General features: G+C 49.2%; 1 protein-coding gene across 1 annotated transcript; it reads left to right on the top strand.

Annotated features, from left to right (window-relative positions):
* Positions 1 to 35,234: 35,234 nt before the first annotated feature.
* Positions 35,235 to 61,189, top strand: lepa (leptin a). The gene is made up of 4 exons (XM_086010944.1): positions 35,235 to 35,280; positions 45,295 to 45,305; positions 54,989 to 55,138; positions 60,812 to 61,189. Exons 1-4 carry the CDS (start codon positions 35,235 to 35,237, stop codon positions 61,187 to 61,189), a joined length of 585 nt encoding a protein of 194 aa, XP_085867070.1.
* Positions 61,190 to 72,089: the final 10,900 nt, after the last annotated feature.

The raw sequence follows: 72,089 nt of genomic DNA, 5'->3' as shown, positions 1-72,089 counted from the left end.
GCGGTTTAGCTCAGCACCGCCGGCTTTGCGCCTAAAGATAGTTGTGGAACGCCAGTTTTAGCGCTCGAGCAAACTCTTAGGGCGAAGCTACTGAATATCGGCGAAGTGGCCTCGACTTTGCGCCGGGCGCAAACTTTAGCGGCCGCCCGACTTTTCCGCCCCAAAAGTGGCTATACTGAATTTCTAGGCCATCGGGACTGGGATTAAACATATCAGGACTGGGATTAACACATCGTTTATGGGTATAAACACATCGAGACTGGCATTAATCATATCGATTCTGGGATTAATCACTTCAAGACTGGGATTAAACACATCGATTCTGGGATTATAGACATGGGGACTGGGATTAAATACATTGAGACTGGGATTAAACACATCGAGACTGGGATTAAACGCATGGGGACTGCGATTAAATACATCAGAACTTGGATTAAACACATCGAGACTGGGATTAAACACACCGGGACTGGGATTAAAACACATCGAGACTGGGATTAAGCACATCTAGACTGGGATTAAAACATTGAGACTGGGATTAAACACATGGGGACTGGGATTAAACACATCGAGACGGGGATTAAACACATCGAGACTGGGATTAAACACACCAGGACTGGGATTAAGCACATCGAGACTGGGATTAAATACATCGAGACTGGGATTAAACACATCGGGACTGGGATTAAACACATCGAGACTGGGATTAAATACATCGATTCTGGGATTAAACAGATTGGGACTGGGATTAAACACATCGAGACTGGGATTAAACACATCGGGACTGGGATTAAACACATCGATTCTGGGATTAAACACACCGAGACTGGGATTAAACACATCGATTATGGGATTAAACACATCGAGACTGAGATTAAACACATCGAGACTGGGATTATACACATCAAGACTGGGATTAAACACATCGAGACTGGGATTAAAACACATTGGGACTGGGATTAAACACATCGGGACTGGGATTAAAACACATCGGGACTGGGATTAAACACATCAGGACTGGGATTAACACATCGTTTATGGGTATAAACACATCGAGACTGGCATTAATCATATCGATTCTGGAATTAATCACTTCGAGACTGGGATTAAACACATCGATTCTGGGATTATAGACATGGGGACTGGGATTAAATACATTGAAACTGGGATTAAACACATCGAGACTGGGATTAAACACATGGGGACTGGGACTAAATACATTGAGACTGGGATTAAACATATCGAGACTGGGATTAAATACATCGAGACTGGGATTAAACACACCGGGACTGGGATTAAACACATCGAGACTGGGATTAAATACATCGGGACTGGGATTAAACACATCGAAACTGGGATTAAATACATCGAGGCTCGGATTAAAGTAATCGGGACTGGGACTAAACACATCGAGACTGGGATTAAACACATGGAGACTGGGATTAAACACATCGGGACTGGGATTAAACACATGGAGACTGGGATTAAACACAAGGAGACTGGGTTTAAACACATCGGTAGTGGGGTTAAATACATGGAAACTGGGAATAAACACATGGAGACTGGGATTAAACACATCAAGACTAGGATTAAACACATGGAGACTGGGATTAAACATGTTGGGACTGGGATTAAACACATCGAGACTGGGATTAAACACATGGGCCTAGAAATTCAGTATAGCCACTTTTGGGGCGGTAAAGTCGGGCGGGCGCTAAAGTTAGCGCCCGCCGGAAAGTGGAGGCCACTTCGCCGAAATTCAGTAGCTTTGGCCAAGGAGTTTGGGCGAGCGCTGAAACTGGCGTTGCACTCCTATCTTTAGGCGCTAAGCCGGCGGTGCGGACTGATAACGCCGAGGCCGGGCGCAGCGCAGGTGCGGTCATGTTTTGATTGACAGCAGACACCCTGACGCCGGCCAGCTCTTAAAGGGGGAAGGGTCGACTTTGTCTGCAGCCACGCCCTGGATAGTGGAGCCCTGCAGCTAGGCCTGAACACTGCTGGTGGACCCAAATAGCGCCTGAAGCCATGCAGAAGGCCCGTGAACGAGCGCAGCGCTTCTCAGAGCATGCTTTGAGGGTGCTGCTTAGGGGGTTGGAAAAGAACAGAGAGATCTTGTGCCCGGACAGTGGCAAGAAGGCTCCCAGGAGGCAGTACAGGAGAGCCTGGAGGGAAATCGCCCTGAGGGTGTCAGCCAACAGCGAGGTCCCCAGGACTGGTGACCAATGCCGCAAGAAGTACAACGACCTCAGTCGGTTGGTCAGGGTGAGTACCCTTTCCAGTGTCCTCCTCATCCTTGCATGTGCACCTCACATTATGGGCAAAGGGACCTCAAAGGCCTAATGGCCAGCCCTCCTCCCGCAGCTATGGCACTGGCATGATCATCAATAGCACTCTCTGCACTTAACACACTGGCCAAGCTATTCGACCATGGGAGGCAGTGCACACAACAACAGGGCACCACACTGGCCAAGCTATTCCACCATGGGAGGCAGTGCACACAACAACAGGGCACCACACTGTACTTAGAGGCCGTCCTTTCTCTTGCAGGCCAAGCTGGCGCGGAATTTGAAGAGCCAGACTGTCACCGGGGGAGGCCGTCCCCAGTTCCAGCAGCTCAGTCAGCTGGAGGAGAGCGTGGCTCGACTCATGCGTGGCCGGGTGACTGGCCCCGTTGCTATTGGAGATGCCGACCCTGTGCTGGGACCCAATGGTAAGGACATGACCGTTTGGACCTCTCTGGTTCCCCTTGCACTTCAGATCTACATCCTTTGCCACTGTCCCACCAATGCGCATCATGGCACCACTCATGCCTCCCTCGCTGACGCCCTGTCCTCACTCTAAAGCTACTCTTGTGCCTTCCTGCTTTCAGCTGGTGAGGAGGAGGTCCCTGAAGCTGAGAGTGCCAGTCCCTCGGAAGAGGAGGACGACGAGGACCAAGAGGAAGGCGGCACATCGGGGGAACCCTCATCCGCGCCAGGGGATGGCAATGGAGGGGACACGTCTTGCCTGGAGGAGAGCCAGGGGGAAGTGTTGCAGGGGGGTGTAGCTCCTGGGCCCAGTGGCGTCCAGGCACGCGGGAAGGGTCGGGCAGCATGGCTGCCTTCTCCCCAGAGGGGGGAAGTGTTGCAGGGGAGGGCAGTTCCTGGGCCCAGTGGCGTCCAGGCACGCGGGAAGGGTCGGCCAGCATGGCTGCCTTCTCCCCAGAGGGGGGAAGTGTTGCAGGGGAGGGCAGTTGCTGGGCCCAGTGGCGTCCAGGCACGCGGGAAGGGTCGGGCAGCTCGGCGGCCTTCTCCCCAGAGGGAGAGTCCGCCCTCCAGTCCGGAGACGGTCCTCGCCCAGGAGGTGTGCCTCCTTGATGAAATGTCCGCGGCCTCGGAGCGGCGCCACAACGAGTTCATGGGGGTTGTGGGACAGTTGCCTCAGGCCATTGAGTCCCTGGCTCATAGTGTGGCCAATTTCGGGGACTCACAGGCCAGGGGTGTCGAGCAACTCGCGGCAGCACAGGCCAGGGGTGTCGACCAACTCGCGGCAGCACAGGACGCGAGTCGCGAGTTCATGAGTGGTGCCGTCCAGACACTGGCTGATCTGATGCGGGCACAGACCAGGGCAGTTCGCGCACTCACTTCTGCCACACTCGCTGTGTCATGGAAGCATCGCCAGGGCACCCGCCGCCCTGCTGCAGCACAGCGGTCTGGCCTTCACCAGATTGCTGCGCTTGCTGCAGTGCCAGGCCAGCCGAGTGCCAGTGTCTCTGGCGACCAGCGAGCGCCTGGCATCAGCCAGCTTGCCCCCATTGCTGCAGCCGCCACTGCCACTCCCCCAGCCAAGGTGCGATGAGCTGCTGGAGAGACTGATGCTGGCCAGCCACAGCTGCAGCAGTCAGCAGCCGGCCCCTCCAGGGCCGGACCTCGTCTAGGCCGACCCCCAAGGGCATTTGCCGTCACGCATTGTGCCCCTCAGGAGCCTTCCCCCAGCCTTGCAACACCCACAGGGCCCAGGTTGAGGCGGAGCAACAGGTCGGGCAGGGGCCGGAGAAGCCTGCACAAGGACTCGCCCTCTCGGCACACCAAGTAGAGTGTGTTGCCAACTGTTTTTTTTATATGGGGGTGTTTGTGTTCTGGAGGGGGGGGGCTTATTTTGGTAAGGCTGAGGATGAAGGCCAATTGGAAGGACAATTTTTGTTATTCCTCCCCAGGTTGTGGGAGTGAGATATGTTTTTGACTGTTTTTTGGGGGTCTTGTCTGTTTTTCTGTTTCATGTGGGAAGGGCCCTGAGTTTGTTAAATTAAGCTTTTTATTTATTCAGCTTGTCCGGGTGTCATGTTTCAAGTGGTTGTTGCGTTAACCGGCTGAGGGCTTGCGGAGCGGCTGCATTCAGGTGCGTTCATTGCCACAAGCCATTCCCTGACAGGGGGCCTAGAAGTGTCGTTCAATAAGCCGCCGGCGGACGGCCCTTGGACCTTGTGGCTCCCTCCTGGGCTGGTACTCCTCCTCCTCCTCCTCCTCCTCATGGTCCTCCTGCTCATCCTCCTGAGGTGGTGGTCCAACGCGAGGTGGCAGTGCCTGAGTCCTGCGGATAGCCAGGTTGTGCAGCATGCAGCAAACGACGATGAACTGGGAGACTCTATCCGGCGAATACTGTAGAGATCTGCCGGAACGATCCAGGCAGCGGAACCGTTGCTTGAGGATGCCAATCGTTTGCTCTATGATGTTCCTTGTGGCTTGATGGCTTTCGTTGTATGCCTCCTCCGCAGGGGTCCTGGGCGCGCGGAGCGGGGTCATGAGCCATGTACACAAAGGGTAGCCCTTGTCCCCAATAAGCCATCCCCTTGGTGGAGGCTGTGCCTCGAACATGTCAGCCACAGTAGTCTGGCGCAGGATAAATGCATCGTGGCTGCTTCCTGGAAAGCGGGCATTGACAGCTAGGATGCGCTGCCTGTGGTCACACACCAGCTGTACATTGAGGGAATGGTAGCCCTTCCGGTTGCGGTAATCCTCGGCATTGTCGATAGGTGCCCGCATAGCCACATGCGTGCAGTCAATGGCGCCCTGCACCATGGGGAAGTCGGCGATCCTGGCAAATCCGACTGCACGCTGCTCCTGCCTCTCTAGGGTCATGGGGAAGGAGATGAATTGGTGTCTCCTTGTGAAAAGGGCATCGGTGACCTGCCGGATGCAGCGATGCACGGCGAACTGGGAGATGTTCGCTACGTCCCCAGCAGCGGCTTGGAAGGAGCCGCTTGCATAAAAGTTCAGAGCCACCGTGACCTTCACTTCCACCGACAGAGACATCCTGCACATCAGCTGTGGACGCAGATCTCTGTGAAGCAGCTGGCAGATCTCTGCAACCACCTCCCTTCTGAAGCGCAGCCTCTTAACACAATGCGCGGCAGTCATGGTGAGATAGGACACCTGCTGCCGGTATTCCCTGAGTGGGTAAGGCCTACATTGCCGACGCCTGATGGCCCCTCTGCGTCTAGGCATGGCTGGCCCTCTCACACAGCGTCTGCGAGCCCTTCGCACATAATGCTGGAACTGAGGGTTGGAACCCCATGCAGCCCCCATAATAAACTTGCAAACAGTGAAATCACAATGGGCTAGATTTTCAGTTGCTTGCGCCAGCAGTTAGCGCCTTAAGAGAAGTGATTTTCGGGCGCTATTCGTGTAGCGCCCGGGCGCAGCGCAGTTTGCGCCCCGCCCCAAATTAAGTTGGCCGTTAGCGCCGGCGCAAAGTTTAGCGGCCGCCCGGATGCGCGCGCAGAAAATGACGTCACATCCTCGTGCAACGCCCTTTGGCCGCCCCGAATCCAAACTTCAGTCGGACCGCCCCATTCTGCGGCTGGCGTCCAGAGCGTTTGTAAAATGGAACGCAACACACCCTGGGGAGCGCAAATTAAAGGGCACTCCTCCTGCACTATAAACGGCAGTCTGCATGTGTTGTGTGGAAGGATCCAGTGTGTTGTTGTGAACGGTGTATTTATGTTTCCGGCCACCACCACCACCACCACCATCTCCTCCTCCTCCTCCTCCTCCTCCTCCTCCAAAAACACATGCACCCTTCCCCTTTAAGAGCTCACTGGCACCAGAGTGTGTGCCGTGCGCTGCGCCCGAGCTCGGGCGCTGCGCTCTGCACCGCCGGCTTAGCGCCTAAAGATAGTAGTGGAACGCCCCTTTTAGCGCTCCACCAACCTCTTAGGGCGAAGCCACTGAATTTCCGGCAACGGGGCGCTACTTTGGGGCGGGCGCTAACTTCGGGCGGGCGCTAAGGTTAGCGCCCCAAAACTGTCTATACTGAAAATCTAGCCCACCGAGTCTAATTTCAAAGCTCTGGCCAGAAGCCAAAAATACCTCTCCTATGTTGTCCCAAATCAGTAAGGTCTGTTCCTTGGTCTCTGTCCAGAAATCCAAAGCACTAAAGTCATTGCAGCAAAATGGCTGGCCTTTATAGTTCAGTCTAAGTGCTCTTTAATTAGCGCTCCCCGAGGCCCGCAGGGCCTCTGCTGCATTCCAGTTCACAGTTCTTAACAGCGCCACGCCCACATTGGGCGGGCGCCACTGAATTTCCGGTTTGGGGCGCACAAACAGCGTTGCACGACGAAATGACGTCATAAGCTGCGCGCGCAGCTGAGCGGGCGCAAAGACTTTGCGCCGGCGCTAAATGTCAACTGAAGTTGGGCGTAGGCGCAGATCGGCCTGCGCCCGGGCGCTAAGTGCCTAGCGCTGGAAATCTACCCCTCTTATGGCGTTAACGGCTGGCGAACGCAACTGAATTTCTAGGCCATGGAGACTGGAATTAAACATATCGACTATGGGATTAAACACATCAAGACTGGGATTAAACACATGGAGACTTGGATTAAACACATCAGAACTGGGATTAACACATCGAGACTGGGATTAAACACATCAGGACTGGAATTAAACACATCGGGACTGTGATTAAACACAGTATAGTCGGATTATACCTAAGTGCAAAATTAAATATACCAAGAATACGATTTAACACACTAAGAATAGCGTTAATCATGCTGATAATGGGACTAAACATAATGGGATTGGGATTAAAGATAACAGGAATGGTGTTAAATTCAGAAGAACAGAAGAACACTGTAAATGGAATTAAACAATCTGGAGTGAGGTTTGGGGTTATACATATTGAATATGGCATTAAAACCACTGGGATGGAATTATATACAAGGAGGACAACAATAAACTTACTGGGAATAGAATTAAACGTAGCAGGAATGGGATAAAACACATTGAAATTTCTGATTAAATGGAATGGTATGAAACACATCAGAAGTATATTAACACATAGGGATCAGGGTTAAACAGATAGGGAATTGGATAACAACGCAATGGGAATGGAATTAAACACACTGGGAATGGGATTAAACTCAAAACACATTGGATTAAACATACTGGGAATAGGATTAGATAGATGGGAACCATGATTATACAGTGGGAATAGGATTGAACACTGTGAATGGGATTAAACACATTGGGAGGGGGAGTTAGACAAACGAACAATGTGATTAAATACAGGGGAAATAGGATTAAATGCACAGGAAATTGGGATTAGATAGATGGGGAACAGGATTATACAAAGTGGTAATAGAACTAAACACAAAGGGAATGGGATGAAAAGGATGTCAAACATAGAATTAAACACATGGTAATTGGGAACAAATGCACATAAAATGGAGGTAATTGTACATAAAACTGAATTAAATGTGCATAAAATGGCTGGACTAATAAACCAGAGATCAAAAGTTTAAATCCCATCACAACAGTTTGTAAATTTGAATGCAGCTAATAAAAATAAGGAAATGTAAAGCTGGTATCAGTAAAAGTGACCCTTCCGTCGTAAAAACACAACTGGTTCACTCATGTCCTTGAGGGAAGGAAACCTGCCCTCTTTACCTGGTCTGGCCTATGAGTGGCTCCAGTCCCACACCAACGTAGCTAAGCAAGACTCTCAGTTGTACCAAACCACTGTCGGCTGTTCAAGCAGAAGGTCCATCACTACCTGCTCAGGGCAACTCGGGATGGGCAATAAATGCCGGCCTTGCCAGTGACGCTCGCAGCCCCAGGATAAATGAGAGGGGTCCTTATTGAGATATATTAGATATGAAGTGAGATAGAAAAGGTTACTCCAGGGCACTCTTTCAAATTAAACCACAACTACAGAACAAGGGGACATTGGCACAAACTAGAAACAGGCAAATTCGGGCCTGAGGTCAGGAGTCACCCTGGTCAATATTTATCCCTCAACCAACATCACTAAACAGATTATCTGGTCATTATCACAACAACAACAACTTGCATTTATATAGTGTCTTTAACATAGTAAAACGTCCCAAGGTGCTTCACACGAGCATCATCAAACAAATTTTGACACCAAGCCACATAAGGAGATATTAGAACAGATGACCGAAAGCTTAGACAAAGAGGTAGGTTTTAAGGAGCATCTTAAAGGAGGAGAGAGAGAGAGAGAGGTAGAGAGTCGAGAGCTTTAGGGAGGGGATTCCAAAGCCTAGGGCCCAGGCAGCTGAAGGCACAGCCACCAATGGTGGAGTGATTAAAATCGGTGATGCACGAGAAGCCAGATTTGGAGGAGTGCAGCGATCTCAAAGGCTAGTGGGGCTGGCGGAGGTTACAGAGATAGGGAGGGGCGAGGCCATGGAGGCCGGCCAGGAGTGCATTGGAATAGTCAAGTCCAGAGGTAACAAATGCGTGGATGAGGGTTGCAGCAGCAGATGAGCTGAAGCAGGGGCGGAGTCGGGCAATGTTACGGAGGTGGAAGTAGGCGGTTTTGTTGATGGAGCGGATATGTGGTCGGGAGCTCACCTCAGTGTCAAATACGACACCAAGGTTGCAAACGGTCTGGTTCAGCCACAGACAGATGCTAGGGAGAGGTATGGGGTCAGTGGCTAAGGAGCGGAGCTTGTGGTGGGGACCAAAGGCAATGGCTTCGGTCTTCCCAATGTTTAGTTGGAGGAAATTTCTGCTCATCCAGTACTGGATGTCGGACAAGCAGTGAGACAAATCAGAGACAGTGGAGAAGTCGAGAGAGGTGGTGGTGAGGTAGAGCTGGGTGTCATCAGCGTACATGTGGAACCTGACATTGTGTTTTCGGATGATGTCGCCGAGGGGCAGCATGTAGATGAGAAATAGGAGGGGGCCAAGGATAGATCCTTGGGGGACACCAGAGGTAACGATGCAGTAGTGGGAAGAGAATCCATTGCAGGTGATTCTCCGGCTACGACTGGATAGCTAAGAATGGAACCAGGCAAGTGCAGTCCCACCCAGCTGGACGACGGAGGAGAGGTGTTGGACTGTTTGTGGGACCTTGCTGAGCACAGATTGGCTGCTGCGTTTCCTACATTACAACAGTGACGACACTTGAAATTGGCTGTAAAGCGCTTTGGGGCGTCCAGAGTTCTTGAAAAGTGCTATATAAATGCAAGTTCTTTCTTTAACATGAGAGGGGTTGTAATGTCTTAGAAAGTGCACACAAGAGGAGGGAGGGGTTGATAGCTTGCAAGATGGGCAGGGAAGGTCTTTCACATATCATAGTATTCAGTAATGGTACCTTTACTGAACTGGAATGAATCATCCCCTTTTACTTGTTGGGTACTGTACAATATACAGAAGCTGAGAGGCGCACATGAACCATAAAGTATCAGACGGAAATGAATCACTCACTTTTACCTAGAGGATACTGAACACGTAGAGGAGCTGACACTGAGGCATACACGAACCATACAGTACCAGACAGTAGTGAATCACTCCTTTACTTAGCGTATACTTTACACATAGAGGAGTTGACACTGAGACATACACAAGCTGTGCCGTACCAGACAGGAGTGAATTGTTAATTTTTACCTAGTGCATGTTTTACTTGTACAGAAGCTGACACCGAGATGCACACGAGCCGTACCGTAACAGATAGGGGTGAATCGCTACCTTTCACCCTGTGCATACTCGAAGAATCAGAGACTGCACAACTAGTGCTGGCCTCCACTTTGGATACCTGGCCCAGTTAACAGCAGAGGGGTGACGTTCAGTTGGTTGCACGAGCCAGGGAGTCTGCAGAAGTGACTTAACTAAGAAAACATCTGCTTTCTCTGAGCGTGCCTTTGAAATGGTGACTACTTTTCCTGTTGCAGCCAATGCTGAGAGTCGAGGAGTGGAACATCAGATTAATTCATTTCCATCACGTAAATGCCAACCACAGATGAATGCTGTGGGAGCTCGGGCTAGACAGCCAGACCACAGAAAAGGAGTAATTCAGCTGGGAGGGAGGGTGAGAAGGTGCAGGGGGCTCGGAGCAATACCCGTGAAGATTGTTAGCCTAATCAAAGGCAACACTTTGCAAGACCTAACCTTTGAGGAACGCAGTAAGTTTAAACACAGGCCTTTCATCTCTGGGACCTTGGTTCAACTCAGGCCCAGACTGATGCAATGACAATCTCCTCAATCTGTTGTGCAGGTTCACTTAGGTGCCCCAGTGGGTCCCACCACACAAAACTAACACTGACTGGCAGTCTCATTCTCAGGAACATAGAAACAGGAGAAGGCCATTCGGCCGCTCGAGCATGTTCCACCGTTCAATTAGCTCATGGCTGATCTGTATCTTACCTCAACCTACCTGCATTCCATAACCCTTAATACCCTTACCTAACAAAAATCTATCAATCGCAATTTTGAAATTTTCAATTGACCCCCAGCCTCAACAGTGTTTTGAAGAAGAAAGTGCCAGGTTTCCACGACCCTTTGTGTGAAGAAGTGCTTCCTGACATCACCCCTAAATGGCCTAGCTTTAATTTTAAGGCTATGCCCCCCTTGTTCTGGACTTCCCCTTGAAGTAGGACATGATAAAATGGTGCCGCCTCGTTGGGGGCTGGGGCATACTTAAGTGGGTATGGTAGTGTAGTGATTGTGTTACTGGACCAGAGGCCTAGACTAATTAATCCAGCATGAGTTCAAATTCCATCAGATCAGTTTGAGAATTTGAAATCAGTTTTTTAAAAACTGGAAATACTGTTTTTTGAATTTAAAAATAAAACACCAAATACTGATACTGGTATCAGTAAATGTGACCATGAAGCTGTCAGATTGTTGTAAAAGCCTGACTAGTTCACTAATGTCCTCTAAGGAACATTAGTCTGTGGCAGGATCAGCTTCTAGGGCTGTCTCATTGGGGGACGGGGGGGGCGATCTCGCATTGGGAATGGGGGGGTGAGGAGTCCGTAATTGGGGAAGCCTAAGGTTTCCTTGTGGGGCCCGGAGGAGCACTCTAACCCCCACCCTAAGTACCTGCCGTCCATAAACGGTCTGGCTCTATATTTGTGATTCCAGTCCCCCACCAACATGGTTGACTCTTAACTGCCCTCTGAAATGGCTGAGCAGGCCACTCCGTTGTGGCAGCAAAAATCACGACCCGGACTGCAGCGGTTAAAGAAGAAGGCCCACCACCACCACCTTCTCAGGGCAACTAAGGATGGGCAATAAATGCTGGCCTTGCCAGCGATGCCCACATCCCCAGAATGAATTAAAATAAACTTTGTTGGGCCAAAGTAGAGAGAACTGCAATTTGCATATAAACTGTGTTGTTATCTTCACTCCTGGTGTGCTGCCTCACTAGATGGGATTGTAGGTCAGAGATAGGGTTAGCAGACTATGAGGCTGGCCCTGTGACAATAGATCTTTGATGACCCACTGGCCTGCTATCAGGTAGTTTCTAGTCTCAGATTATCTCAACCTACCCCATCCCTATAACCACCAACCAGATATTAATGCACCCCCTCAATGAAGGAGTTAGTTGATGGAAACCAGGCAGGTGGGGGGTGTGGTGTGGTGGGGATGGGATTAAGATTGCCCGGGCTGCATTTCTGGAGCAGCGGGTGAGTTTCCAAATCACCTCGCTACTCACCCACCCAGAGTTTAAATCCCAGTCTCAGATGCTGTCCCACATCTTCTGTCCACTATAAGGGAGGGTTAGTAACAATGGTCCAGAGTTCCGGCATCGGCACAATTGCACAAGTATCATAGAACCCCCATCTACAATTAAGCACAAATGAGTCACTTACTTTTGTAGCTAAATTAAAAGACATGGGGGAGAAATTCCCCTCCTTTGCGCCTCCCGTGGGGGGGCGCTAATGGTTTGCGCCCGGGCGCAGCACTGACCTCGCCTCCCGCCAAATTCCGCGGGAGGTTAGCAGCGGCGCTACGGGGCTGCACCCTGATCTCCTGCGCTCGGAGATCATGACGTCATCTCCGGGCACAGCGCCCTGGTAGCGCCCCGGCACAAAAATTCCCCTTCACCCCCTGCAGCAGCGCCAGGCGATGGCAGCGACTACTGCAGGGGAGGCAAGCAGGGCGGCCGGCCGCTAGTGGAGCGGAAGTTAAAGGTGAGGCGGCCGACCGCCTTGAAAAAAATGTCAGATTTATTAAAAATGTTATTTTTGTGCCTCCGGACGCGGGCTCCGCGCGGCGATCGGTCAGCCCGGCACTCTGCTTGGAAGAGCTCCTGCAACGCAGCAGCGCCCCGGGTCATGAACTTCCCCTGCGCACCCCCCCCCCCCATCTTGCGCTCCAAGAAGGAAGTGGAGTGCTTGATTTAGCTCGGAGCAGAAAATGTGAATTTCAGAGAGGCTGGAAGAGGTCAGCGCCTGGCACTAACTTTTCCAGCTTTTCTGATTTATCGCCCTAAACAGGGGCTCGAGGGGAATTTCTAGCCCTTGGGGTTTAACATGAACTTTTTTGTTTCTTTATTCATTCTTGTGGACATCACTGGCAAGGTCAGCATTTATTACCCATCTCAAGTTCACAGTGGTTAGCACTGTTGCCTCACAGCGCCAGAGACCCGGGTTCGAATCCGGCCTCGGGCGACTGTCTGTGTGGAGTTTGCACATTCTCCCCGTGTTTGCGTGGGTTTTCTCCGGGTGCTCCGGTTTCCTCCCACAGTCCAAAGATGTGCGGGTTAGGTTGATTGGCTATGATAAATTGACCCTTAGTGTTAGGGGGATTAAATACGTGGGGTTACGGGGATCGGATGGGCCGAAATGGCCTCTATCTGCACTGTGGGGTTTCTGTGTGATCTGTGTGTGATCAAGTTGCCCTTGTACAACCGAATGGTTTGCTCGGCACTTCAGAAGGCAGAGTCAACCACACTGGGTGTGGGACTGGAGTCACGTGTAGGTCCAGGCTGGGTAAGGACGGCAGGTTTCCTTCCCTAAAGGACATGAGTGAACCAGCTGGGTTTTCATAACAATCCAACAGCTTCTTCCTCACTTTTCCTGATACCAGTTGATTTAGTTCCAGATTTGTTGTTTTGCTTAATCTGCCATGGTGGGATTTGAACTACACAATACACTGAGGTTACTGGTCCAGTAACATAACCACTGCACCACCGTACCCAACTGGAGCATGACGTCCCAGGACTGGGCCTCAGCTGGGTACAGGATTGGGCTGGGTGAGTTTCTCCCTCCGACAGTCGCTTGCACTCGCACTGGTTCCAGCAAGACTCAGTGAATTCGGGAGAGAATTGAAAAGCAGAATGCTTCTTTTTGGGCTGCAGTTTGGAGTGTGTACTCACCGCCCGAGGAGCTCCCTCTCCTTAAATGCCCCTGCTGAACTCTCTCACTGCTGCACGAAAGCACAGACCTCATTCCTTGGATGCCTTGAAATTTACGGCCCTGTCCTGAAATGGTGAAACAATACTCTGCCCGGGACACTGGCTCTCCACGGCTAGCCGCTGTGACTCACTGGCCGTCAGCGGAGGTCAATGAAACCCTTTTGTCTTTGCAAAGAGACAAAGCTTATATTTCAACACAAGGCTCTCCGAGCTCTTTTCAGGCGAAGGTAAATTCTTTGAATCCCAACGAGTATGTCTTGTCAACGTCATGCCGTTAGCTTTCTGGGAAGTGAGGCTGTTGAGGACAGATCATCCCCTTTGTAGGACTCTCCAGACAAGGCTGAGAAAGTACTTCCATGCCGCATCATACAGGTAATAAATTTCAAGAAAGAGCATAGAACCGTATCCCTTTTGTACGGGTTTTTATTCCCAGTTTTATCTGCTTCCTCTCTGGAAAGTGTTGGCTCCTTGTTGGCTGCAGGTTGCACCAGCCCTGCACAACCACAATGACAACAACTTGCATTTATCATAGAATCATAGAAATTTGTGGCACAGGAGGAGGCCATTCGGCCCACCGTGCCTGCGCCAGTCGAAAAAGAGCCATCCACCCTAATCCCACTTTCCAGCTCTTTGTCCGTAGCCTTGTAGGTTACGGCACTTCAAGTGCATGTCCAAGTACTTTTTAAATGTGCCTCTACCACCCTTTCAGGCAGTGAGTTCCAGACCCCCACTCCCCTCTGGGTGAAACAGTTCTCCTCTAATCCCTCTACCAATTACTTTAAATCTATGCCCCCTGGTTATTGACATCTCTGCTAAGGAAAATAGGTCCTTCCTATCCACTCTATCTAGGCCCCTTATAATTTTACACCCCTCAATTAAGTCTCCCCTCAGCCTCCTCTGTTCCAAAGAAAACAACCCCAGCCTAACCAATCTTCCCTCATAGCTAAAATTCTCCAGTCCTGACAATATCCTCGTAAATCTCCTCTGAACCCTCTCGAGTGCAATCACATCTTTCCTGTAATGTGGTGACCAGAACTGCTTGCAGTATTCTAGCTGCGGCCTAACTAGTGTTTTATACAGTTCAAGTATAACCTCCCTGCTCTTATATTCTATGCCTCAGCTAATAAAGGCAAGTATCCCGTATGCCTTCTTAACCACCTTATCTACCTGTCCTGCTACCTTCAGGGATCTGTGGACATGCACTCCAAGGTCCCTCTGTTCCTCTACACTACTCAGCCTTTAACATAGTAAAATGTCCGGAGGCGCGTCACAGCAGCGTTATCAAACAAATTTGACAACGAGCCACATAAGGCGATATTAGGAGAGATGACCAAAAGCTCGGTCAAAGAGAAAGGTTTTAAGGAGGAAAGAGAGGTAGCGAGGCTGAGCGGTTTAGGGACGGAGGTCCAGACTTTAAGGCCTCAGCAGCTGAAAGCATGGCCGCCAATGGTGGAGAATTAAAAATCGGGGGTGCGCAAGAGGCCAGAACTGGAGGAGTGCAGAGATCTCGGGGGGTTGTAGGGCTGGAGGAGGATACAGAGATAGGGAGGAGCGAAGCCATGGAGGGATTTGAACACAAGGATGAGAATTTTTTTAATCGAGACGTTGTAGGTCAGCGAGCTCAGGGGCCTTCAGAGCCCTGTCCAAGGGATCAGTCTTCGTGTGCGTGAGCCGAGATAGCGAGTGTTGGTGGGGTTCTTGACTGCAGGAAAACAACACAGCCCAACCCAGTAGTGTCCTTTCACAATCTCACACTCACTTTCCAACAGTGTCACTGGACCTCAGCCAGCTCTGGCCCCAGCTGATATCTTCCCCCATTAACCAACACAGAAACACTGGCCCCGATATTGATCTGAAGGCGGCTTCTGAGCGGAGGGCGGGGTGGAATTGCATGCGTCAAACTCGGAAGTCAACTCAGCAGTCGCAACTGAATTGTACCAATTAATTTTGACTTTCAAGTTTTGCATCTCCAAGCACCGCAGTGGGCGTGATACACACCCGTATGACGTGATACACACCCACCTGACGCGATACACACCTGCATGACATGATACACACCTGCATGACGTGATACACACCCGCCTGACGCGATACACACCCGCATGACGTGATACACGCCCGTATGACGTGATACACACCCGCATGACGTGATACACACCCGCCTGACATGATACACACCCGCATGACGTGATACACACCCGCCTGACGTGACACACACCCGCCTGACGCGATACACACCCGCATGACGTGATACACACCCACATGACGCGATACACACCCGCATAACGTGATACACACCCGCATGATGTGACACACACCCGCATGACGTGATACACACCCGCATAACGTGATACACACCCGCATGACGAGATACACACCCGCATGACGCGATACACACCCGCATGACGTGATACACACCCTCATGACACGATACACACCCGCATGACATGATACACACCCGCATGACGAGATATACACCCGCATAATGAGATACACACCCGCATGACGTGGTACACACCAGCACGACGTGATAAACACCCACATGACGCGATACACACCTGCATGATGAGATACACACACGCATGACGTGATACACACCCGCATGACAAGATACACACCCGCATGACGTGATACAGACCCGCATGACGAGATACACACCCGCATGACGCGATACACACCTGCATGATGTGATACACACCTGCATGACATGATAAACGCCCGCATAACGAGATACACACCCGCATGACGCGATACACACCCACATGACGCGATACACACCCGCATGACGAGATACACACCCGCATGACGTGATACACAAACGCATGACTCGATAAACGCCCGCATGACGAGATACACCCGCGTGACGTGATACACACCTGCATGACGTGATAAACGCCCGCATGACGAGATACACACCTGCATGATGCGATACACACCCGCATGACGAGATACACACCCGCATGACGCGATACACACCCGCATGACGAGATACACACCCGCATGACGCGATACACAAACGCATGACTCGATAAACGCCCGCATGAGGAGATACACCCGCGTGACGCGATACACACCTGCATGACGTGATAAACGCCCGCATGACGAGATACACACCCGCATGAAACGATACACACCCGCATGACGCGATAAACGCCCGCATGACGAGATACACACCCGCATGATGCGATACACAACCGCATGACGTGATAAACGCCTGCATGACGAGATACATGCCCGTATGACGCGATATACACCCGCATGACGCGATAAACGCCCGTATGGCGAGATACATACCCACATTATGCGATACACAACCGCATGACGTGATAAACGCCCGCATGACAAGATACGCACACGCATGACACGATGCACACCCGCATGACGAGATACACACCCGCATGATGAGATACACACCCGCATGACGCGATACACACCCACATGACGAGATACACACCCGCATGACGAGATACACACCCGCTTGACGTGATACACACCCGCATGACGTGATACACACCCGCATGACGTGATACACACCCGCATGACACGATACACACCCACATAACGAGATACACACCCGCATGACGCGATACACACCCGCATGACACGATACACACCCACATAACGAGATACACACCCGCATGACGCGATACACAACCGCATGATGTGATAAACGCCCGCATGACGAGATACACACCCGCATGACACGATACACACCCGCATGACGAGATACACACCCGCATGACGCGATACACACCCGCATGACGAGATACATGCCCGCATGACGCGATAAACGCCCGCATGACGAGATACACACCCGCATGACGTGATAATTGCCCGCATGACGAGATACACACCCGCATGACACGATACACACCCACATGACGAGATACATGCCCGCATGACGCGATAAACGCCCGCATGATGAGATACACACCCGCATGACGCGAAACACACCCGCATGACGAGATACAAGCCCACATGACGAGATACACGCCCACATGATGAGATACACACCCGCATGACGAGATATACACCCGCATGACGAGATACACACCCGCATGATGAGATACACACCCGCATGACGAGATACACACCCGCATGAAGCGATACACACTCGCATGACGAGATACACACCCGCATGATGCGATACACAAACGCATGACTCGATAAACGCCCGCATGACGAGATACACCCGCGTGACGCGATACACACCTGCATGACGTGATAAACGCCCGCATGACGAGATACATGCCCGTATGACGCGATACACACCCGCATGACGCAATAAACGCCCGCATGACGAGATACACACCCGCATGACGCGATACACACCCGCATGACGCGATAAACGCCCACATGACGAGATACACACCCGCATGATGCGATACACAACCGCATGACGTGATAAACGCTTGCATGACGAGATACATGCCCGTATGACGCGATATACACCCGCATGACGCGATAAACGCCCGTATGGCGAGATACATACCCACATTATGCGATACACAACCGCATGACGTGATAAACGCCCGCATGACGAGATACGCACCCGCATGACACGATGCACACCCGCATGACGAGATACACACCTGCATGATGAGATACACACCCGCATGACGCGATACACACACACATGACGAGATACACACCCGCATGACGAGATACACACCCGCTTGACGTGATACACACCCACATGACGTGATACACACCTGCATGACGTGATACACACCCGCATAACGTGATACATACCCGCATGACACGATACACACCCACATAACGAGATACACACCCGCATGACGCGATACACAACCGCATGACGTGATAAACGCCCGCATGACGAGATACACACCCGCATGACACGACACACACTCGCATGACGAGATACATGCCCGCATGACGCGATAAACGCCCGCATGACGAGATACACACCCGCATGACGTGATAATTGCCCACATGACGAGATACACACCCACATGACACGATACACACCCACATGACGAGATACATGCCCGCATGACGCGATAAACGCCCACATGATGAGATACACACCCGCATGACGCGAAACACACCCGCATGACGAGATACAAGCCCACATGACGAGATACACGCCCACATGATGAGATACACACCCGCATGATGAGATACACACCCGCATGACGAGATACACGCCCACATGACGAGATACACGCCCACATGACGAGATAAACGCCCGCATGACAAGATACACACCCGCATGACGAGATACGCTCCCGAATGATGTGCTACACACCCGCATGACGAGATAAACATCCACATGACGAGATAAACACCCGCATGACGAGATACACACCCACATGACGAGATACACACCCGCATGACGAGATACACGCCCGCATGACAAGATACACACCCGCATGACGAGATACACACCCACATGAGGAGATACACACCCGCATGACGAGATACACACCCACATGACGAGATAAACGCCCGCATGATGTGATACGCACCCGCACGACGAGATAAACACCAGCATGACAAGGTACATGCCCGCATGACGAGATAAGCACCAGCATGACACGATACACGCCGGCATGACGAGATACACGCCCGCATGACGAGATACACAGCCGCATGACGAGATAAACACCCGCATGACGCGATACACACGCGAATGATGTGATACACAGCCGCATGACGAGATAAACACCCGCATGACGCGATACACACGCGAATGATGTGATACACGCCCGCATGACAAGATAAACACCCGCATGACGAGATAAACACCCGCATGACGCGATACACACGCGCATGATGTGATACAAACCCGCATGACGAGATACACACCCGCATGACAAGATACACACCCGCATGATGAGGTATACACCCGCATGACGTGATACACACCTGCATGACGAGATACACACCAGCATGACAAGATACACACCCGCATGACGAGATACACACCCGCATGACGACATACACACCCGCATGATGAGATACACACCCGCATGATGAAATACAGACCCGCATGACGTGATACACACCCGCATGACATGATACACACCCGCATGACGAAATACACACCCGCATGACGTGATACACACCCACATGACGAGATACATACCCACATGACGACATACACACCCGCATGACGAGATACACACCCGCATGACGAAATACAGACCCGCATGACAAGATACACGCCCACATGACGAAATACAGGCCCGCATGACGTGATACACACCCGCATGACGACATACACACCCGCATGACGAGATACACACCCGCATGATGACATACACACCCGCATGACAAGATACACACCCACATGACGACATACAGACCCGCATGACGAGATACACACCCGAATGACGACATACACACCCGCATGACGAGATACACACCCGCATGACGAAATACACAACCGCATGACGTGATACACACCCGCATGACGAGATAAACACCCGCATGATGCGATACACACTCGCATGATGTGATACACACCCGCATGACGAGATACACACCCGCATGACAAAATACACACCCGCATGATGTGATACACGCCCGCCTGACATGATACACACCCGCATGACGAAATACACACCCGCATGACGTGATACACACCTGCATGATGAGATACACACCGCATGACGAAATACACACCCGCATGATGAAATACACACCCGCATGACGAGATACACACCCGCATGATGAGATAAACACCCACATGACGTGATACACGCCCGCATAACGAAATACACACCGGCATGACGAGATACACACCCGCATGACGAGATACACGCCGGCATGATGAGATAAACACCCGTATGACGAGATACACACCCGCATGATGAAATACACACCCGCATGACGTGATACACGCCCGCCTGACGTGATACACACCCGCATGACCAAATACACACCCGCATGACGTGATATACATCGCATGACGAGATACACACCCGCATGGCGAGATACACACCCGCATGATGAAATACACACCCGCATGACGAGATACACACCCACATGGCGAGATAAACACCCACATGACGTGATACATGCCCGCATAACGAAATACACACCGGCACGACGAGATACACACCCGCATGACGAGATACACGCCGGCATGATGAGATAAACACCCGTATGACGAGATACACACCCACATGACGAGATAAACACCTGCATGATGTGATGCACGCCCGCATGACGAGGTATACACCCGCATGATGAGATAAACACCCGCATGACGCGATACACACCCACATGACGAGATACATACCCGCCTGATGTGATACACATGCATGACGAGATACACACCCACATGACGAAATGCACACCCGCATGACGAGATACACACCCGCATGACGAAATACACACCCGCATGACGTGATACACACCCGCATGACGAGATACACACCCGCACGACGAGATACACACCCACACGACGAGATAAACACCCGCATGATGTGATGCACACCCGCGTGACGAGGTATACACCCGCATGATGAGATAAACACCCGCATGACGCGATACACACCCACATGACGAGATACATACCCGCATGATGTGATACACACGCATGACGAGATACACACCCACATGACGAAATGCACACCCGCATGACGAGATACACGCCCGCCTGACGAGATACACACCCGCATGACGAAATACACACCCGCATGACGTGATACACGCCCGCCTGACGTGATACACACCCGCATGACGAAATACACACCCGCATGACGTGATATACATCGCATGACGAGATACACACCCGCATGGCGAGATACACACCCGCATGATGAAATACACACCCGCATGACGAGATACACACCCGCATGGCGAGATACACACCCGCATGGCGAGATAAACACCCACATGACGTGATACATGCCCGCATAACGAAATACACACCGGCACGACGAGATACACACCCGCATGACGAGATACACGCCGGCATGATGAGATAAACACCCGTATGACGAGATACACACCCACACGACGAGATAAACACCTGCATGATGTGATGCACGCCCGCATGACGAGGTATACACCTGCATGATGAGATAAACACCCGCATGACGCGATACACACCCACATGACGAGATACATACCCGCATGATGTGATACACATGCATGACGAGATACACACCCACATGACGAAATGCACACCCGCATGACGAGATACACGCCCGCCTGACGAGATACACACCCGCATGACGAAATACACACCCGCATGACGTGATACACACCCGCATGACGAGATACACACCCGCACGACGAGATACACACCCACACGACGAGATAAACACCCGCATGATGTGATGCACACCCGCATGACGAGGTATACACCCGCATGATGAGATAAACACCCGCATGACGCGATACACACCCACATGACGAGATACATACCCGCATGATGTGATACACACGCATGACGAGATACACACCCACATGACGAAATGCACACCCGCATGACGAGATACACGCCCGCCTGACGAGATACACACCCGCATGACGAAATACACACCCGCATGACGTGATACACACCCGCATGACGAGATACACACCTACATGATGAAATACACACCCACATGACGAGATACACGCCCACATGACAAGATACACACCCGCATGACGAGATACACGCCCGCATGACGAGATACACACCCACATGACGAGATACACGCCCACATGACAAGATACACACCCGCATGACGAGATACACACCCGCATGACAAGATACACACCCACATGACGAGATACACACCCGCATGACAAGATACACACCTGCATGATGAAATACACACCCGCATGATGAGATACACGCCCACATGACGAGATACACACCCGCATGACGAGATAAACGCCCGCATGATGAAATACACACCCTCATGACGAGATACACACCCGCATGACGAGATACACACCCGCATGACGACATACACACCCTCATGACGAGATACACACCCGCAGGATGAAATACAGACCGCATGACGTGATACACGCCCGCCTGACAAGATACACACCCGCATGACGAAATACACACCCGCATGACGTGATACACACCCGCATGACGAGATACACACCCGCATGACGAGATACACACCTACATGACGAAATACACACCCACATGACGAGATACACACCCACATGACAAGATACACACCCGCATGACGAGATACACACCCGCATGACAAGATACACACCTGCATGATGAAATACACACCCGCATGACGAGATACACGCCCACATGACAAGATACACACCTGCATGACGAGATACACACCCGCATGACAAGATACACACCCGCATGACGAGATACACACCCGCATGACAAGATACACACCCACGTGACGAGATAAACGCCCGCATGATGAAATACACACCCTCATGACGAGATACACACCCGCATGACGTGATACACGCCCGCATGACGAGGTATACACTCGCATGACGAGATAAACACCCGCATGACGCGATACACACGCGCATGATGTGATACACACCCGCATGATGAGATACACACCCGCATGACGAGATACACACCCGCATGACGAAATGCACACCCGCATGACGTGATACACACCCGCATGACGAGATACACACCCGTATGATGAAATATACACCCGCATGACGAGATACACACCCGCATGACGTGATACACACCCGCATGACGAGATACGCACTCGCATGACACGATAAACACCCGCATGACGAGATACACACCCGCATGACGTGATACACACCCGTATGATGTGATACACACCCGCATGACGAGATACACACCCGCATGACGAGATACACACCCGCATGACGTGATAGACACCCGCATGACGAGATACGCACTCCCATGACACGATAAACACCCGCATGACGAGATACACACCCGCATGACGTGATACACACCCGTATGACGTGATACACACCCGCATGACGAGATACACACCCGCATGACGAGATACACACCCGCATGACGAGATACACACCCGCATGACGTGATACACACCCGCATGACGTGATACACACCCGCATGATGTGATGCACACCCGCATGACACGATACACACCCGCATGATTCGAACTCAGCTGTATTTAAAGGGACAGAGCTCAAATGTTCAGGATGGATGGTGGACAAAGAGAAAGAGCAGCACCCAGATTTAATGATGCCTCACTGCAATTACTGCTGGGTGCAGTCAGGAGGAGGAGGAGGGACATACGTTTCCCCAGCAGTGGGAGGAAGAAACCTGGTGCTGCCACCAAGAAGGTGTGGTTGGAGGTAGCTGAGGAGGTGAACAGCAGGAACATTGTGCCCAGGTCGTGGATACAATGTAAAAAGCAGTCTAATGACCTAACCAGATCAGGAAAAGCTTGTACATTTGCTGAATCAATGCCATCCTGTGCTTTAAGCACCCCCCCCCCCTTCACTCTGTCTTGTTCTCCATCACAAGACTCCTCACACCCACTCAACTTTCAGCAGCATCCAGCCTAACTTCCTATGCACTGCATCACCTCCCCATTTATCCATCCACCATTGACACTCACCCCGATCCTTATGCAACATGATGCAAGCGCCTCATAGTCGCCCTCAATGAATGCACTACATCCATTGGGTGAATACCTCACCTTCACTCACTCACAGGTCTGCTTTATCACCCCTTGTAGGAGAAGAGAGCGCAAAATGCAAGGGAGAGGGGCAGGACTGGAGGTGGACCGCCACAAATAGTCCAGCTCACAGATGCAGAGGAGGAGCCTTGGAGATAAGTGGCACATCTACGATCCTCTCAGTTGGAGATGGAGAGAGAGGGAGGTCACAGATAGCTGGTGACAGAATTACAAATATCTCTGACACAGATATGCTGACTTTATTTCATCAGAAATAAGACTCAGTATGGTGATTTTCAAGAATGTGACTTTGCCATGACTAAATCGCATCCCTTTCTTTCGTTTTCTAGGGCCTTCACGCATACACTGGACATGCAGGAGGACGATTCCTCAGAGGACCTCATTCCTTCTGATGGTGCACCGTCACAGGATGTGCAGCCATGCACCAGTGCAATATGTCCAATTAGAGAGTTAGTTGGGTTTTCACCTGGTGATTGACACCTCACAAGTGAGCACGAGCAAACACTGGTGGCAGGGACAGCTGTGGACAGGCCGCGTCGGGGGGCGCAATCCTCTCCAAGCTCTGCGCAGCTGGACACAGATGCTGAACCCTGAAGGCCATCGTTGAGGAGGAGAATGCTAGAGGTGCATCAGCAACTTAGCCAGGTACTGGCCCGTGTGCCACACACACTCTGCATAATAGCGGAGAGGATGGAGGAGTCCAACTCAATCGCTAGGGGATTGATGGAGCAGGGAATTGCCAGAATGTCTGTCATGGAGAGAGAGTCCGCCTCCATGGAGCTTCAAGCCCAGCTCACAAATGAGTCAAGCCAGGCCAGGACGATGGCCGTGCACGAGATGTCTGCTGCCTTAAACAGGATGACAGATACCATATCCATGGCCTTAAAACGCATCACTGATCTCCACCAAGTTGGTCTGTAACAGAATGGTGGAGTGATGTGGCGCTGGCTTAGGATAAGGATAATGTGCACCTCTCTCCTGTTCACCTCTCTCCTGTTCACCTCTCTCCTGTTCACCTCCCTCCTGTTCACCTCTCTCCTGTACACCTCCCTCCTGTTCACCTCCCTCCTGTTCACCTCCCTCCTGTTCACCTCCCTCCTGTTCACCTCTCTCCTGTTCACCTCTCTCCTGTTCACCTCTCTCCTGTTCACCTCCCTCCTGTGCACCTCTCTCCTGTTCACCTCTCTCCTGTTCACCTCTCTCCTGTGCACCTCTCTCCTGTACACCTCCCTCCTGTTCACCTCTCTCCTGTTCACCTCCCTCCTGTTCACCTCCCTCCTGTGCACCTCTCTCCTGTACACCTCCCTCCTGTACACCTCTCTCCTGTACACCTCCCTCCTGTACACCTCTCTCCTGTTCACCTCTCTCCTGTTCACCTCTCTCCTGTACACCTCCCTCCTGTACACCTCTCTCCTGTACACCTCCGTCCTGTGCACCTCCCTCCTGTTCACCTCCCTCCTGTTCACCTCTTTCCTGTACACCGCCCTCCTGTTCACCTCTCTCCTGTTCACCTCCCTCCTGTTCACCTCTCTCCTGTACACCTCCCTCCTGTGCACCTCCCTCCTGTTCACCTCCCTCCTGTTCACCTCTTTCCTGTACACCGCCCTCCTGTTCACCTCTCTCCTGTTCACCTCCCTCCTGTTCACCTCTCTCCTGTACACCTCCCCCCTGTGCACCTCCCTCCTGTTCACCTCCCTCCTGTTCACCTCTCTCCTGTACACCTCCCTCCTGTTCACCTCTCTCCTGTTCACCTCTCTCCTGTTCACCTCCCTCCTGTGCACCTCTCTCCTGTACACCTCCATCCTGTTCACCTCCCTCCTGTACACCTCCCTCCTGTACACCTCCCTCCTGTACACCTCTCTCCTGTTCACCTCCCTCCTGTACACCTCTCTCCTGTACACCTCCCTCCTGTACACCTCTCTCCTGTTCACCTCCCTCCTGTGCACCTCTCTCCTGTACACCTCTCTCCTGTTCACCTCCCTCCTGTACACCTCCCTCCTGTACACCTCCCTCCTGTACACCTCTCTCCTGTTCACCTCCCTCCTGTACACCTCTCTCCTGTTCACCTCCCTCCTGTACACCTCTCTCCTGTACACCTCCCTCCTGTTCACCTCTCTCCTGTTCACCTCCCTCCTGTTCACCTCTCTCCTGTTCACCTCCCGCCTGTTCACCTCTTTCCTGTACACCGCCCTCCTGTTCACCTCTCTCCTGTGCACCTCTCTCCTGCGCACCTTCCTCCTGTGCCCCTCTCTCCTGTGCCCTTCCCTCCTGTTCACCTCTCTCCTGTTCACCTCCCTCCTGTTCACCTCTCTCCTGTTCACCTCTCTCCTGTTCACCTCTCTCCTGTTCACTGTTCACCTCTCTCCTGTTCACCTCTCTCCTGTTCACCTCTCTCCTGTTCACCTCTCTCCTGTTCACCTCTGTCCTGTGCACCTCCCTCCTGTACACGTTGCTCCTGTGCAGCTCCCTCCTGTGAACCTCCCTCCTATGCACCTCCCTCCTGTGCACCTCCCTCCTATGCTGCTCTCTCCTGTGCCCCTCTCTCCTGTGCCCCTCTCTAGTGCACTTCTCTCCTGTGCACCTTCCTCCTGTGCCCCTCCCTCCTGTGCACCTCCCTCCTGTGCCCCTCCCTCCTGTGCACCTCCCTCCTGTGCACCTCTCTCTTGTACACCTCCCTCCTGTGCCCCTCCCTCCTGTGCACCTCCCTCCTGTGCACCTCTCTCTTGTACACCTCCCTCCTGTGCCCCTCCCTCCTGTGCACCTCCCTCCTGTGCACCTCTCTCTTGTACACCTCCCTCCTGTGCCCCTCCCTCCTGTGCCCCTCCCTCCTGTGCACCTCCCTCCTGTGCACCTCTCTCTTGTACACCTCCCTCCTGTGAACCTCCCTCCTGTACACCTCCCCCCTGTACACCTCTCTCCTGTGCCCCTCTCTCCTGGGCACCTTCCTCCTGTACACCTCCCTCCTGTACAAAGCTCTCCTGTACACTTCCCTCCTGTGCACCTCCCTCCTGTGCCTCTCTCTCCTGTACACCTCCCTCCTGTGAACCTCCCTCCTGTACACCTCTCTCCTGTACACCTCCCTCCTGTACACCTCCCTCCTGTACACCTCCCCCCTGTGCCCCTCCCTCCTGTGCACCTCTCTCCTGTGCCCCTCTCTCCTGTGCCCCTCTCTCCTGTGCACCTCTCTCCTGTGCACCTCCCTCTGTGCACCTCTCTCCTGTGCACCTCCCTCTGTGCACCTCTCTCCTGTGCCCCTCCCTCCTGTACACCTCCCTCCTGTGCCCCCCTCTCCTTTGCACCTCCCCCCTGAGCCGCTCTCTCCTACGCACCTCTCTCCTGAGCCCCTCTCTCCTGTGCCCCTCCCTCTGTGCACCTCTCTCCTGTGCACCTCTCTCCTGTGCACCTCTCTCCCTTGCACCTCCCCCCTGAGCCCCTCTCTCCTGAGCCCCTCTCCCTCCTGTGCACCTCTCTCCTGTGCCCCTCTCTCCTGAGCCCCTCTCTCCTGTGCCCCTCCCTCTGTGCACCTCTCTCCTGTGCCCCTCCCTCTGTGCATCTCTCTCCTGTGCCCCTCTCTCCTGAGCCCCTCTCTCCTGTGCCCCTCCCTCTGTGCACCTCTCTCCTGTGCCCCTCCCTCTGTGCACCTCTCTCCTGTGCACCTCCCTCCTGTGCCCCCTCTCCTTTGCACCTCCCCCCTGAGCCGCTCTCTCCTACGCCCCTCTCTCCTGTGCACCTCCCTCCTGAGCCCCTCTCTCCTGTGCCCCTCCCTCTGTGCACCTCCCCCCTGTCCCCCTCCCTCTGTGCACCTCTCTCCTGAGCCCCTCTCTCCTGAGCCCCTCTTTCCTGTGCCCCTCCCTCCTGAGCCCCTCTCTCCTGTCCCCCTCCCTCTGTGCCCCTCTCTCCTGAGCCCCTCTCTCCTGTGCCCCTCTCTCCTGAGCCCCTCTCTCCTGTGCCCCTCCCTCCTGAGCCCCTCTCTCCTGTGCCCCTCTCTCCTGTGCCCCTCCCTCCTGAGCCCCTCTCTCCTGTCCCCCTCCCTCTGTGCCCCTCTCTCCTGAGCCCCTCTCTCCTGAGCCCCTCCCTCCTGTGCCCCTCCCTCCTGTGCACCTCCCTCCTTTGCATCTCTCTCCTGTGCCCCTCCCTCCTTTGCACCTCTCTCCTTTGCACCTCTCTGCTGTGCATGTGCTGATCCCACCACAGCATGTCATTGCTGCCGTGGGTGGTGATGGTCTTCCTCTTCTGGTGTGATGTCAAACACATCAAACGTGCCTCCCATCATGATCTTGTCAGTTTGAAAGCTCCAAGGTTTAGAAAAAGCTCTATCCACATAGTTTGCCAGAGGGAACTGAGACACCAACTGCAATAAGTGAACTTTTATTCAGATGGGGCAATGGCAAGTTTAAATACCCACCTGAACTGCAGCTCAATCTCGCCTCCATTTCCCTGGTCAGTTTCTCGAGCCCCAGGAAAGATGGGCTGGGGGCGTTAAATTTCAACCTAAGTTAAATTCAATTTAAATAGACCTCATTAACGTCTCCTAAGAATGTTAAAGGCAGCAATATGTACCCGCCCACCTGCATTAATTAAAGCGTTGACTTCGGCGAGTAGGTTACTCACAGGCACCCTAACGCGCCTCCATTAAACCCGTAAGTGTGCATGTTGGAGCTGGGTTACTGTCGCCATCCCAAAATCAATTATTTTAATTTCCCTTGAATTCTCACCAATGCAGATTTTGAAGGTTGTGAGCACTAAATTGCTCAAAATATGTGAGGGACTGTAGAGGGAGCTATACTCTGTATCTAACCCGTGCTGTTCCTGCTCTGGGAGTGTTTGATGGGGCAGTGTAGAGGGAGCTTTACTCTGTATCTAACCCATGCTGTACCTGCCCTGGGAGTGTTTGATGGGACAGTGTAGAGGGAGCTTTACTCTGTATCTAACCCATGCTGTACCTGCCCTGGGAGTGTTTGATGGGGCAGTGTAGAGGGAGCTTTACTCTGTATCTAACCCATGCTGTACCTGCCCTGGGAGTGTTTGATGGGACAGTGTAGAGGGAGCTTTACTCTGTATCTAACCTGTGCTGTTCCTGCCCTGGGAGTGTTTGATGGGACAGTGTAGAGGGAGCTTTACTCTGTATCTAACCTGTGCTGTTCCTGCCCTGGGAGTGTTTGATGGGACAGTGTAGAGGGAGCTTTACTTTGTATCTAACCCGTGTTGTACCTGCCCTGGGAGTGTTTGATGGGACAGTGTAGAGGGAGCTTTAATCTGTATCTAACCCATGCTGTACCTGCCCTGGGAGTGTTTGATGGGACACTGTAGAGGGAGCTTTACTCTGTATCTAACCCGTGCTGTACCTGCCCTGGGATTGTCTGATGGGACAGTGTAGAGGGAGATTACTCTGTAGCTAACCCGTGCTGTACCTGCCCTGGGAGTGTTTGATGGGACAGTGTAGAGGGAGCTTTACTCTGTATCTAACCCGTGCTGTACCTGCCCTGGGAGTGTTTGATGGGACAGTGTAGAGGGAGCTTTACTCTGTATCTAACCCATGCTGTACTTGCCCTGGGAGTGTTTGATGGGGCAGTGTAGAGGGAGCTTTACTCTGTATCTAACCTGTGCTGTACCTGCCCTGATGAGAAATATAAATATGTGCTGCCAGGTCAATGCTGGTTATTGCAATTCCTGGATTGTTGGCCTCGACAGACCTCCCCCCACCCATGCACCCCCTCCCCAGGGCCGGCCTTAGGGAAAATGGAGCCCTGGGTGAAGTTGTACTTTTGCGTCCTTTCTTTGAGTTTAAGTATGTAGTACTTTTGGCGAAAATTTCAGAAATAAAGCTGTAATCTCAAAAATATATATAATTTAAACAAATAGCAAAATAATTCATAAAAAATATTATAGCTAAGTGACAAATAAATTAAACATTAAATTAAACACTAAACTAATAAATAACAATATCAAATAAAAAACTTTGTGCACCAAGATATTTTGAGCCACATCATTCTCGATAGACAGGTCGGTCAGTGAAGATAGCCTACCGTTTCCCATGGTCGATCACAAATATATTTTTATGAGCTTCAACTTGGCGAAGCTCTGTTCGCTGCCCACCACCGATATGGGCATGGTAACAGGATGCTGGGTGTTATCCATGTGTTTGAGAACTTGCTCTTGAAACTTAGGGGGAAAAATTCAGTTGTTTGCGCCTCCCGTTAGCGCCTTAAGAGGGCGCTAATGGGGCGCAAAGCAACTAGCGCCCAGGCGCGGCAATGTTTGCGCCACTCGTGAAATTAACTAGACATTTTGCGGCAGCGCTAAACACTACCGCCACGATCTCCTGCACCGGCAGATCATGACGTCAGTCGAGTGCGCAATGCCCCAGTAGCGCCCCGGACCGGATATTGAGTGGTGCCCCCTGCCTTACCGCCTGCCGCTAGCAACGACAGGTTGAGGGGAGCGTTATGCTGTCAGAAAGGGACTGGGGGAGCGCTATTTAAAGGTGACCGCTTCCTGCCTTTTTTTGTTGGTGACATTTTTGCACCACACATTCTGAGAGAGAGAGAGAGACTTCTGGAGAGATTCAACGCTGTGTAAAGGGGTTTTGGGTATTGAGCAGCACTATGCAGGTTCATTTTGATTTGCCCTTCCTTGCTTCGCCAGCGCTCTGATGTAGCGCCTCGCTCCTCGGCCTTTGCGCCTTAAGACAGGTGTGAAGCGCCTGATTTAGCGCTCCAATCACCTCCGGGGGCGAGAAAAGCCAAGTTTGCCGTCGGAGGCGATAATTAGCGCCAGGCGCTAAACTTTGCACACGGCCGATAATGGCGCCCCAAAAGGGGCGATACTGAATTTTTCTCCCTTAAAGTTTGCTCTTCTTGAGGAACTCGATAGTCCATTGGAAGCAAACTTTGGAGATAACCAACTTCTTCGCAGAGATTACACCGTTAACGCCAAATCCTCTTTACCACGGTGGCCCCCTGCCAACGGCACCCTGGGAGGTCGCCCACATCGGCCGTCCATAAGGCCGTTCCTGCCCTCCCACCACATCTCCCCCTTTCGACAACGAACAAGGTTTGCAGCCAGAAACTTAAAGTTGTGATTGTGACTTTTTCACAACTGCACACACACAGACCTGCACATGCTCAGTTGTTTCAACTGCCAATGCACAGAATTGACCCAGCCCCTGTAAATAGGCAAATATGGCAGTCGTTCTGTGCCAGCCTCGTCCCATGAAAAACAACGGGGGGTAATTGTAACCAAACCTCCAAACCTGCCCAACGACAAACTGACAGGATTGGATCTCCTGCCCGATTTACATCCGCCCTGTTTTACACCCGTCCCGTTTTACACACGCCCTGTTTTACACCCGTCCCATTTTGCACCCGTCCCATTTTACACCCGCCCTGTTTTACACCCGCCCTGTTTTACACCCGCCCTGTTTTACACCCGTCCTGTTTTACACCCATCCCATTTTACACCCGCCCCGTTTTACACCCGTCCTGTTTTACACCCGCCCTGTTTTACACCCGCCCTGTTTTACACCCGCCCCGTTTTACACCCGTCCTGTTTTACACCCGCCCTGTTTTACACCCGCCCTGTTTTACACACGTCCTATTTTACACCCGTCCCGTTTTACACCCGTCCCGTTTTATACCTGCCCTGTTTTACACCCGTCCTATTTTACACCCGTCCTATTTTACACCTGCCCTGTTTTACACCCATCCTGTTTTACGCCCGCCCTGTTTTACACTCGTCCTGTTTTACACCCGCCCTGTTTTACACCCGCCCTGTTTTAACCCATCCTGTTTTACACCCATCCCATTTTACTTTCCACTAAAGTTAATACAGGTAAATCAGGTGGGCTTGGAATGGGTGGCCGATATGCGGGTTAGGTTTAAAATTACCCAAGATGAATGACCAGATAATCTGTTACTGATGGTGTCACTGTTAGTCAGCACATGGGGAGAACTCTTTTAGTGCCTTGGGACCTTTAACATCCCCTTGGACAGGTGGATGATGCCTCAGATTTATATCTCATCTAAAGGTGTTATAACGTTCCTTATTCTGCGCAGTGAGATCTGAAGGATACAGCTCTCAGGAGCACACTGCATCATTTGGTGTCGTGACTCATATATTCTTCTCTTCAGATCCAGTGTGATCTCTTAATCTACCGACAGCTACTTAAATAAAGTGAGTTGAGTTCATACCCATTACAAGTGGTCTCAGTGCCCCTGGGTTATCTGTGGCTCAGTGGGTAGCACGTTTGCCTCTGAGTCAGACGTTGTGGGTTCGAGTCAGACATTGGGTTCAAGCCCCACTCCAGAGCATTGAGCAAATAATGCAGGCTGACACTCCCAATGCAGTATTGAAGATTACATAGGATTTCATAGGATATACGGCACAAAAATGGCCATTCGGCCCAACCAGTCCATGCCGGTGTTTATGCTCCACAAGAGCCTCCTCCCGTCTTTCCTCATCTAAATCTATCAGCATAACCCTCTATTCCCCTCTCCCTCGTATGCTTGTCCAGTCTCCCCTTAAATGCATCTATACTATTCACTTCAACCACTCCCTGTGGTAGCGAGTTCCACATTCTCACCACTCTTTGGGTAAAGAAGTTTCTTCTGAATTCCCTATTGGATTTCTTGGTGACTATCTTATATTGATGGCCTCTAGTTTTGCTCTTCCCCACAAGTAGAAACATTCTCTCTGTATCCACGCTATCAAAATCTTTCATAATTTTAATTACCTCTAAAAGATCACCCCTCAGCCTTCTTATTTCAAGAGAAAAGAGACCCAGCCTGTTCATTCTTTCCTGATATGTATACCCTCGCATTTCTGGTATCATCCTTGTAAATCTTCTCTGCACCCTCTCCAGAGCCTCTATATCCTTTTTATAATATGGCGATCAGAATTGTATGCAGTACTCTGTATGGTCTAACCAAGGTTCGATACAAGTTTAGTATAACTTCTCTACTTTTCAATTCTATCCCTCTAGAAATAAACCCTAGTGTTTGGTTTGCATTTTTTTTATGGCCTTGTTAACCTGTGTCACAACTTTTAGTGATTTGTGTATTTGTACTCCGAGATCCCTTTGTTCCTCTACCCCACCTAGACTCCCACCCTCAAAGTGATAAGTGACCTCCCTATTCTTCCTACCAAAATGTAATACCTCACATTTATCTGTGCTGAACCTCATTTGCCAATTATATGCCCATTCTGCAAGTTTATTAATGTCCTCCTTTAACTTGTTGCAGTCCTCCTCAGTATTGACTACCACCCACCACCCCCCCCCCCAATTTGGTGTCATCTGCAAATTTAGAAATTGTGTTTTTGATTCCGAGGTCTAAATCGTTAATGTAAATTGTGAACAGCAGTGGTCCCAGCACTGATCCTTGTGGAACACCACTACCCACCTTCTGCTACTGTGAATAGCTACCCTTTACTCCCACTCTCTGCTTTCTGTCCTGAAGCCAGCCAGCAATCCATTCTGCTACTTGTCCCCTGACTCCACATTCTCTGACCTTGTTCATCAGTCTATTATGGGGTACCTTATCGAAGGCCTTTTGAAAGTCCAGATAAATTACATCTACTACATTACCCTTGTCTACTCTCTCAGTTACCTCTTTAAAAAATTCAATAAGGTTGGTCAAGCAAGGCTTTCCCTTTTGAAATCCATGATTGTTCATTATTATATTTTTGGTTTCTAGATGACGGAGAGTGCTGCACAGTCAGAGTTGCCGTCTTTCAGATGAGATGTTAAACCAAAACCCTGTCTGCTCTCTCAGGTTGACGTAAAAGATCCCATGGCACTATTTTGAAGAAGAGGAAGGGGAGTTCTTCCCGGTGACCTGGGGCCAATATTTATCCCACAACCAACATCACTAAAACAGATTACGTGGTCATTATCACATAGCTGTTGTGGGATCTTGCTGTGCATTTGGTGCAGTTTCCACGTTACATCAGTGACTACACTTCAAAAAGTATTTCATTGGTTGTAAAACACTTTGGGACATCCTTAGTTTGTGAAAGGCGCTACCTAAATACAAGTTCGTTCTTTCTTTATAAGGAACTGTATAAATACAAATAAAAACAGAAAATGCTGGAAATACTCAGCAGGTCAGGCAACATCTGTGGAGCGAGAAACAGAGTCAACGTTTCAGGTCGATGACGTTTCATCAGCACTGGAAAAAGTTAGAGATGTAACAGGTTTTAAGCAAGTACAGAGGCTGGGAGAGCAGGCAGTGGAGGAAAGATCAAAAGGGAAGGTCTGTGATAGGGTGGAAGGCAGGAGAGATTAAATGACAAAAGGAATGATGGTGCAAGGCGAAAGGAGATGTTGATGGGACAAGTAAAGAAACAAAAGATGGGTCTAGATGAGGTGTAAATGGGAATGGCAGAATCACCAGCAACAGCTGCCAGTGGAAAAAATAGGGGCAGAGGTTATGATCTGAAATTGGTGAACTCAATGTCGAGTCCGGAAGGCTGTAAAGTGCCTGATCAAAATATGAGGCGCTGTTCCTCAAGCTTGCGTTGAGCTTCATTGGAACAGTGTAGGAGGCCGAGGACAGAGAGGTCAGAGTGGAGAATTAAAATGACAGGTGACCGGAAGCTTGGGGTCACCCTTACATACTGAACAGTGGTGTTTCACAAAGTAGTCACCCAATCTGCGTTTGGTCTCGCCAATGTAGAGGAGACCGCATCGTGAGCAGCGAATACAGTGTACTAAATTGAAAGAAGTACAAGTAAATCGCTGTTTCACCTGGAAGGAGTGTTTGGGGCTCTGGACAGTGGAAAGCGAGGAGGTAAAAGGGCAAGTGTTGCATCTCCTGCGCTTGCACGGGAAGGTGTTGTGGGAAGGGGAGGGGATGTTGGGGTTGATAGAGGAGTGGACCAGGGTGTCACAGAGGGAACGGTCCCTTTGGAATGCTGAAAGGGGAGGGGAGGGGAAGGGAAGATGTGTTTGGTGGTGGGATCACACTGGAGGTGGCGGAAATGGCGGAGGATGATGCGTTGAATGTGGAGGGTGGTGACGTGGAAGGTGAGGACAAGGGGAACCCTATCGTGGTTCTGGGAGGGAGGAGAAGGGGTGAGAGCAGAAGTGCGGGAAATAGAACGGATATGGTCGAGGTCCATGCCAACCACGGTGGAGGGGAATCCTTGGTTGAGGAAAAAGGAAGACATATTGGAAGCACTAGTATGGAAGGTGGCATTGTCGGAACAGATGCGACGGAGACGGAGAAACTGGAAGAATAGAATAGAGTCCTTACAGGAAGCAGGATGGGAGGAAGTGTAGTCCAGGTAGCTGTGGGAGTCAGTGGGCTTATAGTGGATATTGGTTGATAACCTATCCCCAGAGATGGAGACAGAGAAGTCGAGGAAGGGAAGAGTTGGAGATGGACCATGTGAAGGTGAGGGAAAGCTGCAAATTGGAAGCAAAGTTGATGACATTTCCCAGTTCGGGGCAAGTGCAGGAAACGGCGCCAATACAGTCATCAATGTACCAAACAAAAGATGGGTCTAGAGGAGCTGAAAATGACAACAGCAGAATCATTACCAGCACCTGCTGTCCGAAAAAATGGGAGCAGTGGTTATGTCTGGAATTGTTGAACTCAACGGTGAATCTGGAAGGCTGTAAAGGAAGATGAGGCATATAAATACAAATATTATATTCATGAGAAGGTAGGGGCTGGGTGCAGTGTCAGAGAGTGTTACAGTGAAGGAAAAAGAATCTCAGGGAGTTTTCCCAGCCAGTAGTTGAGCCATTCAGACCGGCAAGGTGTGAGGTTCCAATCCTCAGTCTGTGCTAAGTTAGCTGATCTAAGATGGAGCAACAGAAAGGTGCTGCAATTGGTCTCAAGTGCTCCTGGGTTAGGGAACTGAAAATCGGCCAGGGTCCCAGCTCCACGCCGATGTCCAGTAACCCACGGTGGAAAGTGTGCCCGTGTGGCTGACGGGTGACGACAGAATCAGGCATCTCCTGTGATGCCCCACATGGTTGAATGGTCAGTTGGCAATCACTGTCATGGCTCACACACGGAGAATGCCCATTCGGAACAGGAGTCAGAGGGTAACCAGCGCCCACGACCACTACCTCAGCACGGGCCAATGTCTTCGGGAGAGGAGAGGAAAAGCTGGGAAGGAAATTTCTGCTGAAGTATCACCCCTCACCAAAGAAACTGAATTCGTAATTTTCTTGCTGTGAACTAAAATAAATAGATTAATCTGTGGATTATCTGGGATCTGATTAAAACATTTGGTAACTTGCAAAAGCTCTTTCTTGTTCTTTAGAAACGAATTTAAATCAAATTCTCCCTGCCATTATATATATTCAAATGATTTTTTAATAAACAGAATTGGGGGGAAAAGGCTGCAGCGTGGGTGTGATTGACTGCGGCCTCTCCCGGGATCACAGGGAGCCGCCCTCTTTGTCTTTCAGACGCTGGCCCGGAGTCTCCATGGTGACAGTCTGCATGACGTCAGGGATTCCCCCTCCCTCAGACCCCTGCTTGCCGCGTTGAATGACAGATTGAAGAGGCGAGAGAAGCTCCAGCCCGGGTCCTTCCTTTTGTGCTTTAAATTTATTTCCATATCTTTTACACCGGAGGAATCCAGAGACCATCGGACGTCATGGTCGACGCTATTGACCGGAATGGGTGGAATGTTTTTAAAAAGCTGACCCGCTACCCCTTTCCCCTTGCAAACAATGGAGAAAGGAGAGCATTGCAAACTCTCATTGTCTCCAGTGAAAGAGAAATGTTACATCTGTAGGTTATTCTCGAAAACAAACCATTATTTCGTTTTAATGCAAATTGTTCCAAAAAAAGTGCGTCAAAGAAATTGACGCCAGGGCAATAAATCCGTTTGCAAGCGCGGTCCTCGAATTGGGTTCAGAGAGCGAAGATTTACAATTGCAATTGTGCATTTCCTGTACTGGAGTTCAGAATGGGAAGGGGTCAAGTCTGCAGCCGGGATACACTCGTATTTTGCAATCTGACTAATTTTACTGTGGCAGGTCTTACAATGTTGCATTGAAGTTATTACAAGCTGTAAAATTATCTTTATAAAACTGTTCTCACTTCCTGCACGGGTAATGAGGGTGATGATATTTAATAGCAGCATCACTAAGCTTAATATCCTGTGACGGCAGTGGGACTCATCAAATCCCCTGTTCCTTCTACACAGCACATGTGTCAACCCCTGTGCATGTACAGTGCACGAGGTATAAAAGGAGATGAGTCACTCTTGTCTGGGAGTATACAGCTCATGTTGTGCATGTACAGTAAAAAGTGGGTCAAAGTGAATGATTCACTCCTGTCAGGTACTGTACAGTTCATGTGTGTCTCAGTGTCAGCTCCTGTACATGTACAGCACACACCGAGTACACACCTGAAGTAAAAGGGAATTATTCAGGTTCAACACAGTACATTGGTACAGTGATGTTAAAGATATGAGCTACTGTGAAACCCATTATATAAGGCACGTCTCCATATAAGTCATTCTGCTATAAATGTACCCCCAGTCCGTCTGTAAGAGTTGGACACCCAGGGGTTGGAGTCACACTACTTGAGATTAGCAAACAATTAGCTGAGGCCTGCGTTAAAATAGCAGACAGAAGGGTTTCATATGGAAAGGAGTAACTCTTTTATCTGCATCAGTTGTTATACCAGATGATGGGAAGAGGCTTGTCAAACAAACAAGGAAAAATATTACTGCAATTGTGGCGGAGCCACCAAAGGACTCAGAGCGGTTGTACATAATTCCTTTAACAGCAATGTAGTTACTGCCTGTGTCTGTACCTTTAATTACACTGTTTAACTGTACTATGTCTAGTTACCTTTACAGCGCAGTTTCAACGTGATGATGTCATGTTGTTAGTCACGTGATTCACCAATGGCAGGAAGAACGTGATGACGTCATGACGTCAGCTTTCAGACCAGAGGATCAGTCCTCGTGGAGCCTTCAAGGAGAGCAGACCTGTATTCGATGTATTCCAGCAGTTTCCAGTTAAAACCTGTTTTATTCCATTAAAGTTCGTTGTTTTGATTGTCTGAGTCGAACTCAGTCTTTTCGTTAGGAACCTCCGTTCCTGCATTGGTGACCCCGACTTTCGTGAACAGTTTTCGCGGAAGATCTCCAGAATGGACACGAATGCCGTGACTCTGAAACTGCCACAGTTCTGGGAGCAACAACCAGACGCCTGGTTCATCCAGGCTGAAGCCCAGTTCGCCATCAGGAACATTGTCGCGGATCAGACCCGTTATTATTACGTGGTCTCCGCCCTCAACAGCGCAACTGCCTCACGGATCATCAGCCTCCTCAGTAGTCCTCCTACTGACAGCAAGTATGATACGATAAAGGCGCGGTTGCTACAGGTCTTCGGGCTCTCGAAGTCAGAGCACGCTCATCGGCTCATCACGATGCCTGGCCTCGGGGACTCCAAACCGTCCGAGCTTATGAGCCAAATGCTCACGCTCTTGGGTGCTGAACCGGAATGCTTCCTCTTTCGGGAGCTTTTCACCTACCAAATGCCGGAGCAGGTACAGGCTGCCCTAGCCAGATCCGACGTCACAGACTGCGCCGGGCTTGCTGCCGAAGCCGATAAGATATTCACTGTAACCCAGCAGTGCTGCGCGGCCACGAGGCGCCCATCCCCCACAGACGCAGTTCCAGCTTCTCCTGCGGTGGGCTGGTGCTCCTACCACGCCTGTTTTGGCACAAAAGCACGATGCTGCCATTCCCCCTGCAGTTTTTCGCCCAAAAATAAAGCTCCTGCAGCGTTCCTGGCGAAGGAGGACCGGGTCTAACGGGCGCTCCACGGTTGCGATGGCTGTCGGATCTACAGGGAAACTTCTTTATATCACCAATTCCCTATCGGGTCGACGTTTCCTTTGTGACACCGGGGCACAGTGTAGCATTCTACCTGCGTCAAAGCTCGATATGCTGGCTGGGAACCACGGTTTTTCCCTCGTAGCGGCTAATGGTGCAGCAATTCGAACTTTCCAAAAGCGACGGGTCCAAGTCTGTTTCGGCGGTCAGCGCTTCTGCTGGGAATTCGTCACGGCCACAGTCTCACAGGCCATCCTAGGGGTGGATTTTCTGTGTGCCAACAGCCTCCTCGTCGATGTCCGGCCCTGCCGGTTGATCAACGCGGCCACCTTCCACTCGATTCTGTGCTACCACGGTACCACCGTGGCACGCTCTATTGCCTGCGCTTTCCCTCCTCTGGATGACTTCACTCGGCTCCTCAGAGAGTTTCCGGAGCTGACAAGGCCCACTTTCTCCTCCTCGGCCACGAAGCATGGTGTTGAACATCATATCACCACTACTGGCTCCCCGGTTTATGTGCGGGCTAGAAGGCTCGAACCCGGCAAGCTCGCGGCTGCAAAAGCGGAGTTCGACACGATGGAGCGGCTCGGGATCATTCACCGATCCAATAGCCCCTGGTCTTCGCCTCTCCACATTGTTCCGAAACCGGGCGGCGGCTGGCGGCCATGCAGTGACTACTGACGCCTGAATGACACCACCACTCCTGATCGGTACCCGATTCCGCATATTCAGGATTTCTCGGCCCATTTGGCGGGAAATTCTATCTTTTCTAAAGTCGACCTCATCCGGGGGTATCACCAGGTTCCCGTGCACCCGCAAGACATCCCGAAAACCACAGTCATCACCCCTTTCAGCCTCTTTGAGTTCCTGTGGATGCCGTTTGGCTTGAAGAACGCGGCACAGGCGTTCCAGCGCTTAATGGACTCCGTGCTCCGAGACCTAAGCTTCATTCGTCTACCCTGACGACATTCTCATCGCCAGTGCTAGCAAGGAAGAGCACATCTCCCATTTGCGTACCCTCTTTACGCGCCTCAGCCAGCACGGTTTAATCATCAACTCAGCCAAGTGCCAGTTCGGCCTGCTGCAGATCGATTTCTTGGGACACCACATAACATTGGACGGCGCCATCCCCTTAATGACGAAGGTGGAAGCGGTTACCTCTTTCCCGCGCCCGCCAACCATCAAGGCCTTGCAAGAGTTCCTGGGGATGGTCAACTTCTATCACCGTTTCGTCCCTAAGGTGGCTCAGCTTATGCAACCCTTGTACGGGGCCCTCAAGGGCAAGTCCGGTAAGGATCCAATCAGCTGGACAGCCGAGATGGACCAGGCGTTCGTCAACACCAAGAGCGCTTTGGCCAACGCAACCATGCTGGCGCATCCACTTCCAGGTGCCACCATCACCCTTACCACGGACGTGTCAGACTATGCCATCGGCGTAGTGCAAGAGCAGTGGGTCAACGGCATGTGGCAACCGCTGGCGTTTTTCAGCCGTCAACTACGGAAAAATGAAAAAAAATACAGCACCTTCGACCGGGAGTTACTGGCCCTTTTCCTAGCCATTCGCCATTTCCGGATCTTATTGGAAGGACGTCCCTTCACGGCTTTTGTCGACCACAACTGTGGTCCGCTCGTCAACAACGTCACTTGACGTTTATTTCCGAATTTACCACGGACATGCAACATGTGTCTGGTAAGGACAACCTGGTGGCGGATTGCCTCTCCCATGCGACGGCCCACGCGGTTCACCTGGGGATCGACTATGCCCTCATGGCTGCAGATCAGGCCTCGGACTCTGAGGTCCAATCATACAGAACCGTCCCCTCTAGTTTCCAGGCCACAGGCGCCACGTTCCTTTGCGACGTCTCCATGGGCGTTCCCCGACCTATCGTGCCGGTCGCATGGCGCCGGGAGGTGTTTGATGCCATACACGGGTTGTCGCACGCTGGGATGAAGGCTTCACAACGGCTTATGTCGGCGAAGTTTGTCTGGAAAGGTATGCACATCGATGTCTGTGATTGGGCTAATACCTGCGTAGTCTGCCAGAAGGCCAAGGTCCAGTGTCATGTTAAAGCTCCAGTGGCTACGTTCGCTGTTCCGGAGCATCGTTTCGACCACATGCATGTGGACCTTGTGGGGCCGCTTCCGCCTTCTCAGGGTTATACTCATCTCCTCACCACAGTGGACCGCACCACTAGGTGGCCAGAGGCAATTCCTTTGGTTTCCGCCACTTCGGCAGACATCGCTAGAGCTTTCATCTCCTGTTGGGTTGCCCGTTTCGGGGTACCGGCGGACATCTCTTCCGACCGTGGGCCACAATTTTCCTCGGAGCTTTGGAACGCTGTAGCTCAGGGGCTTGGCACCAAACTTCATCGCACCACCGCCTATCATCCACAGGCGAACGGCCTTTGCAAGCAATTCCACAGGTTGCTTAAAGCCACCCTTCGGGCCAGCCTTCAAGGTGCAGGATGGGTGGGCAGACTTCCATGGGTCCTTTTGGGTCTTCGTATGGTGCCCAAAGAAGACCTGCAATCGTCCTCAGCTGAACTCATCTACGGCCAGCCTCTCCGAGTACCAGGGGATTTCCTCCCTTCTCCCACAGAGGCATGGTCCGCCTCCCAGCAACTCGTTAGCCGTCAGGAGGCGGCCAGATGCTTCGCTCCGGTGCCTACATCAAATCACGGCTTACAGAACTCCCACGTGCCAGCGGAACTGAAGAATGCCGAGTATGTATTCATCCGCCATGACGCTCACTGGGATCCGCTCAAGCCCCCTTACACTGGTCCTTTCCGTGTCATCGAACCAGGAGACAAATCCTTTTCGGTCGACATCGGAGGAAAGCCAGATCACGTTTCGGTGGACCAATTGAAGCCGGCTCACCTGGACCTGGACTGCCCAGTCGTCGTCGCTCAACCGCCGAAACGTGGCTGACTGCCCGCAGCCGCCGTGCCAGATCAACCAAAGCCGCCCGCCAACTCGACCACGCGCGCCACGCCTGCTCAACCACATTCGCCTGCCAGCTCGACCACCGGTCATCAACTTCCTCTGCCAGGTTATCGAAGTCGATCAGACAGACTTGTCAGACCTCCCCCTCGTCTCACTATTTCTGTTAAAGACAATTCTGGGGGGGCGCATGTGGCGGAGCCACCAAAGGACTCAGAGCGGTTGTACATAATTCCTTTAACAGCAATGTAGTTACTGTCTGTGTCTGTACCTTTAATTACCTTTAATTACACTGTTTAACTGTACTATGTCTAGTTACCTTTACAGCGCGGTTTCAACGTGATGACGTCATGTTGTTAATCACGTGATTCCCCAATGGCGGGAAAAACGTGATGACGTCATGACGTCAGCCTTCGGACCAGAGGAGCAGTCCTTGTGGAGCCTTCAAGGAGAGCAGACCTGTATTCGATGTCTTCCAGCAGTTTCTAGTTTAAACCTGTTTTGTTCCATTAAAGTTCGTTATTTTGATTGCCTGAGTCGAACTCAGTCTTTTCATTAGGAACCTCCGTTCCTACACAATAAAGAATCACAGTGTTAATTAACAAATCACAAACTCATTTAGGACTTTCTTCAAGCAATACATTCAGCTGGGACATCTTGCACTTAATTGGGCACATTTTTATGAGTTCACACTCCCGGCCCAGAGCTCTGCATGAAGGGAGCACGTGTCAGGAATGCAGGATAAAGTTGCTAACCTTCCTGGACTGTCCTGGAGTCTGCAGGAATTGATCTCCAGGACACGGCTGCGAGCAACAACTGGGAGAAAAATCACAAGGGCATTAAAAAAAAGTCTGGGTTTTTTTCATTTTCGTTGAACATTTTCATTTATTAGTTATAAAAATATTAGAGATGGGTAAAAAAAGCCTGACTGATAGTCGAGAATCCTCCAATTGGGTAACAAAGAGTTTGTTTGCTTTCCAATCAGCTGTGGGTTGGACGTGTTGGGCAACCAATGGCGGGAGTGTGGGGCGGGGCCGTTGGAGGTCATGTGATGTGACCTCCAGGGATACGTCCAACCAGAGTTGGCAACCCTAGGTGCAGAGGTCAGTAACCTGGTTCATGAACTGGACCATTTTTGTTCATTAATTTTTAAAGGGCGGAAAATCATGGACCCCATGCCTGAATTCCTGAAATGGGTTCCCTAAGGCACCAGCTGTGGCTCAGTGGGTAGCATTCCAGAGTGTTTACACACCTTAAAGTGTTTGGAAGGGCACTCCTTTGGGAATTCTTCTTGCGTCAGTGAGCGTAAGGGTGAGCACTGTGAAGAAATAATCAAAGGGACATCTGTCTACATTTACAGCAGACTCCATAGACTTTCTGTTATCCAAGTATGCAGGTTTGTACATTTCCTAGCACTTCTTTTCATTCTCTCCCCTTGATTAGGTGAGTGGGCAAAACTGTGGCAGATGGATTTCAATGTGGGACAGTGTGAGGTCATCCACTTTGGACCTAAGAAAGATAGATCAGAGCATTTTCTAAATGGTGAGAAGTGAGGAACTGTGGATGAGCAGAAAGATTTAGCGATCCAAGTACAGAAATTACTAAAAGCTAGTGGACAGGTACAAAAAATTATTTAAAATGCTAATGGAATATTATCTCAAGGGGACTGTAATATAAAGGAGTGGAAGTTATGTTAAAGTTGTACAGAGCTCTGGTTAGACCACATCTGGAGCACTGCATTCAGTTCTGGGCACCGCACCTCATAAAGGATATAGTGGCCTTGGAGGGGGGTGCAGTGTAGATTCACCAGAATTATACCAGCACTAAAAGAGTTAAATTATGAGGACAGGTTGCATTGACTAGGTTTGTATTCCCTTGAGTAGAGAAGCTTAAGGAGTGATATAATTGAGGTGTTTAATTAAAGGAGTTGATAGGGTAGATAGAGAGGAACTATTTTCCCTGGTTGGGGAGTCCAGAACAAAGGGGTATAACCTTAAAATTAGAGCTAGACTGTTCAGGGGTGATGTCAGAAAGCACTTCTTCACACCAAGGGTAGTGGAAATCTGGAAAACTCTGCCCCCCTAAAATAGTTGTTGAGGCTGGGGGTCAATTGAAAATTTCAAAACTGATATTGATAGATTTTTGTTAGGTAAGGGTATTAAGGGTTATGGAACCAAGGCAGGTAGATGGAGTTAAGATACTGATCAGCCATGATCTAATTGAATACTGGAACAGGCTCGCGGGGCTGAATGGCCTACTCCTGTTCTCATGTTCCTTCCTATGTTCCACTTCTAACCATGGCAAACCCTTCCAAAAAGGCTCAAATACATTTTGAACCTTTATAAAGGATTTATGAATTTTTGCCCCATCCTTTAAGTGGCCTCTTCCCTTTAAATTCCAGCTAAAGCACGGTCTTGCAGTCATAGAATCATAGAAAGTTACAGCACGGAAGGAGGCCATTTCGGCCCATCGTGTCTGCTCCGGCCAACAAAGAGCTATCCAGCCTAATCCCACTTCCCAGCTCTTGGTCCATAGCCCTGCAGGTTAGAGCATCCCAAGTGCACATCCAAGTACTTTTTAAATGTGGTTGGGGATCCTGCCTCTACCATCCTTTCAGGCAGTGAGTTCCAGACCCCCACAACCCTCTGGGTGAAGAAATTTCCCCTCAAATCCCCTCTAAACCTTCCCCCAATTACTTTAAATCTGTGCCCCCTGGTTTTTGACCCCTCTGCTAAGGGAAATAGGTCCTTTCTATCCACTTTATCTATGCCCCTCATAATTTTATACACCTCAGTAAGGTCTCCCCTCAGCTTCCTCTGTTCCAAGGAAAACAGAACCAGCCTATCCAGTCTTTCCTCATAGCTAAGATTCTCTACTCCCGGCAACATCCTTGTAAATCTCCTCTGTACCCTCTCTAGTGCAATCACATTTTTCCTGTAATTAAGTTGGTTCCCTGCATAAGGCCGAAACCACTCAAAGCAGCTAGGAATAATTAGGCGAGTTGACCCTGTGAAATTGCAGACAGTCATCTCACTGTGCCTTTCACGAGCTTTGCACCAGCCCTAGCCAACAGCACAAGATCAGCCCTACACTTTCTTAATGTCTCTCCAACAGTGCCCGCCTCTGGAACTGGAACTCCTGCATCTTCTCCATTTATAAAATTCCCCTCAACTTTTTGTAAGGTCCCGCCAAGATTTGGACACTGCTTCCATATCTGGGAGTTCAATAAAATGGAAGCATTTCAGTCTTCATTTACTAATAATTATACTTGTGTTTTGTTTTTCAGGATCATCTACAGTAGGACAGTGAGGATCTGCATGTTAGATAGACTGGGTACAGTAAGGGGTAAATGGACCTCGGCGTGAGATAGACTGGGTACAGTAAGGGGTAAATGGACCTCGTGTGAGATAGACCGGGTACAGTAAGGGGTAAATGGACCTCGGCGTGAGATAGACTGGGTACAGTAAGGGGTAAATGGACCTCATGTGAGATAGACCAGGTACAGTAAGGGGTAAATGGACCTCGGTGTGAGATAGACTGGGTAAAGTAAGGGGTAAATGGACCTCATGTGAGATAGACCGGGTACAGTAAGGGGTAAATGGACCTCGGTGTCTGATAGACCAGGTACAGTAAGGGGTAAATGGACCTCGGTGTCTGATAGACCAGGTACAGTAAGGGGTAAATGGACCTCGGTGTGAGATAGACTGGGTAAGGTAAGGGGTAAATGGACCTCATGTGAGATAGACCAGGTACAGTAAGGGGTAAATGAACCTCGGTGTGAGATAGACTGGGTAAGGTAAGGGGTAAATGGACCTCGGTGTGAGATAGACCAGGCACAGTAAGGGGTAAATGGACCTCATGTGAGATAGACCGGGTACAGTAAGGGGTAAATGGACCTCGGTGTGAGATAGACCAGGCACAGTAAGGGGTAAATGGACCTCATGTGAGATAGACCGGGTACAGTAAGGGGTAAATGGACCTTGGTGTGAGATAGACCGGGTACAGTAAGGGATAAATGGACCTCAGTGTGCGATAGACCAGGTACAGTAAGGGGCAAATGGAGCTCGGTGTGAGATAGACCAGGTACAGTAAGGGGTAAATGGACCTCGGTGTGAGATAGACCAGTTACAGTAAGGAGGAAATGGACCTCGGTGTGAGATAGACCAGGTACAGTAAGGGGTAAATGGACCTCGGTGTGAGATAGACCGGGTACAGTAAGGGGTAAATGGACCTCGTGTGAGATAGACCAGGTACAGTAAGGAGTAAATGGACCTCGGTGTGAGATAGACCAGGTACAGTAAGGGGTAAATGGACCTCGGTGTGAGATAGACCAGTTACAGTAAGGAGTAAATGGACCTCGGTGTGAGATAGACCAGGCACAGTAAGGGGTAAATGGACCTCGGTGTGAGATAGACCAGGTACAGTAAGGGGTAAATGGACCTCGGTGTGAGATAGACCAGTTACAGTAAGGAGTAAATGGACCTCGGTGTGAGATAGACCAGGTACAGTAAGGGGTAAATGGACCTCGGTGTGAGATAGACCAGTTACAGTAAGGAGTAAATGGACCTCGGTGTGAGATAGACCAGGTACAGTAAGGGGTAAATGGACCTCGGTGTGAGATAGACCAGTTACAGTAAGGAGTAAATGGACCTCGGTGTGAGATAGACCAGGTACAGTAAGGGGTAAATGGACCTCGGTGTGAGATAGACCAGTTACAGTAAGGAGTAAATGGACCTCGGTGTGAGATAGACCAGGTACAGTAAGGGGTAAATGGACCTCGGTGTGAGATAGACCGGGTACAGTAAGGGGTAAATGGACCTCGTGTCTGATAGACCAGTTACAGTAAGGAGTAAATGGACCTCGGTGTGAGATAGACCAGGTACAGTAAGGGGTAAATGGACCTCGGTGTGAGATAGACCAGTTACAGTAAGGAGTAAATGGACCTCGGTGTGAGATAGACCAGGCACAGTAAGGGGTAAATGGACCTCGGTGTGAGATAGACCAGGCACAGTAAGGGGTAAATAGACCTCATGTGAGATAGACCAGGTACAGTAAAGGGTAAATGGACCTTGGTGTGAGATAGACCAAGCACAGTAAGGGGTAAATGGACCTCGGTGTGAGATAGACCAGGCACAGTAAGGGGTAAATGGACCTCATGTGAGATAGACCGGGTACAGTAAGGGGTAAATGGACATCATGTGAGATAGACCAGGTACAGTAAGGAGTAAATGGACCTCGGTGTGAGATAGACCAGGTACAGTAAGGGGTAAATGGACCTCGTGTGAGATAGACCGGGTACAGTAAGTGGTAAATGGACCTCGGTGTGAGATAGACCAGGTACAGTAAGGGGTAAATGGACCTTGGTGTGAGATAGACCGGGTACAGTAAGGGGTAAATGGACATCGTGTCTGATAGACCAGGTACAGTAAGAGGTAAATGGACCTCGGTGTGCGATAGACCAGGTACAGTAAGGGGTAAATGGACCTCGGTGTGAGATAGACCAGTTACAGTAAGGGGTAAATGGACCTCGGTGTGGGATAGACCGGTTACAGTAAGGAGTAAATGGACCTTGGTGTGAGATAGACCAGGCACAGTAAGGGGTAAATGGACCTCGGTGTGAGATAGACCAGGTACAGTAAGGGGTAAATGGACCTCGGTGTGAGATAGACCAGGCACAGTAAGGGGTAAATGGACCTCGGTGTGCGATAGACCAGGTACACTAAGGGGTAAATGGACCTCGGTGTGAGATAGACCAGTTACAGTAAGGAGTAAATGGAACTCGGTGTGAGATAGACCAGGCACAGTAAGGGGTAAATGGACCTTGTGTCTGATAGACCAGGTACAGTAAGGGGTAAATGGACCTCGGTGTGAGATAGACCAGGCACAGTAAGGGGTAAATGGACATCGTGTCTGATAGACCAGGTACAGTAAGGGGTAAATGGAGCTCGGTGTGAGATAGACCGGGTACAGTAAGGGGTAAATGGACCTCGGTGTGAGATAGACCAGGTACAGTAAGGGGTAATTGGATCTCGGTGTCTGCTAGACCGGTTACAGTAAGGGGTAAATGAACCTCGGTGTGAGATAGACTAGGCACAGTAAGGGGTAAATGGACCTCGGTGTGCGATAGACCAGGTACAGTAAGGGGTAAATGGACCTCGGTGTCTGATAGACCGGTTACAGTAAGGGGTAAATGGACCTCGGTGTGAGATAGACCAGGTACAGTAAGGGATAAATGGAGCTCAGTATGAGTTAGACCAGGTACAGTAAGGGGTAAATGAACTTCGGTATGAGATAGACCAGGTACAGTAAGGGGTAAATGGACCTCGGTGTGAGATAGACCAGGTACAGTAAGGGGTAAATGGACCTCGATGTGAGACAGACCGGGTACAGTAAGGGGTAAATGGAGCTCGGTGTGAGATAGACCAGTTACAGTAAGGGGTAAATGGACCTCAGTGTGCGATAGACCAGGTATAGTAAGGGGTAAATGGAGCTCGGTGTCTGATAAACCGGGTACAGTAAGGGGTAAATGGACCTCGGTGTCTGATAAACCGGGTACAGTAAGGGGTAAATGGACCGCGGTGTGCGATAGACCAGGTATAGTAAGGGGTAAATGGAGCTCGGTGTGAGATAGACTAGGTACAGTAAGGAGTAAATGGACCTCGGTGTGAGATAGACCGGTTACAGTAAGGGGTAAATGGACCTCGATGTGAGATTGACCGGTTACAGTAAGGGGTAAATGGACCTCGGTGTGCGATAGACCAGGTACATTAAGGGGTAAATGGACCTCTGTGAGATAAACGGGGTACAGTAAGGGGTAAATGGATCACGGTGTGAGACAGACCCGGGTATGGTATTTTGCTATCTACCTGCCCTCCTTCTCACTGTATCCCTTAACCTCACCTACTCTCTTTCTAGCTGTATCCCCCTAATCCCTTCCCTCTTTGGAAACATTTATTTCCCCCATTGAGCCATCTCTCTGCTTATGAGGAACACTATAGAACTGCAACTTGTAGCTAAAGTTATTTATAGCATCTACTTCAATGGCTTTGCCTGGTATCTTGGTCCATGTTTTTATTACCCTTTCATAGTCAATGGATGGAAAACCTAGCCCCATTTTAAATCCCACCCACAGTTTTGAATCCTCTGTCAGCATGAACAATTTGTCTCGATCAACTTGGTCAATCCTCTTCATAATTCTGAGAAGTTGTGTTTGATCATTATGAAGTCTCCGGTTTCCAACAAGATTGATCCCAACTTCCTCAAAATTACTTCATTACTGAGTCCAGTTATCATCCTTGTTGGGCTTCACCTTCTCAAGGGCCAAGAGCTCCCTACTGTGGTATGGTGACCAGAACTGTACAGAACACGCCAGATGCCCTATTAAGGAGTATTATCAGCCTCCTTTGATGTATTTGGAACCAGTCAGGTGAGTCTCAATGGTATTTTTTGATCCTGTGCAGTCCTATGCTCCTATCTTCCTATCCCTCTGCCAGTGTAGCCCAAAACATTGTCCCTTTCTACAACAAGCCCCAAATCCTTTGCTTCATCTCAACACTGCATAACTCTTCCATTCAACACCTACTTCCTATTCTGGTTCCTTGCTCCCACATCAATTACTTTCTGTTTGTCTGCACTGAATTGCATTGGCCGCCTACTCACCCAGTTTCCCTAAAGATCAGCATTCAGGATTGGGTTGCATTGCTCCTCAGAATTTTCTCTTGCTCTAGATTTTTGTTTCGATATTGATGTAACAGGGGCCCCCAACAATGATCCTTTGGGGTACCCCACTAATAGTCCCTTCCCAGCTTGAAAATTTTCCACTCAGATACCCTGGGTTTTAAGTTAATTTTCTATCCAGCACTTGACCTAGCTCCCAATCTAATGTTGAACCTTAACATCAATGTTGAAAAAGACGTATATATATATCACCAACTGAGTATATATAATGCACATTGCATATATACACCATCCGCTGCATGTATACACCAACCACTGCATTTATATATGCTACCTATTGCATATGTGTATGTATATACATAGAAGCTACAGCACAGAACCCAGTCAACCCAACCCAACCAGTCCATGCTGGTGTTTACCCTCCATTCGAGCAAATAGTCCTAATCACATTTACAAACTCTGTCCCCATATCCCTTCTTCCTCTCTCCCTTCATCCACCTATCCAGCCTAATCTTGAATGTTGCCATAGTTTCTTCCTCAACTTCTAACCCTGGATGTGAATTCCACAGCCTCACAACTCTCTCTGTAAAGAAGTTTCTCCAGCCCTCTGTTCTAAATCTCTTACATTTAATCTTGTATCTATGGCCCCTCTTTCTTGACCCTCAACCACTGGAAATCAGTCTGCTTCTATCTACCCCTAGCATATTGCCCCATAACTGCATTGTTCTAATAAAAAAGCTCCAATTTGTCAATAGCAAAATACTGCAGATGCAGGAAATCTGAAATAACAACAGAAAACGCTTGAAATACTCAGCAGGCCAGGCTGCATCCGTGGAGAGAGAAACAGAGTTCTCCAATTTGTCAAGCCTTTCTCTGCATTTGTATTTCCTCATACCGGGCAGCATCCTCGTAAGTCTGCATTGAACCCTCTCTAAAACCTCAATATCCTTCCTATAGCGTAGAGCCCAAAAGTGCACACAGTACACTAATTGAGATGCTGTCTTTAATGTCCTTTGAATCTGTACCCCCAATCAATCTGCTCTTCCACAGCACCGAGTCTACTTCTATTCTGAGTGTAATTACTGCTCTTATTTTTTTAATAAATTGCATCACCTCACACTTACTGAGATTGAAATCCATCTGCCACTTTTTAGCCCATTCCCCCATCTTATCAATAGCTCTTTGCAGTTTCCTTTGGTCTTCCAAAGAATTAACTACACATCCTATATAGGTATCAGCTGCAAATTTCAACACCCTCCATCCTGGCCTGTATCCAAATCATTGATGTACATGGTGAACAGAAGTGGCCCTAGTGAACCCTGTGGGACACCACTACACACATCTAACCACTCTGAAAAACTGTCCTTAACTCCTACTTTCTGTTTTCCCCCTTCTAAGCAATTCTTAATCCAGTTTGCTATCCATTCCTTAATTCCATACCCCGTACTTTTCTCTAGTAATCTACACCCACTGCTTTTCCCCCATCCACCAGGTCTGTTAGCTCCTCAAAGAATTCGGTGAGGAGATAGTCCCTTTTGAAATCCTCGGAGGATACTTCTACTTTCTCTTTATCTAGATATGTGGTAATTTCATCCTTAATTAAAGACACAAATTTTTTCCCTCTCACAAATATTAAATTAACTGACGTGTAATTACCTGGATTAACTCTGACTCTGTTTTTAAAAATGGATACTAGATTGGCCACTCTCCAATACTGCAGCACATCCACGTTCAGTAGTGCCCTCAAATATGATGTCTAGGGCCTCAGCAATCTCCTCCCCCGCCATCCTCAGGATCCAAGGATGTATCCTGGTGCATTGTTTTCCTTTAGCCTACCTAACTTATCCATCATAATATCACTCATCTCCCTCTCAACCACTTTAGGATTCCTCACATCTCTGATCTTCTCTTTTCTGATGCAAACCATTTATCAAATACCTTCGCATTTTTAGATCATCATCTACAAATTGACAATCCTCTTCTCTCAGGGATCCCATGCTTGTTAAAATACTTTACTGTTTCTGCCAGGGCTCAGTGGGCAGCACACTCACCTCTGAGTTAGAAGGTTCTGGGTTCAAGCCCCACTCCAGAGACTTAAGCACATAATTCAGGCTGACATTCCTTGTGCAGTACTGAGGGAGCACTGCACTGTTGGAGGTGCCGTCTTTCAGATGAGATGTTAAACTGATGGGTGGATGCGGGGAGGATGTTTCCACTGATGGGTGAGACTAGAACTAGGGGACATAATCTTAGAATAAGGGGCTGCCGTTTCAAAACTGAGATGAGGAGAAACTTCTTCACTCAGAGGGTAGTAAATCTATGGAATTTGCTATCTCAGAGAGCTGTGGAAGCTGCAACATTAAATAAATTTAAAAAGGAGATAGTTTCCTAGCTGATAAGGGAATTAGGGGTTACGGGGAGCGGGCAGGGAAGTGGACGTGAGTCTAGGTTCGGATCAGCCATGATCCTATTGAATGGCGGAGCAGGCCCGAGGGGCCGTATGGCCTACTCCTGCTCCTACTTCTTATGTTCTTATGTTCTTATGATGCCCTGTCTGCCCTCTCGGGTGGATGTAAAAGATCCCATGGCACTATTCGAAGAAGAGCAGGGGAGCACTCCCTGGTGTCCTGGTCAGTATTTATCCCTCAACCAACATCACTAAAAAAAAACAACAGAAAATGCTGGAAAAACTCTGCAGGCCAGGCAACATCGGTGGAGAGAGAAACAGAGTCAGCATTTCAGGTCGCAACCCTTCGTCAGGACGTTGACTCTATTTCTCTCTCCACGGATGTTGCCTGGCCTGCTGAGTTTTTCCAGCATTTTCTGTTGTTATTTCGGATTTCCAGCATCCGCAGTATTTTTCTATCCTATATCACTAAAAAGATGATCTGGTCATTATCACATTGCTGTTTGTGGGAGCTTGCTGTGCACAAAGTGCCTGCTGCATTTCCTACATTACAACAGTGGCTACACTTCAAAAGTACTTCATTGGCTGTAAAGTGCTTTGGGTCCTGAGATTGCGATATTACATGGGGATTACATGGTATATAAGGCACAGAAACAGGCCATTCGGCCCAACCAGTCCATGCCCGCGTTTCTGCTCCACTCGAGCCTATAAACAAAACTTCTTTCTCTTTTGATGCTTTTTGAATTTCTTTCCCCATAATACCTCTTAGCTTTCCTTATCCCCTTCATAACCTATTTTCTTAGCTTCTCCCAGTACTGCACTGGAGTGTCAGCCTCGATTTTGTGCTCAAGTCTCTGGAGTGGGGCTTGAACCCAGGACCCTCTGAGAGTGCTACCGACCGAGCCAAGCTGACAAGTTACATTGAATTTGACCTTTAAAAATCAGTCGCAAATAAAGAAAACAATGTAAAGATCTGGTCAAATGTGATAAGAAATCAACTGTAAAAAGACTTTATTAAACAAAAGTATATTCTATCACGATAAACCTCTCTGAAACATTCTTTTGATTTCCACCGTTCAGGGTTTGTTTAATTCTGTTTAATCTTTGAACTCTCCCGTGACTTGAAGCTATTACACGGAGAATCCGGCGCAACTCCAGAATTAGCTTTTAACTTTCTCTCTCTCTCTCTCGTAATACAAGATGTATGAATTTGCTCCAAACCCCTAAACGTTGCTCATCCAATTAAAGATGAAATGTGGCCGGGTCGGCAATAACTGGGGTTAGGCCGCCTTTCCAAAATGTTGAAAACTCATGAATCACACGAACATTGTGTAATGGAACTCCGAATACATTGTATAAAAAGGACCGGCTCAACGGTGAACAGAGTAAAGAGCCGGGCGAGCAGCCAGTACACAGGTAAGGACACTCTCAGACTGGGAGGCGGAGGAGGAGGAGGAGGAGGAGCTGGAGTGCGAGCTTTGGGGGGCCAGAGTTTTTGCTCGGAGTGGGGCTTCGAACAGTTTCGTGTTCCGAAAGGGGCGTGAGGTGCAGAGAGGGCTTTTTAGTTGTTGATATTCGTTTTCAGAAATTGAATTTATTCAAAACAGCACATAGTTCTTGTTACAGAATCCTGCTCCACTTTAAACTGGAATGAAACAGGTTCCTGCCCCATCAGTGGATCTCAGTCAGCTCGGCTCCGCCCGGGACGGGTGCTGAGAAGGGGAATTTTTAAAATAATTTGTAATTCTTTTCTGTCATTGTTTCCCTCTTCTCTGTTTGCAGCTCTCTCTGTTTCCCTCACTCACTCTCCTTTTCTGTCTCATTCACTCTCACATTCCCCTTTTCCAAACATGTGTATCTCCTTTCTCACTCAATCTCACTCTTTTTCTGTTTTTTCTCCCTCACTCACTCTATCTCCCTTTCATTTTTTCTCACTCACTCTGTCTCCTTCCCTTTCTGTTTCTATTTCTGGTTCTTTTTCTCTCTCACTGTCTCCCCTCATTCGGTCTCTCATTCCCTCTCAGTTGTCTTTACTATTTCTCTCTCCTCCCCATCCACCCCTCTGTCCTGCTCCATCCCTCTGCCTCGCTCACTTTTTTCTGTCTCATTCGTTCTCTTGCCCTCACTTGCTGTTTCTCAACTTCTATCCATCTTCGTCCAGTGAAGCTCTCTAACTCTCTCTGCCTCTCTATAGACCAACCTTTCTCTCTCTCTCACACTAACTTCACCGTCTTATTTCTTGAACTTCTCCCTTATTGGATTATACAGTAAATATATTTTGGTGTGAAGCTGTAATCATTCATAGAAAGTTCGAATTGTTACATAGCGGGCATCTGACTCGCAGAGGTCTGGATGGTATATGTACCGACAGTAAAGGGACCGTCACCCCGGGTCCAGCAGAAATCAGGAACCCCCCCCCCGCGGTAGAGTTTAACCTTTAATTCTGCCTCCTGATGGTTGTGAGATTCACGTCTCCCTTGGCCCCTGAAACGCTCACATGATGTGAAAGTAGGATTTCCTCGCGTCCTTACCGGACACGCTTCCACTCTGAGTAATCGAGCCTGGGATGCCCGGGAGGAACCAAGACCGACCCGGCAGCGAGCCCGTAATCAAGTACAGAAAGGTGCTGGGGCGTTTACTGCAGCAAGTTGCGTGGGAAAAAGAGGTGTCCCTTTGAGGAAGTGCGGTCCCTTTAAGAAAATGTTTCTCCAGGAGAGTGAAGGATCTTGCCCCGGAGCAGTAAGGATTTGTGTAGGCATCTCTCCGATAAAGCACAATGTTTGAAACTGTAAATGAATAACCCGCTGTAAATCTGGACTGTTTTCCTGTGTTTGTTGCTAGATTCACCTGATCTTCGACTCATCAGTTGGGCAATTCTTAATCTCAAATTCTCAAGATGAGGAGCTTCGCCCTGCCTGTCTGGACCGTTCTGTGGATACTGGCCCCGCTCTGCTCTGGACGTCCCACCGCCACAGAGAGAACCATCCGAGACACACGCCTGCTGGCCCAGACCGCCATCAGCCGCATCCAGCAGCTCAGCAACCAGGTAAGGCAGCACTTCCTCACTCCGAGCAACAGCCAGATGTGCAGTGGGAGCAACAGCCAGATGTGCAGTGGGAGCAACGGCCAAATGTGGAGTGAGGGGAGAAACATCCAGATGTGGAGTGGGGAGTGAGGGGAGGGGGCAGTTTGTAACTGGGTTGAGGACACAGTGAGGACGGGACAGTGGGCCGGAGTGCGGATTTTGGGGGAGGGTCTGAAACAGAGGAAGTAGGGAAGATTTTGCATTTGCATAGCACCACATCACATCCCTCAAATGTCCCGAATCACTTCAAGCGTAATGACTGTTGTGTAGAGGGCAGCCTCAGTCCTCAGGTAGCAATGCGATGAATGAGCAGTTCAATTGTTTTTGGTGGTGTTGGTTGGGGGAGGAATGTTTGGCCAGGACACCAGGAGAACTCCCTGCTCTTCAGATAGTGGCCTGGGATGTTTAACATCCACCTGAACCATTCAGACAGGCAAAGGGTCCATTAGAAATAGAGATGGGGAGAGAGATAGAAGGAAATAACTAGACTGACAGATAGATACTGGGATGAGGTTTACGGCCATGGGATCTGCCGATTTCACTCAGCTATTTAGGTTCATTTTAAACATAATTTACTAAAACGTTTGGAAATACAACATTCAACGAACAAAAAACATCTTCAGAATTGTAAGTTCCGAAGAGCAAGTCAATGATGTGCACTGTTTCTGGCTTTAAAATCTCAACTATTTCTAAATGTAAATCATACCAATCAGCAAGTTCAAGAATCAAGTTGTCTCCGATGGAAATTTGAATAAAGTAACAGATTATTGGGAGAAAACAAGAGGGGGGGGGGGTACCAGGAAGTATCGGTCAAAATTAGTAGGAAAAAGAACGGAGTACAAATTAACAGGGAGAGGGGTGGGGGAAAGAAAGTGAGAAAAAAGAGCAAGAGGAGGAAGTATCAGAGTGACGGGGAAAAGAGACAAAAAGAAAGGGACTGAGTGGGAGGATTTAAGTCAGTGGGTTGGAGCTAGAAACATTTCGTTGTCGATATCAAGGCAATTCCATTGAAATTTCACGGGGACGCTATTGCATTAATTGCGCCCGTCTGTCAATTTCAGGTAAATTTCACTACTCTTCACTGTAACAATCTTCAAATAAAACCCATATATTTTACATAAGCAGCTAATTGTCGACACGGCTGATGAAACATCCGTCAATAAATCATTTCCTGAATTGTTGTCAGCTCCGAGCCGCCGGATTATAAAAGATCCTCCCGAACAAACAGGGCGCTCAGTCCGATTGGCGAAACGAAATTAGCAGCGACAAATCCTTCCTGAACAGAGGAAATTAAATAGTAATGGTTTAGTGCAGCTGGAAACACGAAATGACATTTCTCAGTAAAACAGATTTTTTTTTTTTAAATCTTCATCAAACCGCAACGTAAAAATAACCCAGCGAGGGTCGGAAATGAAAGTGGAATTTCGGTAGGAATTATAAACGAAATTTCAAGTAAGAGCAAGAAAGTGATTTAATAAATAACCGGAGAGAGAGTGAAATGGCAAATGGAATTTTCATTGTGATCGAAGAAACATTTCATTTAAAAAGTTAAGCCGGAGTTTTTTGATAACTCCGGATCGGAGTGATCCGGAACAAGGTGATCGAAAAGTCGTCGGAATATATTTAAAAGTTGCTTTAAATTTAGGGGGTTAGTTTCATCCGGGAGGGCACTGATTAACATGTTGGCAGCAGTCCTTCCCCGGTGTATTCTAAACTGGTTAACCGCTGGTTAAAATAGCACAAACTAGTTCTCTACAGGAGAACATTTAATCCTTGAGTTACCTCGCTTGCAACCCAGTGGGTAACTGCTGCGGCACAGAGCAGGAAGTCTGATCCCCTGGTCTGTGCTGAGCGAGCTTCTGTCAGCTGGTGTATCGGTGGACTGCAGCTCCTCCAGGCTAGGGAGGGGGAATCCTGCACCTGAACACTGCTTGCTGACTCCTGCTTTGTTTGTATTTGCGTGGATGTTGGGTGAGGGCAGGATTGAGCTGTTGTGGGAGTTGATAAGCTCAGTGTCAAGGCTGGAAAGTGCTTGGTAGAAAGATAAGGTGTTGGTCCTCGAGCTTGCATTGAGCTTCATTGGAACAATGCAGGAGGCGGAGGTCAGAGTAGAAGTGGGATGGAGAATTAGAGCAATCAGAAGCTGGAGGTCATGCTTGCGGACTGAATGGAGGTGTTCAGCGAAGCGATCACCCAATCTGCATTTGGTCTCCCCAATATAGAGGAGGCCGCATCGTGAGCAGCAAATACAAAACAACTTGCATTTATACAGCGCCTTTAATGTAGTGAAACATCCCAAGGTGCTTACAGGAGCGTTATCAAACAAAATTTGACATCAAGCCACATAGGGAGATATTAGGACAGGTGGAGGTAGGTTTTAAGGAGCGTCTTAAAGAAGGAAAGAGAGGTAGTAGAGAGTCGGAGAGGTTTAGGGAGGGAATTCCAGAGCTTAGGATCTTGGCAGCTGAAGGCGCGATTAAAATAGGGGATGCGCAACAGGACAGAATTGGAGGATCTCAGAGATCTCGGAGGGGTGTAGGGCTAGAGGAGGTTACAGAGGTAGGGAGGGGCGAGGCCATGGAGGGATTTGAACACAAGGATGAGAATTTTAAATCGGGAATACATTATATGAAGTTGGAAGAAGTACAAGTAAATCGCTGTTTCACCCGGAAGGACTATGGATGCCTATTCTATTTCAACCCTCACTGCCCAGATCAGGCTCATACAAGAAATAGTCACTTGAGCGAGATATTGGGGGTTGACCCACAACCATTGAACTTTACCCCAAGAATCTGCATCTCAAAGAGCGGAGCAGATTAAAGAAAGAAAGACTTGCATTTATATAGCGCCTTTCACGACCACTAGACATCTCAAAGCACTTTATAGCCAATTAAGTACTTTTGGAGTTAAGTCACTGTTGTAATGTGGGAAATGTGGCAGCCAATTTGCACACAGCAAGCTCCCACAAACAGCAATGTGCTAATGACCAGATAATCTGTTTTTTTTTGTGATGTTGATTGAGGGATAAATATTGGCCCGGACACCGTGGATATCTCCCCAGCTCTTCGAAATAGTGCCCTGGGAATCTTTACACCCACCTGAGAGAACAGACAGGGCCTCGGTTTAACGCCTCATCCGAAAGACGGCGCCTCTGACAATGCAGCACTCCCTCAGCACTGCACTGGAGTGTCAGCCTAGGTTTTGTGCTCAAGTCCCTGGAGTGGGATTAAGGGAGGAAAAGTATGAAAATAAAACAATACTTAGCTGAATCGGGTCCTCAGTAGGATTCTGTGCAAAATAATTTTAACTCTGGCAGTGGGTAATGGCTGTTAATGGGTCTTTGTACTAATATTGCACAGTGTAAATTTGTCCTGATTAAAATGATCAGGAACTCTTTTTCCCTTTGGGGGAAAAGTTCTAACTATAAACAACCAGAACCCACATTACACGTGGCAGGGCTGTAGCTTTGTAATAGGATCATCAGTGATGCCCTTTTTGTCTATTGACTCCACTGTGTCAGCCAAAGAGTTGGCCAGGAATAGTGGTGTCTCTACATTGAGGCTCATGGAATAGGTGGGTCAGTGGCAGCTTGGATAAGGAATTGGCTTAAGGACAGAAAACAGCAAGTTGTGGTAAATGGCTGTTTTTCAGACTGGAGGATGGTAGACAGTAGTGTTCCCCAAGGGTCAGTGCTGGGGCCACTGCTTTTTTTGATATATATAAATGACCTGGATATTGGAATACAGAGTAGAATTTCTAAATTTGCCGATGACACCAAACTTGGGGTTGTGGCAAACAGTGAAGATGATACCAATCGACTGCAACAGGACATAGATAGGCTAGGGGAATGGGCAGACAAGTAACAGATGGAATTTAATACAGAGAAGTGTGAGATGATGTATTTTGGCAGAAGGAACAGGGAGAGGCAATATACACTTAATGGCACAGTTTTAAAGAGTGTGCAGGGACAGAGGGACCTGGGAGTTAATGTGCATAGGTCCCTGAAGGTGGCAGGACAAATTGAGAGAGTGGTTAGCAAAGCATATGGGATCTTGGGCTTCATAAATAGAGGTATTGAGTACAAAAGCAGAGATGTTATACTGAACCTTTATAAAGCGCTGGTTAGGCCACAACTGGAGTATTGCATCCAGTTCTGGTCACCACACTTTAGGAAGGATGTGAAGGCCCTCGAGAGGGTGCAGAGGAGATTTACCAGAATGATTCCGGGGATGGGGGTTCTTAGCTACAAGGACAGGTTGGGGAAGCTGGATTTGTTTTCATTAGAGCAAAGGAGGTTGTGGGGTGATTTGATAGAGGTGTACAAGATTATGACGGGTTTGGATAGGCTAGACAGAGAAAGGCTGTTCCCACTAGTTGATGGTACAAGTACTATGGGACACAGATTTAAGGTTTTGGGCATGAGATACAGGGGGGGATGTGAGGAAAAACTTTTTTACGCAGCGAGTGGTGATGACCTGGAACTCGCTGCCGACGGAAGTGGTGGAAGCGGAGACAATCATTGTTTTCAAGAGGAGACTGGATAGGCACTTGAGGGAAATAAACTTGCAGGGCTACGGGGATAGAGCGGGGGAATGGGACTGACTGGATTGCTCTACAGTGAGCTGGCGCGGACTCGATGGGCCAAATGGCCTCCTTTTGTGCCGTTATGACTATGCAGCCCTTTTTGTACCTGTTAACTTTATCTAATTCATGAGCAGATTCATTTTGACAAGAGCAGGCTCTGGAAATAGGAGACAGATATAAGGGTAACTTTTAACAGCTGGAAATGTGAAATAAAAACAGAAATTGTTGATTTCTTGTCCGATCGATATAAAAAACATATTTTTTATGGGATGTGGGCGTCACTGGCAAGGCCAGCATTTATTGTCCATAGCTAATTGCCCTTAAGAAGGTAGCAGTGAGTTAAGAGTCAACCACATTGCTGTGGGTCTGGAGTCACATATAGATTTCCTTCCCTAAAGGGCATTAGTGAACCAGATGAATTTTTACAACAATTTTATAGTCGCCATTACTGATACTTGCTCTTTTTTTTAATCCCAGATTTATTTAATTAACTGAATTTAAATTTCCCAACTAGCATGGTGGGATTTGAACTCAAGTCTCTGGATCAGAAGTTCCAGGATCTTCTATGCTACCGTACCCCATGCTACCATGCCCCATATGTAATAATTGTCAGCTTGGCTCAGTGGGTAGCACTCTCCACTCTGAGTTAGAAGGTTGTGGGTTCAAGTCCCACTCCTGAGCAAGTAATCCAGGCTGAGGCAGTGCCGCATTGTAGGGGGGGTTGTCTTTTTGCCAGTAAGGCAACATGACTGAAATCTGATTATATTATAGGGTCCTTGGAATCCAGAGATTCCAGTATGAAAACATAAAACCTGTTGCACCAGTGTCATTTGCATTGGCAACATTTCACACCCTTTAAATCTAAAATGCAAAGTTATGGCAGTTTTTACCCGGTAGACAATGAATAGGCAAATAGATGGATAGCTGATACTTTAGCCAGGTAGCTTTGCAGATTGAGGATGAATGGATGATACTGGTAGACAGGTAACTCCATAAATTGGTGATTTAAAAAATAGGTATTAACATGTGTGCTGTATTTTTTTCTTTCAGTTCAAGCCGTCCCCAAGCCTAGTCTTCAGTGGCCTTGGTCTGATTCCGGAGCCGCTCCGAGAGAATAACCTGGAGAACCTCGGCACCGTGGATGAGGCGCTGGGCTGTTTCATAGAGAGTCTCTCCACTCTCCAGATAGACAACACTGTGCAGATCCAAGCTGATTTGAAAAACCTCAAAGTCCTGGTCAGGTCCTTGGCCACTTCGTACGGCTGCTCCATCTCCAGGTGTGAGAAGGCTCATCGCCTGAAGACTTTTCTCCGCAGGAACTCTGCTTTCATTTTCACCATAAGATACGTGACTCTGGACAGGCTCCAACAATACCTCAGTAGGCTGCTCAGGACTTTGGACAACCCCAAGAGCTGCAGGGCTTCTTAATCCATCGACAGGTCCATTGGGTACATAGCTTGAGCATTTGGGAAATGCACTATCACAGAAGAGTGTGCATTAAAGAGACATTACTCTTTCTTAGCTGCATATAGCTTAACACCACAATCTTTAGCTAGCGATAGGAGCGTTATAATTGGATTTAGAGTCCCTGGGCTAGGGAGGGGGAAATCAGCCAGAGTTGCTGCTCCTGATTGCTATCTTGTGACTCATGCTGGAAAGTATATCCACGTGAATGTTGGGTGAGGACACGATTGTGTCCCTCCTACACTTCACCTAGACACAAAATTAAGTGAGGTATTAGCGGACTGGTGGGGAAGTACTCCAGCATGAGTCACTGCCTTAAGGTCCGGGGGGGGAAGATGTTGGAGGGGAAACTAATTATCGTGCATATCTAACTGTCCAGAGATGGTTATGTTGACACATGACATCCTCAATATAACCAATAGAGAAGAGTGTTACAAGGTGGTAACATAACGCAGGGGTCAGGTCACGTCACGTCCAAGGGCTGTCAGAAACATCCGATCTCAGAGATATGTTTATCTCATTAAACACATCCAGAAATATTTGTTATTATCTGATGTAAATACTCACCAGAAGCTAAAACATGAAGTTGCAGAACAGAGTGGTAAATTTCTGAATATCCCAATTTGTATCGACAAAACTCACTTGCAAGTGTGCCAACACGTACAGAAGTGATGCGGTATCTCATATTGTCTTGAAGTCATATCACACGATGCAGCGTGGTGTGGTGTCACTATTCCGTTAGTTGTATAATACAGGATAACCCCTGAATGGAGAAATAAGTGAGAGGGAGATGGCTATCTCTCTCTCTCTTTCTCCATATATTAGGCATTCCCTATGTTCATATAGCTATATAATAGAACTCAAAGAGTTTTTCTACTTCATATTTGGCCAATAGTTTGTCAAGGGAGTTAAGAACTAGCCCAAATCATGGCCTATTATGTCTCCTACCCTAATTGGCTCCAATATTTTGTTAAATCTGGAATTGGTAGAATTCTTACAAAGAAATCACATTAAAACTAAAGCAATATAATCTTTCAGCTGTTGTTGAAGATGGCCGGTGACTGATTCAAAGCATCCCAAAAAGTTGTTGTTGCCAGTGAAAGAAAAAGAACTTGCATTTATATGGCACCTTTCACAACCTTTGGACATCCCAAAGTGCTTTACAGCCAATGAAGTACCTTTGAAGTGTAGTCACTGATGTAACGTAGTGCATAGTAATATCCCAATGGTGTCATAAAGTGAGTCCCCGTTAAACTGGAATTATGCAGCTACAGGAATTGTATTGATGTCTCTTTAATGTTTAAAGCGCCAGGTTTGGTAACTTATTTATTTATTTACTGCAAGTAGACTTTACAGGGTAGGAAAGATTTAGAAGCAATGCCATTTCTTTGTCAGGGAATCCTTTGCTGTCCAAGGCAAAGAATGAATAATGTTTGTACTTTTTGCACCCACTGTCAGTATCGAGCACCCACTGATCAGGTCCAGCATGGGCTCAGCTCCCTCTGTGCTGCCCCATTAAGCACTTCTGAGTCCTATTCGTGCGGGGTTTGATGCGGAGTAAAGCTCCCTCTGCCTTCGCCCCAACTAAGTGCCTTAGTTTCAGTCTTCAGTAAAGTGGCCAAGGATTGGAGACAGTGAGTAACTCACTGCTGGTGTGTAAATTAATGATGTGCACTGTCCCTCACAGCCTCACCAGCACTGTACACTAACCCACCTGCAGGCCAGTTGGTGTGTGGAGTTCTCCGTTGCAGATCCAGCCTGGTCTCCTAATCTCGCTCTGATAAAGTCCATATTTATTTGGAAGACTGAGCTTCTAATATCACCAGCAATTGTGTTGCTTTGACACCTACGATTCCCCCTTAGCTCAGTGGCTGCTCCCTGCTCACGCACTGTATTTACTGAATGTGTACTGTGGTCCTTTAGAGGTGTAAACATTGTCCAGTCAGACTGGAAGAAGATTACAAAGACTGAATGAAATGTGTTGCTTTTTTATTGGAAAAAAAATTAACTTATTTATAATAATGTAGATTTTGCTTGTATTTTTAACTTATTAAAAAAATAAAAATATACTGCTTTAATATTTAAATATTACCTTCTTATTTATATCTTTCATTAATGCCTCCCATATCCAAATCACATTCGTGTTCTTAAATCCTGCCCATGTCACCAAAGCATTATCAATTCTGCGATTCCGAAGGTTGGACACAGAAATGCCTGGCTGCTAGCACATAGCAAGCCAACAGTGCACTGAACTGATTGACTGCAATTTTGAATAATTATAGAATCATAGAATCATACAGCAAAGAAGGAGGCCATTCAGCCCGTTGTGCCTGTGTCGGCTCTTCGAAAGAGCTATCTGATTAGTCCCACTCTCCTCTTTCACCATAACCCTGCAAATCTTTCCTATTCAAGGTAGACGAATTAACAGTGCAAATAGATGTAAACGGATACAATATAATTGCGATTACGGAGGCATGGCTGCAGGGTGACCAAGGCTGGGAGCTGAATATCCAAGAATATTCGATATTTAGGAAGGACAGACAAAAGGAAAAGGAGGTGGGGTGGCGTTGTTAGTAAAGGATGAAATCAGAGCAATAGTGAGAAAGGATATTGGCTCAGAAAATCAAGATATAGAATCAGTCTGGGTGGAGCTAAGAAGCACCAAGGGGCAGAAAACATTGGTGGGAGTTGTCTATAGGCCTCCAAACAGTAGTGGTAATGTAGGGGATGGCATCAAACAGGAAATTAGAGATGCATGTAACAAGGGTACTACAGTAATCATGGGTGACTTTAATCTACATATAGACTGGCCAAACCAAATTAGCAATAGTACCGTGGAGGATGAATTCCTGGAGTGTGTACGAGATGGTTTTTTAGACCAATACATTGAGGAGCCAACTAGGGAACAGGCTATCCTAGATTGGGTATTGTGCAATGAGAAGAGGTTAATTAATAATCTTGTTGTGTGGGGTCCTTTAGGGAAGAGTGACCATAACATGATAGAATTCTTCATTAAGATGGAAAGTGAAGAAGTCCAATCCGAAACTAGGGTCCTAAATCTAAACAAAGGAAACTACGAAGGTATGAGGAGTGAGTTGGCTATGATAGATTGGGGAGCTTCATTAAAAGGCATGACAGTGGATAGGCAATGGCTAACATTTAAGGAACAAATGCATGAATTGCAACAGTTATACATTCCTTTCTGGCGCAAAAACACAAAAGCAAAAGCGGCCCAACCATGGCTAACAAAAGAAATTAAGGATAGTATTAGATCCAAAGAGGAGTCATATATAAAGTTGCCAGAAAAAGTAGCAAGCCTCAGGATTGGGAGCAGTTTAGAGTTCAGCAAAAAAGGACCAAGAGATTGATTAAGAGGGGAAAAATAGAGTATGAGAGTAAACTTGCAAGGAACATAAAAGCGGACTGTAAAAGCTTCTACAAGTATGTAAAAAGAAAAAGATTAGTGAAAACAAATGTAGGTCTCTTACAGTCAGAAACGGGAGAATTTATAATGGGGAACAAGGAAATGACTGAGCAATTAAACAAATATTGGTTCTGTCTTCACGGAAGAGGACACAAATAACTTCCCAGAAATGTTAGGGAACCGAGGGTCTAGTGAGAAGGAGGAATTAAAGGAAATTAGTATTAGTAAAAAAATAGTGCTGGAAAAATTAATGGGACTGAAAGTCGATAAATCCCCAGAGCCTGATAATCTGCATCCCAGAGTACTAAAAGAGGTAGCCATGGAAATAATGGATGCATTGGTTGTCATCTTCCAAAATTCTATAGATTATGGAACAGTTCCTGCAGATTGGAGGGTGGCAAATATAACCCCACTATTTAAAAAAGGAGGGAGAGAGAAAACCAGGAACTACAGACCGGTTAGCCTAACATCAATAGTAGGGAAAATGCTAGAGCCTATTATAAAGGATGTGATAACAGGACACTTAGAAAATATCAACGGGATTAGACAAAGTCAACATGGATTTAATGAAAGGGAAATCATGTTTGACAAACCTACTGGAGTTTTTGGAGGATGTAACTGGTAGGATAGATAAGGGAGAACCAGTAGATGTGGTGTATTTGGATTTTCAGAAGGCCTTTGCTAAAGTCCCACATAAGAGGTTAGTGTACAAAATTAAAGCACATGGGATTGGGGGTAATATACTGGCATGGATTGAAAATTGGTTAACAGACAGGAAACAGAGAGTAGGAATAAATGGGTCTTTTTCGGGGTGGCAGGCGGTGACTAGTGGGGTACCGCAGGGATCAGTGCTTGGGCCCCAGCTAGTCACAATATATATCAATGATTTGGATGAGGGAACCAAATGTAATATTTCCAAGTTTGCTGACGACACAAAACTAGGTGGGATTGTGAGTTGTGAGGAGGATGCAAAGAGGCTTCAAGGCGATTTAGGCAAGTTGAGTGAGTGGGCAAATACATGGCAGATGCAGTATAACGTGGATACATGTGAAGTTATCCACTTCGGTAGGAAAAATAGAAAGGCAGAGTATTATTTAAATGGTGATAGATTGGGAAATGTTGATGAACATAGGGACCTGGGTGTCCTTGTACACCAGTCACTGAAAGCAAACATGCAGGTGCAGCAAGCAGTTAGGAAGGCCAATGGTATGTTGGCCTTCATTGCAAGAGGCTTTGAGTACAGGCGCAAGGATGTCTTACTACAGTTATACAGGGCCTTGGTGAGACCACACCTGGAGTACTGTGTGCAGCTTTTTTCTCCTTGCCTAAGAAAGGATATACTTGCCATAGAGGGAGTGCAGTGAAGGTTCACCAGACTGATTCCTGGGATGGCAGGACTGTCGTATGAGGAGAGGTTGGTTCGACTAGGCTTGTATCCACTAGAGTTTAGAAGAATGAGAGAGGATAGAAACATAGACACATAGAAGATAGGAGCAGGAGTAGGCCATTCGGCCCCTCGAGTCTGCTCCACCATTCAATGCAATCATGGCTGATCATCCAAATTCAGTACCTGGTCCCTGCTTTCTCCCCATACCCCTTGATCCCTTTAGCCTTAAGAAATATATCCAACTCCTTCTTGAATATATTTAATGAACTGGCCTCCACCGCCTTCTGTAGTAGAGAGTTCCACAGGTTCACCACTCTCTGGGTGAAGAAATTCCTCCTCATTTCTGTCCTAAATGGCCTACCCTTTATCCTTAGACTGTGTCCCTTGGTTCTGGACTCCCCGACCATCGGGAACATCCTTCCTGCATCTAGTCTGTCCAGTCCTGTCAGAATTTTATAAGTTTCAATGAGATCACCTCTCATTCTTCTAAACTCCAGTGAGTACAAGCCCAATCGACCCAATCTCTCCTCATACGTCATTCCTGCCATCCCAGGTATCAGCCTGGTGAATCTTCGCTGAACTCCTTCCATGGCAAGAACATCCTTCCTCAGATAAGGCGACCAAAACTGCACACAATACTCAAGATGTGGTCTCGCCAAGGCCCTGTACAACTGCAGCAAGACATCCTTGTTCCTGTACTCAAACCGTCTCGCTATGAAGGCCAACATACCATTTGCCTTCTTAACCGCCTGCTGCACCTGCATGCTTACCTTCAGTGACTGGTGCACAAGGACACCCAGGTCTTGTTGCACTTCCCCTTCTCCCAATCTATTGCCATTTAGATAATAATCTGCCTTCCTGTTTTTGCCACCAAAGTGGATGGCCTCACATTTATCCACATTATATTGCATCTGCCATGTTTCTGCCCAATCACCCAACATGTCCAAATCGTCCTGGAGTTTCTCAACATCCTCCTCACAGCACACACGCCCACCCAGCTTTGTGTCATCTGCAAATTTGGAGATATTACATCTAGTTCCCTAGATCATTAATATATATTGTGAATAGCTGGGGCCCAAGGACCGATCCCTGCGGTACCCCACTAGTCACTGCCTGCCACTCGGAAAAAGACCCGTTTATTCCAACTCTTTGCTTCCTGTCTGCCAACCAGTTCTCTATCCAAGTCAATACCTTGCCCCCAATCCCATGTGCCTTAACTTTACACGCTAATCTCTTATGCGGGACCTTATCGAAGGCCTTCTGAAAGTCCAGATACACCACATCCACTGGTTCTCCCTTATCTATTTTACCAGATACATCCTCAAAAAATTGCAGTAGATTAGTCAAGCATGATTTACCTTTTGTGAATCCATGTTGACTTTGTCCAATCCTGTCACTGTTTTCCAAGTGCTCTGCTATTACATCTTTTATAATGGACTCTAGCATTTTCCCCACTACTGATGTCAGGCTTACCGGTCTGTAATTCCCCGTTTTCTCTCTACCACCTTTTTTGAATAGTGGGGTAACATTAGCTACCCTCCAATCCATGGGTACTGTTCCAGATTCCATCGAATGTTGGAAGATGATCAGCAATGCATCTACTATTTCTAGGGCCACTTCCTTAAGTACCCTAGGATGTAGATTATCAGGCCCTGGGGATTTATCGGTCTTCAATCCCATCAATTTCCCTAACACCATTTCCCTACAAATACTGATTTCTTTCAGTTCCTCCCTTTTCATCAGACCCTATGTTCCCCGGCATCTCTGGGAGGTTATTTGTGTCCTCCTTTGTGAAGACAGAACCAAAATATGTATTTAGTTGGTCTGCCATTTCTTTGTTCCCCATTATAAATTCCCCTGATTCTGACTGCAAGGGAGCTACGCTTGACTTCACCAATCTTTTTCTCTCCACATATCTATAAAAGCTTTTACAGTCAGTTTTTATGTTCCCTGAAAGCTTACTCTCATATTCTATTTTCCCCTTCTTAATTAATCCCTTTGTCCTCCTTTGTTGAATCCTAAACTGCTCCCAGTCCTCAGGATTATTGCTTTTTCTGGCCAATTTATATGTCTTCTCCTTGGATCTTATGCTATCCCTAATTTCCCTTGTTAGCCATGGTTGAGTCACCTTTTTTGTTTTATTTTTATGCCAAACTGGGATGAACAAATTCTGTAGTTCATCCTTGTGGTCTTTGAATGTTTGTCATTGCCTATCCACCGTCAACCCTTTGAGTGACATTCCCCAATCAATCCTACCCAACTCGCGCCTCAGACCATCGTAGTTTCCTTTATTTAAATTTAGGACCCTAGGGCTAGAAATTCAGTATAGCCACTTTTGGGGCGGTAAAGTCGGGCGGCCGCTAAAGTTTGCGCCCGGCGCAAAGTTGAGGCCACTTCACCGATATTCAGTAGCATCGCCCTAAGAGGTTGCTGCAGCGCTAAAACTGGCGATGCACGACTATCTTTAGGCGCTAAGCCGGCGGTGCTGAGCGATACCGCCGAGGCCGGGCGCAGCGGAGGTGCGGTCATTTCTTGATTGACGGCAGACCCGCTGGCGCCGGCCATCTCTTAAAGGGGGAAGGGTCGAGTTGTTTGGCTGCCACGCCCTGGACACTGCAGCCCTCCAGCTAGGCCTGGGCACTGCTGCTGCACCTATTTAGCGACCAGGACGATGCAGAAGGCCCGGGAAAGAGCGCAGCGCTTTACTGAAGCTGACCTGAGGCTGCTGGTTCGCGCTGTGGAGCGAAGACGCCATATTTTGTTTCCAGACAGTGGCAAGAAGCCGGTGACCAGCGTCTTCCGCAAAGCCTGGAGGGATGTCTCCAACAGGGTGACATCCAACAGTGTGGTTGGCAGGACTCCTGTACAATGCAGGAAGAAGTTTAATGACCTCACTAGGATTGTCAGGGTGAGTACCCTTTCCAGTGTCCTCCTCATCCTTGCATGTGCACCTCACATTATGGGCAAAGGGACCTGAAAGGCCTAATGGCCAGCCCTCATCCAGCAGCTATGGGACTGGCATGACCATCAATTGCACATTCTGCACTTTACACACTGTCCAAGCTATTCCACCATGGGAGGCTGTGCAGACAAGATCAGGGCTACACACCGTACTTAGAGGCCATCCTTTCTCTTGCAGGCCAAGCTGGCTAACAACAAGCGTAGCCAGCTTGCGACCGGGGGAGGCGGGCCTCAGCACCAGGAGCTCACCGACCTAGACCAGCGCGTGGAGCGCATCATGGGAGTCCGTGTCATTGGCCCCGTTGCCACTGGAGATGCCGACCCTGTTCTGGGCACCAATGGTGAGGACATGACCTTTTGGACCTCTCTCGTTCCACTTGCGCATCAGATCAACATCCTTTGCCACTGTCCGACCAATGCGGTGAATGGCACCACTCATGCCTCCCTCGTTGATGCCCTGTCCTCACTCTAAAGCTACTGTTGTGCCTTCCTGCTTTCAGATGGTGAGGCGCCAGGTGAGGAGGAGGTCCCTGAAGCTGCCAGTGTCAGCCCCTCGGAAGAGGAGGAGGAGGAGGAGGAAGAGGAAGGCGGCCCATCAGTGGCACCCTCAGCCGCGCCAACCCATGGCGATGTAGGGGACACGTCTTCCCTGGAGGGGAGCCTGGGGGAAGGGTCGGAGGGGAGTCCAGTTCCTGGGCCCAGCGGCCTGCAGCAACGCGGGAGGGGTGGGGAAGCTCGGCGGCCTTCTCCTCAGAGGGTGAGTGCGGCCTCCAGTCCGGCGACGGTCAGCGCAGAGGAGGTGCGCCTCCTTGAGGAAATGGCCGTCGACTCAGAGCGCAGGCACACGGAGCTCATGGGGGTAGTGGCATGGATGCTTGATGCCATAGTGGCATGGATGCCTGACGCCATAGAGTCATTGGCTAAGAGTGTCAAGGAATTCGGGGCATCACAGGCCAGAAGTCTGGAGGAAGTCGGTGCAGCTCAGGCCAGGAGTCTGGAGGAAGTCGGGGCATCACAGGCCAGAAGTCTGGAGGAAGTCGGTGCAGCTCAGGCCAGGAGTCTGCAGCAATTCGGTGCAGCTCAGGCCGGGAGTCTGGAGGAAGTCGGTGCAGCTCAGGACAGGAGTCTGCAGGAAGTCGGGGCAGCTCAGGCCAGGAGTCTGCAGGAAGTCGGGGCAGCTCAGGCCAGGAGTCTGCAGGAAGTCGGGGCAGCTCAGGCAGCTAGTAGCCAAATGATCAGTGGTGCCGTCCAGTCACTGGCTGGTCTGATGCGGTCACAGACCAGGGCAACACGGGCACTAACTGCTGCCACACTCACTGCGTCAGCCAGGCATCGCCAGGGCACCCGCCGCGCTGCAGCAGCACAGCGGTCTGTCCTTCAGCAGATTGCTGCGCATGCTGCAGTGCTGGCCCGGGCGAGTGCCAGTGTCTCAGGCGACCAGCGAGCGCCTGCCATCAGCCAGCTTGCTCCCATTCCTGCAGCCGCCACTGCCACTCCCCCAGTGGAGCTGCCACGAGCTGCTGGACAGACTGATGCTGCCCAGCCACAGCTGCAGCAGTCATCAACTGGCCCCTCGAGGGCCAGAGCTCGTCTAGGCCGACCCCCAAGGGCATCTGCCGTCACGCCATGTGCCCCTCAGGAGCCTTCCCCCAGCCTTGCTGCAGCCACTGGGCTCACTTTGAGGAGGAGCAGCAGGGCGGGCAGGGGCCACACAAAGATGCCCAAGGCATCGCCCTCGCGGGCCAAAAAGTAGAATGTGTGGGCAGTTGTGTTTGTTTTTTGAGGCCGAGAATTGGATGTTTGTTTTTTGAAGGCCGAGGATGTGATGTTTGGTTTTTACGAAGGCCGAGGATGACGGCCATTTTTGTTGCACTGTTTTGTTAATCCTCTCCAGGTTGTGGGAGCGAGTAATGTGTCTGACTGTTTTTTGGGGGTTTCTTCTGTTTTTGTTTTTCATGCGGGAAGGGCACTGAGTTTGTGGAATAAACCATTTTCTTTATTCAGATTGTCCATGTTTGAACTTTGAAGTTTTTGTCGCCTTAACCGGCTGAGGGCTTGCGGAGCGGCTGCATTCATGTTCTTTCATTGGCACAAGCCATTCCCTGACAGGGGGCCTAGAACCTACGTTCAATAAGCCGCCGACGGGTGGCCCTTGCACCTTGTGCCTCCCTCCTGTGCTGGTCCTCCTCCTCCTCCTCCTCCTGCTCCTCCTCCTGAGGTGGTGCTCCAACCTGAGGTGGCAGTGCCTGAGTCCTGCAGATAGCCAGGTTGTGCAGCATGCAGCAAACGACCACGAAATGGGAGACTCGCTCCGGCGAATACTGCAGGGCTCCGCCAGAACAATCCAGGCAGCGGAACCGTTGCTTCAGGACGCCAATTGTTTGTTCGATGATGTTCCTGGTCGCTTGATGGCTCTCGTTGTATCGCTCTTCAGCAGGAGTCCTGGGCGCGCGGAGCGGGGTCATGAGCCAGGTACACAAAGGATAGCCTTTGTCCCTGATAAGCCATCCTCTTGGGTGAGGCTGTGCCTGGAACATGTCAGCCACAGTTGTCTGTCGCAGGATAAAGGCATCGTGGCTGCTGCCTGGAAAGCAGGCATTGACAGCTAGGATGCGCTGCCTGTGGTCACACACCAGCTGTACGTTGAGGGAATGGTAGCCCTTCCGGTTGCGGTAATCCTCGGCATTCTCCAGAGGTGCCCGCAAAGCCACATGCGTGCAGTCAATGGCGCCCTGCACCATGGGGAAGGCCGCTATTCTTGCAAATCCCATTGCACGCTGCTGCTGCTTCTCCAGGGTCATGGGGAAGGAGATGAATTGACGTCTCCTTCTGAAAAGGGCATTGGTCACCTGGCGGATGCAGCAATGCACGGCGAACTGGGAGATGTTAGCAATGTCCCCAGCAGTGGATTGGAAGGAGCCGGTGGCATAGAAGTTCAGAGCCACCTTCACTGCCACCGACAGAGACGTCCTGCACCTCAGCTGTGGCTGCAGATCTCTCTGAAGCAGCTGGCAGATCTCTGTGACCACCTCCCTTCTGAATCGCAGCCTCCTAACACACTGCTCGTCAGACATGTTGACATAGGAGAACTG

The sequence above is a fragment of the Somniosus microcephalus genome, chromosome 17, assembly GCF_052327205.1.
Source record: "Somniosus microcephalus isolate GS21.2 chromosome 17, FLI_Smic_1.0, whole genome shotgun sequence".
Classification (NCBI taxonomy): Eukaryota; Metazoa; Chordata; class Chondrichthyes; order Squaliformes; family Somniosidae; genus Somniosus; species Somniosus microcephalus.
The sequence above is the reverse complement of the archived record's forward strand: the minus strand, read 5'-3'. Positions and strand labels throughout refer to the sequence as shown.

Bases quoted from the DNA above. Each gene is read 5' to 3' on its own strand.
- lepa (XM_086010944.1), top strand. From the start codon at position 35,235: ATGGCGGAGGATGATGCGTTGAATGTGGAGGGTGGTGACGTGGAAG. The intron at 55,139-60,811 runs GTAAGGCAGCAC...TTTTTCTTTCAG, and splicing joins TCCAGCAGCTCAGCAACCAG to TTCAAGCCGTCCCCAAGCCT.